General features: G+C 34.2%; 1 protein-coding gene across 1 annotated transcript; it reads left to right on the top strand.

Annotated features, from left to right (window-relative positions):
• The first annotated feature begins 43,465 nt into the window (after positions 1-43,465).
• LOC131033330 (uncharacterized) lies at positions 43,466-46,205 on the top strand. Its single transcript, XM_057964530.2, has 4 exons — positions 43,466-43,810; positions 45,066-45,283; positions 45,517-45,733; positions 45,817-46,205. The coding sequence occupies exons 2-4, from the start codon at positions 45,086-45,088 to the stop codon at positions 45,954-45,956; spliced, it is 555 nt and encodes a 184-aa protein (XP_057820513.1). The 5' UTR covers positions 43,466-43,810; positions 45,066-45,085; the 3' UTR covers positions 45,957-46,205.
• The last annotated feature ends 25,884 nt before the right edge of the window (positions 46,206-72,089 follow it).

The following is a 72,089-nucleotide window of genomic DNA, read 5'->3' as shown; positions in this document are numbered from 1 at the left end:
AGTATATAGAATGACTTTGGATATAAAACTAATGGCAATTTGATAATTAGTAACACAATATAGCACACATTGTGTTAGGACCAACACAATAACAAATCTATCCTACAACATGATCAATGATAATGCCCCAATTTGTTTGACCCACTAGTCTAGTTGGTTTAGGTACGAGTCCATACAAATAAGGCAAAAAATCTAGCCAATTGAGCTGTTTCAAGATATCATTCTACAAGACTCATAATTACCCTCTTCTAGGATAACAGTAGTAGGATAAATAGAAAAAAACCTTGAAAACTCATTAAATGAAAAAAAAATATAGACCCCAATAGCCTCAATGCATGTAAATTAGATCAAATAAAGTTATCACATGCAAATAAATCCTTTTTAGATGTCAAAACATCCAATTAATTGATTACAATGTGTAAACACAAAAAAAATGAATAGAATTTATGTGAAGGAAATTATAGAAAAAGTGTGTATGAATTTGAAGATCTCTTAATCACCTTTCCAAAACTATAAGAATCACAAAACTTGAAGATAGTAGAAAAAAATTGTGATCTCAAAAGAAAAAATAAAAAACTAAAATAGATTGAGAATAATAGGAGCCAACAAAAAAATATGATGATGAGAACTACACCACAAGCCAACTTTTTGATAATATCTCATTTTCTTATTGTTGACTTTGTACACCCAAGTTATGGCCAAAAGAAAAAAAATATTTAAGAACAAAGGGACTAAGAGGGGGGAAAGGGTTATCTATACAAATGATGTTAACATGATGTCAAAAAATATTTTGATTCACCAATGCTAGTGTGAATGCAGTTATATCATAACTATTTTTTAGTTAGAACCTATTCATGTGTTAAGTTTACTTAGTGTTGAGACATGGACCAGCTAGGACTCAAACCTAGGACATTCCATACACTGCTGGAGTGCTCTACCACTGAGCTATTGGCCCCTCTTGGATGGCCAGTCCATCGTCGGTCAGGGTGTGGCTTATTTCCAACGCCAACATCCCCCCTTAAGCCACACCTCTTGTGTGCTTGAAGCTCCTAGTCTAGACCTAGCTCTGATACCATGTTGAGACATGGATCGGCTATGAATCGAACCTAGGACCTTCTATGCGCTATTGGAGTGCTCTACAACTGAGCTACTGGCCCCTCTTGGACCAATACATCGTCGGTCCGAGTGTGGCTTATTTCCAACACTAACACTTAGGACCTAAATTGTGTTTAAGTTAGTTGTCATAAAATTACTTTATGTAACTTATGATTTAATAATATTCATAGGATCATGTCAGTTATCCTAGGTAGCATTCTAGAAGTTATCTTAAAATGGGGATCTTTTGACAACTAAAACTCATCTGATTGTTCAATATACACCTCTTCTTCAAGTTCTACTTTCAAGAATGTTGACTTGACATCCATATAATATACCTAAAAATTATTGTAAACGAAAAATGCAAGAAATATTCTAATAGCTTTCATCCTAACTACCGGAGAAAAAGTCTCCTTGAAATCTATACCTTCAACTTGTGAATACCCTTTACAAACCAGTCTTGCCTTGTTTTTTGTGACTTATCCATCTTCACTCAGCTTGTTTTGGAACACCCACTTTATTCCTATCACATTCTTGTCCATTAGTCTAGGTACTAGTTCCCATGTCTAATTCTTTTCTATCTGATTCATCTCTTCTTCCATTGCCTTCATCCATCCATCATATTTGTTAGCCAATGTAAAAGTATTTGGCTCTACCTTAGATAATAAATAGAAATTTGTTTGTCCACTAGCCTCAACAAGTCTTCTTCTAGTTTGAACTCCTTTATTTTTGTCTCCAATGATTTGATTTTCTGAATGATTCATCCATACATTGTAGTTGTCTTAGGTTCTTGTTTAGGTTCCTCTTCTTTTGTATTTGACTCAAGTCCTTATCTTTTCAAACATCCTTCTCTTCATCTATGATGAGGGTGCCTTCTATCTTAATCTTAGGTTTTGGTGTAACCTGATTCCATTCTTCACTTACTCTAACATTTGTATTTTCTACAATTTCCTTTAGCCTATTGTTGTAGCACCGATATGCCTTACTTTTTGTAGATTATCCTATACAAAATCCTTCATCAGATCTTGCATCAAAATTTCTCAAATATTCTTCATTTCTTTTAGTGGAGCACTTCCTTCCAAACATTCTAAAATATTTGACTATAGGTTATTTTCCATGCAATAGTTCATAAGGTGTCTTCGTGTGATTCACTCTTACTTGTACCCTGTTAAGAATATATAAAATAGTATGCACAACTTCTTTTCAATACACATTAGGCAAGTAAGCATCTTTCAACACAACTCTAGACATTTCAACAACTCCATTTTGATACGGAATCCTAGGTGCAAAAAATTACCTCCAAACAACAGACTCTTCACAAAATCTATCAAAATCATTTGATGTAAATAATCCTCCTTTATTAGACCTTAAACATTTTATTTTAGCTTCTATTTGATTCTCAACCATAGTTTTGAATACCTTAAATATATCTAATGCTTATTATTTCTCTTTCAAGAAAGTAAGCCATGTTATTCTAGAATAATCATCAATGAGAAACATTAAGTACCTTTCACCATTTAGTCATTTTTTTCTTGTAGGTCTGAATAGGTTGGTATGAATCAAATCCAAAGGTGTTTTAGTAGAATACTTCTTGTTGTTGAAACTATTCCTTGTTTTTTTCCTATCTAACATTCCTTCCACACTATAATGGAAAGTTTAATAATATTTGGTAAATCCCTCACAACATGAGTAGAAATGATCTTCATTGTGTTGTCAAAGTTAATATGTCCCACCACTCTTTTATGTCACAACCAACATTTACTACTCTGTGCCAATACAAAACTACTTCCTTTGTTTTCCTTTACATAATAGATAGTAGGGTAAAGTACAGACCTATGTCCCACTTTTGGCTAAGTGGGACACCGAAAATGAGAACCACTCAACTGAGTAGGACTCGGCCAAGTGGTGTCTGGCTGAATCCGTGTGGCTCCACATGGAGCCTACGTGGAGGGCAGGTGGCAAGGGGGACTCAACCAAGTCCCACTCAGTCGTGCCCCACCTTCGTATATAACCCCCGCAATCTCCTAGCCCATCAATTCCATAGTCCAAAAAAATTGGTGCGAGTGAGGGGCTAGGACAACCTTCGACCTAGTAAGGTAAGGCCAAGTACCCTTTTTTTTTCTAAAAAAGTTTTAAATGCTTTTATTTTAATATATATATGTTAATATAATGTTTTTGTCGTGTTTTTAATATATATGTGTAAAATATAAAGTTTTTTTCATGTTTTGTCAAATTCTTTTATTCTATACAATCATTTAAGTTAAAATTTATTTTTCTTTTGAATATTAGGAATAATTCAAAACTTCTTGAAAACTTAAAACTTCTGCAACAACTTTCCCATGGTCAAATTATGAAAAACATAACTTGGATAGAACATGCATTTAAACCCCTTAATCTACCCCTTTGACCCCTAATAGGCCCTACTATGATATTAAAACCCCTTAATCTACCCCTCTGACCCCTAATGGAACCTATTATCACATAATAGGTCATATTACGACATAATAGGTCCTATTATGTGATAATAGGTCGTATTACGACATAATAGGTCCTATTATGTGATAATAGGTCGTATTACGACATAATAGGTCCTATTATGTGATAATAGGTCTTATTATGACATAATAGGACCTATTATGTGATAATAGGTCTTATTATGACATAATAGGACCTATTATCACATAACATGACCTATTATAACACAATAGGCCCTATTATGTCATAATAGGTCCTAGTATCACATAATAGGCCCTATTATGTCGTAATAGGACCTATTATGATATTATGACCTAGGTTTGACCCCTTAAGACTACTAAGACCTCTTTCAACCCTCAAGACCACTATAACCCATGTTAAGACCCCTATGACCGGGTTTAAGACCACTAAGACCTCTTTGACCCCAAGTAAGACCCCTAATACGACCTATTATGTGATAATAGGTCATATTATGACATAATAGGACATATTGTCACATAATAGGTCGTATTACGACATAATAGGACCTATTATCACATAATAGGTCGTATTACGACTTAATAGGACCTATTATGTGATAATAGGTCCTATTATCACATAATAGGTCAATTTACAACATAATAGGGCCTATTATGTGATACTAGGACCTATTACGACATAATAGGAACTATTATCATGTAATAGACCCAAATATGACATAATAGGGCCTATTATCACATAATAGGCACTATTATGTCGTAATAGGTCCTAGTATCACATAATAGGCCCTATTATGTCATAATAGGACCTATTATCATATAATAGGACCTATTATCATATAATAGGACCTATTATCATATAATAGGTTGTATTACGGAATAATAGGACCTATTATGTGATAATAGGTCCTATTACGACATAATAGGACTTACTGTCACATAATAGGCCCTATTATGTCGTAATAGGTCTTAGTATCACATAATAGGCCCCATTATGTCGTAATAGGGCCTATTATGTGTAATAGGACCTATTGTGTCATAATAGGACTTATTATCACATAATAGGTCGTATTACGACATAATAGAACCTATTATGTGATAATAGGTCCTATTTCGACATTATAGGGCCTATTATCACATAATATGCCCTATTATGTCATAATAGGACCTATTATCACATAATATGCCCTATTATGTCATAATAGGACCTATTATCACATAATAGGCCCCATTATATCATAAGAATCCTTAAGAACCCTATGACCCCTTAAGACCACTAAGACCTCTTTGATCCCTTAAGACCAAGTCATGACTCCTTAAGACCACTATGACCCCTTAAGACCAGTGAGACCTCTTTGACCCATTAAGACCCCTGAAGACCCCTTAAGACCCCTAATAGGACCCCTTTGACCACTTAAGTCCCCTTTAACCCCTTAGGATAGATTTGTTTAGAATGTTTACATGTATGAATGCAATTTTTTCATTGTTTATATAACACATGATTTGTCTCAAGTTTAGAATGTTAAATAAACATGTGTATATGAAAATTGTAATTTTTTTCAATGTTTAGAATTTTTACATGTACAAATGTAATCTTTTCAATATTTATTTAACAACATTTGATTCATTTAAATGCTTAGAATTTACTTTTAAAGAATATTTGTTCAATGATTCATCTTGTTTGTAACATATGTATATGAGTTCTTGTTTTTTAATTTTATTTAATGTATGCACACATGAAGATTCATATATATATTCATACATTTGACATCATGGCTTCTAATGGTTCTAATCATCATTCTTCCGAGTAGAGTGTGCATCCAAATCCTCAGCAGACCCCACATAGGTCTGCAACTCTTCTTATGGATGAGGGTATTGATCTAGATGCAATGTCATTACACTCTTTTGTGATATCTGGCATCAAGCGTGCATTCGAGGAGAGGAATAAGGTAAGAAACCAAATTTATAATTTGATTCAATTGTATATATATTACAATTTAGAATGACATATTTTTTGAATTTTCATTATATTACTAGATATTATGATGGTCGCGAGCTATGGATATTTGCAGGCACCTGATGATCCTATTCATTAGGATACACAGGTAAATTTATATAAATATATTTAAATTTAAATTCATGTGTCTTGTTTTTTTTCCTATATATATATATATATATAGTAAACAACTGTACATATACACACATGTTTGTACACTATAATTTTTTAACATGGAAATTGTGTACAATGTAGGCACCTCGAGTAGGTGATGGATCAGATCAGGGATTGGGTCAGTTAACGAGATAGAGATATATTTTTGTACATGCTCGCTTGATATATTCCATATACATTTGTAGATCTAACATTTCTATTACACATGTTATGGACATTTCTCTAGATACATTGTGGAAATTTCTTTAATTTTTATGTACTTTTGTAAACTTATTCTAGACATTTTATGTGTTACATGTTTATATAGATACATTTCATTTGTTACGCAAATTTATTTCACATTTATAAATCATGTTTTACGTAGAGTTTAAATAATGCCAATGATATCATCTCAAAAGCTTATGTAAATTTGTGTGTATTTTCTATTACATATGCATGCATGATGCATGTTCTTAATAATCTTTCTTTTTCACCAATAGATTAGGAAATTTTTACATAAAACTCTATTTTTTAACATGGTGTAGTACTTTTAATGAAAATAGTTTTCCTTGAGATTCAATATAATGACAAAGAGAGTTTATATGTAATGTTTTAATACATTAGATACTAGACACAATTAATTATATAGCATTACAAAAAATTTAACATTATATTACCAATCTAACAATGTACATAAAAGCATACTTCTAGAGGAAATGTTCACTTGAAAAAACATACTTGACAAAGATCCAATAATTAACATTCTTGAAATGTCAATGAAAAATCAAAATGTATTTTCTAACTCAAGTAATCTAAATAATCACTAATAAATATCAATAATACAATTATGACTAGTGCCTTGTTCTTAATCAAGAATAAGTCTTGAGTTTAAAACTACAAAAAATATGTATGTATAATTTATTAATCAAGCAATATAAATAATTTCTAATAATCTAATTCAAGTAATATAAATAATCACTAATAATCTAATGTAACAAAGAAAGGAATTTACATGTGTGTGAACTCATGAAAAATCAAATAACAATGCACATATAATTTAGCATGTGTACTTAACATAGGGGGATCTAAAGTTTGGACCTATTAGGATGTCTTAAGGAGATGTATAACATAAAAGAATACATATAAAATATTTTCAACCAATAATGCATAACAATTTATATAATTTAGCATACTTAACATAAGGGGATCTAAAATTAGGACCTATTCAAATGTCTTAAGGGGATGTCCAAAGAGGATGTCTTAAGGGGATGGCCAAAGAGGATGTCTTAAGGGGATGTATAACATAAAAGAATACATTTTTTAAAAAATCAACCAAGCATGTATAACAATTTATATAATTTAGCATACTTAACATAAGGGGATCTAAAGTTAGGACCTATTAGGATGTCTTAAGGGGATGTCCAAAGACGATATCCAAAGCGCATGTCGGAAGGGGATGTTAACATGTAAAAGAATGTACATGTAATTGAAGAATACACAAAATCATACATAAAATCATTTCAACCAAGTATGCATAACAATATATGAAAACCATTGTCCACCATGTCAAAAAAAATAAAAAATAGATATGATCCAATTTTAAAAAACATCTCTAAGTTTTAATATGGTCCAAATATATATATATCCAATCCTAGTTCAAATTAAAAATGAGTTCAAACTCTAGTTCAAATATAAAAGTATGAGCTACAAAAAAAGTTAGATAGCCTAAGTTAGCTCCTAATATATATAGTTTGGATCCTCTCTATCTTTTATTATCTCCAAAAAAATTTCATGTTCTTCAAAAGGTAACCTCCACTTTTGGTTGCCACGTCCTTTTTTTGGCAATGTCTCAAATTGTAGCTTTTTCGCTATAACCAAGTGACTGTAATGTAGAACTGTTTTTCCAGTTATGTATTCAATAAATTGAACAACATTTTTGTCTATCTTACTTCGCTGATAATAGGTTCCTTCTATAACACCTGAACCAGTTGGATATGATTTTCCATCACCGTCTATAGTTACTTCTAGCAATTTGAATTTTGTTGTCGTGCATCTTAGTAGATAATAATCTACACCTTCCACATTCTCAGGATTTGCAACCACAAAAAAAATATCACCAATGTATGTACATCCAAGTGACACCATATAAATTTAAAACAAAAGTAAGATGTAGATAAAATTTGAACATCACTGTGATCTAAATTAAAACTAAATAAAAGAACATGTATGCACACACTCACCTCTAATGGCTAAATCAGAAACACATTCATAATCAATTGAATATATAATATCATGAATGTCTATGTCATTTTCATCATCTTCATAAGGAGGCATTTTGATTAACTCTTTCATATCCCACTCTGAGACATATGTTGGCAATTGACACTCATTGGATTCATATGTTGTCATTGATGGCAACAAGATTTTATAGAAGGAAGATACTGACATTTGGAGACATACACCAACAGCTATTGGCATTGGAGTAATTAGGGTCATCACCGACACCGGCACCGGCATCCAACACTTCAGTGAAGCCTACATCAGTCTAGGATCTGAAAGGTTTTATTTGTAAAATCATTTTGTAATTATTGTATAGGTCTGGCATTGAATATCTTTTTTATTGTAAGCCAACATAAGGTATATTGTTTGTAAAGGGTATATAAGTTAGTCTGTTAGGTCATTTTGAAATATGACAACCGGTATGTAGAACTCATCAGATTAGAGGAAACTGGTAAGGCAATCTAATGCTTACAAATTCAATGGTAGATTATTTGTTTGTAATAAATCTGGGCATATGGCTAGACAATGTAGAAATAGAAGAAATTAAAACTAGAATTCAGTTCTCAGTCAATGCACAAATTGCAAGAAATATGGTCACAAGTCAGAAGATTGCATAATGAATTTTAAGTGTCATGCATGTGGAAATTTTGGACATTTGGCTAATCAATGTAGGTCAAGGAATGACACCAAATATGTCAAATAAATTCAAAAGAACAATGTTACATGTTATGCATGCAACAAAATAGGTCATATTGCTAAGTATTGTAGAAGCAAGACTACATTGGTTAGCAATGACAAAGCAAATGAGAAAGGAAAACATAAGGTAGATGAAATACAACAAGATCACACCAAGAGATGGGTTAGAAAGTCTGAAGAACCAAGTGGAGATACAACTACACCGGTAACTGCACCATTAACTCCACTGGTAGAACAGAGCATTCCTGCACCGACAGGAAGTTCAACTGGTAACTGAGGCATACGCCTTAGGGGTTGGCAAATACATTGCAAATATTGCATATTCCCTAGAGGAGATCTGGAAATAGATCTGGAGAGTGGTATTGATCATTGATGGAGGTTTATCTGACATAAAACTGAAACCGACATCCGGTAGGGCACATCGCTAAGCATTTATGATATTGATGAATTAGGGTTTACTCACTGACAAAAACGGAAAATGGACTCATTTTCATGCACCTAGAACTCGAGCAAACCAGAGCAAAGAAAAGGCAAATCACAGGTGATCAAGAGTGAGCAAAGGCATTCTAAAGGATTTCCAGTAGTTATCTGAGAAGTAATCAAGATCTTTTAACCAACGATTGTTATCTAGGTATTTCTTTGAAATGGCATCTGGATCATCATCTGCTCCTACTTTTATTGTGAATCCCACTATTGTTGAGGTTAAGGATAGGCTCAAACCTACTTTCAAGGAAGCTCCTCAAATTGCAATGAAGGAAGACTCTACTGGCATATTTTTCAGGGTTCCCGATGACATGGTTTATGTGGAAGATGTCAGGGCCTATATTCACTACACCTTGGAGCATTTAGGCACTGAACAAATCAAGGGAATGTATCAATATGTGATACTAGGCAACTCCGGAACAATCAAGCCGAAATATCAAATCATTGAAGACCTAGGGTTAACCAGAATCCTGTATATACCAGAATTCAAGGATGAAGTGATCAGATATGTCCTGAGCCAGGTCCATAATGAATTCATCTGGCTGGACTAGCCCCACATGATCACCAAAGAAGCAATTCAGGTGTTCATCAGCTTACCCAAAGTTGGACAGGAACCAAAAAAGAAGATCTCCAACACTACAGTTCAAAAGCTCACTAGAACAACCCATGATGGAAGGTCGATGAGGGTTAGCACCATCAAAGATATAGATGTGAAATTTTCCAGCATGATCATCGGCTACAAGGTAACTCAATCAAGTCGATTGAAATTTGTTGCCAATTCTTGTATCCATGTTGCATATCAAATGATAAAGAATAATGAAAAGTATGACTTGTGTGAATGGTTGAGACGTGAATTAATGTTGAATCTTGTCAAAATCAAAGGTGTTAAGAGAGGAACTTGCTGGTTTGGCAATCTTATTGTTTTCTTGATGTTATACTTCATGAATGAGCTATCGGGTTTGGTAAAGAAACATTGGGCTCATGACATACCGGTAGGTATGTAGATCAAAGATGTAATCACCAGTCTTGGCAGTAACAAGGATGGGAAGCTTTGGGGATACTTTAAAACTTTTTAAGAGAACATGAGACTGAGGGACAGAATCTCCAAACACATTGTGAAGAAATACTCCACTGATATTTTCTTCATGGTAAAAATAGATGAGACACTCATGGAAGCAGTGGAACCTAGAACAATATGGGTCACTAAATTGGGGTATGAAGTTGATGACAACATCTTGGAGCTATATGCTAAAATGTTGATTGATGCTCCTTTGGATGATAAGGCCAAACACTTTGGCACTACAGAGGAGAAGGATTTGGAAGTTAAAACTAGCTTCAATAAGAAAAGGAGGGAAAATAAAATAGACAAAATGTTTGCATTTGTTCAAAATGTAATTCATAGGATAGATACAAAACTAGGTTCTGGATCTAAACCAGTAGATCAACCGGTAGCGGCTAGTGCTCTTGAGGTAAAGAGACATTGACAAAACACATATCTAAAAAAATTCAATCATTATAGCGGATTTCCGACCGGCAAGCACTTGAAAGATTTACTTTGGCTAAGAAAGCCACTTTTGACTAGATTATTGAGACAAAGAAGAGGAAGGTTGAAGAGAAACTTATACTTATTGAAAATTATTTGAAACAGTGTACTAACATCTACAGGGTATGTTGTAATATAGAAATTCTTACAACAAATGTAGATAAGAGGATAAAGGAGTTACAAGAAAAGATTACTACTATTGCTAGTTCTTTTAAAGGACTAACTTCACTTACAGCATCTATTGATGGCCAAATTTTGACTTTGGAGAACCAATTTTTTTCTTTTGAAAAGGAAAGAGACAAGATTATTCGAAGAGCAAGGAGTCTCAGAGGTTTGGTGAGTCCAAGATTGGATTCACTTGGTGTGCATAAGAGGGAATGTATGGATATGCTTGCAAAGCCCACATCGATAGAAGTCACTGAGAAAGAAACACTTGCAAATTTATTGAGTGGACTTGTATCCATATCAGGAACACTCAAAACCAGCTGGGATACCTATATACAGTTGCTAGAGAAAGCTTACCCAGAAATATTGAAATTGGTCAAGCTTCAGTAAAGTAATCTATAATTATTATTTCAATTCTTTCACTGGTCTTTGGCATTGATGCCAAAGGGGGAGTGTATATTATGTGAAAATATGTATATAATACTAGGGATATGATATCAAACAGAGTATATTGCAAACATAGCCAATTAGCTCAGGGGGAGCATGTCTCCATTGAACCGGTAGGGAATCCATTTTTCACAAGAGTGTTGCCATCAATGTCAAAGGGGGAGATTGTTTGCAATTGACACTCATTGGATTCATATGTTGTCATTGATGGTAACAATATTCTGTAGAAGGCATATACCATCATTTGGAGACATACACCAACAGATACCAGCATTGGAGTAATCAGGGTCATCACCAGCACTGGCATCGACATCCAACACTTCAGTGAAGCCAACATCAATCTGGGAGCCAACATCATTTCGTAATTATTGTATAGGCCTGAAATTTAATATCTTTTGTATTGTAAGCTGACATAAGGCATACTGTTTGTAAAGGGTATATAAGTCAATCTTTTAGGTCATTTTGAAATATGACAAGGTAGTAGAATAGAGTGATGTGAAGGATATGTATGTAGGTCATTTGTATGTGAAATTTATATCATGCTATGATCAGTAGATGGTATGTAAAGAATTCTTGGAGGAAAGGATATACTGGTAGAAGGGTTCAACTTCAAGGTTTATGAACCGGTACAAAGAAGAACTATAACCGAAACTCTTTTCGGCATTGCAGATGCATTTTGTGAGTTCACCAGTATTGTTTTATCTCAGCAGAAGCTTGTAGTCAGTGAGACTCTTTTGTGTTGAGCAGTGTGCTCTAGGTAGTGTGTCTTCCTACATGTGCAGGCCCCCATGCTATGTAATATCTTTCATATGGATAGTGAATTGATATTGTGGGTCACAAATCCCACTGTGTTTTTTCCTCTTTGAGGTTTTCCACGTATAAATTTTGTGTGTTATAGTGTTCATTCATGTGGTTGGTTTATTTACTTCATGTTATATGTTTCTTCATTTACCGGTTTATATGTGTATGTTACAATAAGGTAAAATCTTATATTACCGGTAGAACACTGATTCACCCCCCCTCTCAGTGTTCTTGGATTCCAACAACATATCCACTTGCAATATTCTCACATTGACTCATTGGATTGTCCTCAACACAGTCAACACAAAAGCATGTTGGCATTGTATTATCATTGATGTCAACTGGTAAGTATGTCAATTGTTATGCAAGATGTTGTTACCGGAATTGGAGATTGTTGGCATGTTGATATCAATTGGTATGAGATGTCAACCCATAAGCAAGAAAACCCAGTAAGTGCGGTTTGAGATAGCAGGTTCTAATCAGAAGAACAGAGAAGTGAATGATATGAAGGTTAATCGGTTAGTATATATCGGTAGCATGTTTAGTTGGTGACTGAGTTTGAACCAACACAATCAAGTGAACTAGATGCTGACAAAATGTCATGTGGACTTTGGGGGGCGAACATGCAGTGGTAGGTGAATGGTGCATCAACGAGGTAGTTGCCGACTAGGCTGGTATTAAATGTCGACTGCGAAAAACACGGATCGTTGTAGACAATTGCGGCTCAAAGCAGATTGAAGTGCACAAAATTTATTATTTGACATTATGATCAAAGTAGGACATCTGATCATCTTGCTGATTCGGAGAAAGAAACTGCTAGATCATTTATTGTGATTGACAAAATCAAGATCGATGATCTAAGTCCAGTTTGCTAAATATAATAAACGTTTATAGGAAGAATAAAAAGAGGATAGATCTTTTTGCTAAACTATTGTAGGTTGTCAATTCAAGAAGATGAGATCCGATTTGATATGGATGGAGGTCGGTGAAGAAAACCCTAAACGTGTGAAGTTTGAGTTTTATTTTGGCGAGAAAAAATGTATATAAATATATAGATTAAATACTTAAGCATGAAGACATGGGATGTTGGATGAGAGATTTATGATAAAGTGAATCTCTACAAGGTGAGAGTAGATCAGTTTGAGTGTGATAAAAGAATACTCAAATGACTGAGTGTTGGAGAAGAACTGGTAATATAGGTGTAACCGACAAGGGTTGAGGTTGCCGGTAAACTGTTACAGAGTATAACAGTTTGTTAAACCGACACTGTCTGAATCGGTAAGATAACAGCAAAGAGAGAAGGAGAGAATAGTGAGTTTCAAAGAAGATCTGGCAAGGCAGAAACTGAGTTGTAGAATATTCAGAGAGTAAGAATAGAGGACCGTTAAAGAAGAAGTAGTGTGATAGAAAAGAGTTTAACCGGAAAAGAGAATTGTTTGCAGGGGTTACAAAAGTCATTTGTAATAGGTGTATATCATTGTATTGATTTTATATCTCATTGTATTTCACTAAGTGGGTACTCAGTGTAGGGGTTGGTGCTCCTTGAGTTGGTGCTTCTTTGGGTAGGTGCTCCTTGGGTTGGTGCCCTAAACATTGTAAAAATGTTATTTCTTTGTGAGGCTGGATTCGAGCAGTAGATCTCCAACAACATTTCTTACCGAGGTTTTTCCCACATTGGGTTTTCCTTGTACATCCAGTGTTATGTGATGTGCTCTTGTGTGTAGTTTCTTTTTAGTGTTTCCATTATCCTACCGGTTGCACACATAGTTTGAAATTGTTTATAATAACTAATTCACCCCCCTCTTAGTGATATCTAGTGTTCTAAATTGGTATCAGAGTATTAGGTTCATTTTTTATCAAAGATTTCTCTATCTTGTGTAGATTCTAGTTTAAGAACACAATGGCAAGGAATGAATCCATCTCCTCCAAAGCTCCCATGTTTGATGATACCAACTATACCTTCTGGAGTAGAAGAATGGAAACCTATCTATCCTCCCTAGGTTTTGATGTTTGGATGTCTGTGATCAAGGGGTATACTATCCCTAATGTCGCTCCTCTAGATCCAAATGTTAAGAGGGAGTATGAAAACAATGCTAAGGCCAATCATGTTATTCTCAATTGTTTGTCTGATAATGAGTTTTTTAAGGTTATGCACTGCTCATCCGCTAAGGAAACTTGGGATAAGTTGAAAATATTTTTTGAAGGAGATGTCAAGGTCAAGGAGGCTAAACTACAAACACTAAGAGGTTAGCTTGAAGTTTTTAAGATTAAAGATGAAGAGAATATTGTTGATTATCTTCAAAGAATTGATGAAACGGTGAACACTATTAGAGGAGTTGGAGAGGATATAGTTGATGAAGTCATTGTCAAAAAGGTTCTTAGATCTCTCAAATATAAGTATGATACAAAGGTCTCTGCAATAGAAGAAGTCAATGATCTAAAAACATTTTCAATGGATGAGTTATTTGGGTCCCTAACCGCTTATGAGATGAGAACAATCGATGAAGGAACTTCAAAGAAAGAGGCTACTTTCAAATCCATCAAAAAGGGTAAGGAAGAAATTACTCATGGAGAATCTAGTGAAGACTTGGACACAGTGGTAGAAAACTTTGTAAGGAAGCTTAAAAGAGGATCCTGTAAGAACAAAGGAAAATTACCTCTCAAATGTTTTAACTATGGTAAAATAGGACACTTTGCTTCAAAATGTCCCTATGGTGAGAATGTTGGAGAGGATCAACAAAGCACCAACAGACCTTCAGTTATGGATAAAAAGAAGAAATCCTACTAACAAGATAGAAGAAGATACCGGAAGTAGAACAACCTGTATACTTTTGAATATGTTGCCACAAATGAAGAAAGTGCCTCAGAAAATGAGTGTTGTGAGGATAAAAGAGAAACCAATCTCTTTATGGCACTAGATGAACTGGTTGATGAAGATAATGAAGATGAAGACATTGAAGTTGAAGTGGACATAGAAGGTGAGCTCATAAGTTCTCTTGAGGAGTTGATTAAAACAAGAAGGGAACTCAAAAAGGTTAAGTATGTTGCTGCAGAAGAACAAGACCTTTTGAAGCAATCCCTGGATGAGTCTAAAGAAAAAATTTCCAATTTGAAACTCTAGTTGGAAGAGGCTAAGAGGATATGTGAAGTTACATCCTCTGATTTGATAAAGAAAGAGAAGGAGCATCATAATTTGGAAGAAGAAATTGTAAGGCTCAAAAAGGAGCTTGAAAAGAGCAAGGATGAGTTGAAGATGAGGAGAAAGTATGAGGGCAACACTAAAGCCTTGGACAAGATGTTGAGAAATCAAAAGAATTCAAAAGATGCCGAGGGTATAGGATTTGAAGAGGGATAAAGTTCAAATAGAAAAGATACATCTGGCACGGAAATATAGTTTACCTCTTCAAGTGAAAGTAAGGAAAAACAAACCTTTACTGTCAACAAGGATACTGAGAAGAAGACCTATGTTGAAGCCACAAGAAACCAGCTTGTGAACTGGAAGGCTCAAACATCATATCAGAATGCAAACCATAAAGGCAAGTTCAAGATTGATGAAGAGGGTTTCACTAAAGTCAATAGCATGAGAGGAAAACATTCAGTCAGACAAAGGTTTGTCAGTCCAAAGAAACAAGATTGGTATGTACCCAAATTCTATGGTTATTGTTATCGGTGTAATAAGTTTGGTCATAGAATTGTTGATTGTAGTTTGTTGCGTAAGCCCCCTACTAGTTTTGAAAGTAGAAATTTGTTTGCTGCACTCTGGGAGATGAATGCCACTTTATATCAAAGTAATGGTTTTGGTCATAGGAGTTATGAATGTAGGAGAAGTTAGCCGGTATGCTACAGTAGTTTTTCAAGTTCATACTTCAATGTCAATGTGAAATGCTACCATTGTCAAAATGTTGGCCACATTGCAAAGCATTGCAAACTTGAGATATCTAAGCAAAATAGGTCAGTACCGGGAGCAAAACCCGAGTAGAAAATTGCAAGTGACAAGAAGAAGGAAGCCAACCCAGTTTGGGTTGAGAAGGATAAGAATAAAGCAGATTCAAGTCTGATTGTGGAGACTGTCCTACATGTAGAAAGAAGAAATTTATGGGTTGTAGACAGTGGATGTTCCAATCACATCACCAGAGACAAAAAGAAGTTCATCAAGTTTGATTATTGGAATGGACATTCGGTGAGGTTCGGAGATAATTCTTCCATCAAGATAAAAGGCAAAGGTACTCTAAACATAGATGGTGAATTAAAAGCATGTGATGTATACTATGTGGAAGGATTAAAGCATAATCTGCTAAGTGTGAGTTAGATGTGTTATAAAGGATACAAATTTATATTTAACTCTATCGGTTGTTAGATAAGGAAGGATAGTATCAGATAGATTGTTGCAGAAGGTAAAAGGGTAGATGGAAATGTGTACAATCTAAAGGAATCCTTTGAGTCCCAATGCTTGATGGGAAAAGTAGATGAGAGCTAGTTGTGGCATAGAAGATTAGGCCTTATAAACTTTGATAATCTGGTTAAGGTGAGCAAGAAAGGCTATGTGAGACATATACCATAGATCATCAAACCGACAAGCAACTTTTTTGATGAATGTCTAAGAGCTAAGTAGACTAAGGTAACCTTTAAGACCAAATAACATAATACCTCAAGGCCCTTAGAACTTGTGCATACAAATTTGTGTGGTCCAACCAGAACAAGATCTTTAGTCGGTGAGAGATACTTCATGTTGTTCATTGATGATTTTTCAAGAATGACATGAGTCATTTTTATACATGACAAATCACAAGCATATGAGAGGTTCAAAAAAATTCGGAAGATGGTTGAGAGGGAAAGTGGATGCAAACTGAAGTGTCTAAGATCAGACCGGGGTGGTGAGTTCACATCAAATGAGTTTGTAGACTACTCTGAGAGACATAGAATTAGAAGATAGTATTCAACCCCAAGAACACCACAACCAAATTGTGTTGTAGAAAGGAAAAACCAAACTATCAAGGAGATGGCAAGAACTATGTTGAATGAAGAAAACATATCGGATATATACTAGAAGGAAGCAGTTCATATTGTTGTATATACACTAAACCGGGTTCAACTAAAAACAAATAGCATAATGACACCTTATGAATTATGGTATGACCCGAAGCCATCAGTTAAATATTTCAAAGTGTTTGGAAGTAAATGCTCTATCAAGCGAGATGAAGATGGTTTAGGTGGTTTTGATTCTAGGAGTGAAGAAGGTATTTTCTTGGGTTACTCTACTCACAACAAAGCCTACAAATGCTACAATAAAAGACTGAGAAGAGTCATTGAAAGTGTCCATGTAAGAGTTGATGAAGATTTGAATAAAGGTAAACAAGCACAAGTAAACCGGTATGATGATTCATGTGATGAAGATGAAGTTTAGTTAGAAAATGAACCAAGAGAAGCACCCAACAAGACCCCTAATAGATATGTGCAGAAAAATCACTTGGAAGAGCAAATTATGGGTAGTAAAAATGACGGTGTACAGACAAGAAGAAGACTTGCCCAGAATAATGAACAAGTGAATTTTTGCCTCATGACTGAAATGGAACCCAAGACATTAAATGAGGCCAACAAAAGTGACAAATGGATGGATGTTATGGAAGAAGAGCTGCAGCAGATTGAAAAGAAAAAGACTTGGGAATTAGTTCCTAGACTAGCAAATAAAAATGTCATTGGTACTAAATGGGTTTACCGGGACAAGATGAATGAAGAAGGTAATATTGTCAGGCATAAAGCAAGGTTAGTGTGCAAAGGGTTTTCTCAAGTAGAAGGAATTGATTTTGAAGAAACATTTGCACTAGTTGCAACACTTGACGCTATTAGAATGTTCGTAGCATTCCCTACCTTTAAAGGATACAAGGTATATCAAATGGACTTTAAGTCTTCTTTTTTGAATGGCAATCTGGAAGAAGAAGTCTACATAGAACAACTGGAAGGCTTTCTGCTGCATGATGATGAAACTTTTGTATGTCAATTGAAGAAAGCATTTACAATGGTTTAAAGCAGGCTCCAAGAGCATGGTATTCAAAGGCTGGATAAGTATCTTAAGGAGCAAGGTTTTAGAAAGGGAAGTGCAGATAGTAACCTGTACATCAACGCATATGGAAATCACTTGATTATTGTTGTTGTATATGTGGATGATATAATATTTGGAGGCAACAAGGATATCTTGTGTAAAGAGTTTGTTCATCAAATGCAATCAGAGTTTGAGATGTCAATGCTTAGAGAGCTGTCATATTTTCTTGGTTTGCAGATTTCACAGCAAGATAAAGGAATATTTATCTCTCAAACCAAGTATGCCATAGATATGCTGAAGAAGTTTCAAATGGAAGACAACAAACTGGTAAGTACCCCCATGGTGACTGGATGCAAGTTCAAAAAGGTTGATGAGTCACCGAAAGTGGATCAAACCCTGTATAGATCCATGATTGGTAGTTTGTTATACTTTGCTGCCTCAAGACTGGATATAGTGTAGGTAGTATGTATGGTGGCAAGATTTCACATGACAATACAGTTAGATGAATCTTCAAGTACCTACAAGGCACACTTAATTATGGCTTATGGTATCCAAAGCAAGGAGATTTCACTTTGCAGGGCTACACTAATGCTGATTGGGCAGGCCGCATTGATGATTGGAAAAGTACAAGCAGTGGCGCATTCTTTTTAGGTGACCAGTTAGTTTCATGGCACAACAAGAAGTAGGATTTAGTTTCCTTATCTATTGCTGAGGCAAAATATATTGTTGTTGCTACATGTTGTTCTCGAGTGTTATGGATGAAGTAGACCCTCAAGGACATTTAGATAGAAATATCTGAACCTATTTCTATTTGGTGTGATAACTCAAGTGCAATCAACATTTCAAATAATTTGGTTATGCACTCAAAGACAATGTACATTGCCATCAAAAACCACTTTCTTGGAGAGAAGGTTGCAAAGAAAGAAGTGAAGGTAGAATATGTTCCTACAAGTGAACAAGTCACTAATATCTTCACAAAACCTCTACCGGTAAACACATTTGAATATCTAAGACACAATTTAGGAGTTTTCTCACCAGGTTTATGCACTTAAATGTGTATGGAGTTTTGTGGTTCAGGGGGACTTCATTGCCATACATTTTTGACACTTGGACCTTATGCTAGACAAGGGGGAGATCATATGTTTGTATGGCAGTACCAACTAGTTTGAAGCTTTGGGAAGTTGTCTATTCAATTTGTTTATCTACCAAAATTGCTATCAGCTTGACCGAGACAGTAACTTCACAGGGGGAGAACTTGATCCTCATTTGTGAGTTTTATAGTTGTTTATTCAATTTGTCTATCTACAAAAGTTGCAATTGTCCTGCCAGGAGATAGGGTAGAGTGGTCTAGCCTACCAGCAATTATTGTTTGAGCCCTTTGTCATTGTTGTCAAAGGGGGAGAAAGAACACAATTGGAGAAAAAACCCAGTTGGAGATAGTGCATATTGTGAGTCTGGGTTGTGGAGGTTAATCCGATAATATGGGTGTTGACATCAATGCCAAAGGGGGAGATTGTTAGCATTGTATTGTCATTGATGTCAACCAATAAGCATGTCAACCGGTATGGGATGTCAACCTGTAAGCAAGAAAACCCAGTAAGTGTGGTCCGAGATAGCACGTTCTAATCGGCAGAATAGAGAAGTGAACGATACGAAGGTTAACTGATTAGTGTATACCGATAGCATGTTCGGTCGGTGACTGAGTTTGAACTGACACAATCAAGTGAGTTGGATGTTGACAGAGATGTCACATGGACTCTAGGTGGCGAACATGCAATGGTAAGTGAATGGTGTGTTGACGAGGTAGTTGTCGACTAGGTCGGTATTAAATGTCGACAGTGAAAAAATGAATCAGTTACAGAGGATTGTGGCTCAAAGCATATCAAAGTGCATAGATTATATCCTTTGACATTATGATCAAAGCAAGACATCTGGTCATCTTGCTAATCTAGAGAAGGAAAATTCTAAATCATTTATTGTGATCGACAAAATCAAGATCGACGATCTCGGTCCAGTTTGCTAAATATAGTAAACATTTATAGGAAGAATAAAAAGAGGACATATCTTTTTGCTGAACTATTGCAAGTTGTCAATTCAAGAAGATGAGATCCAATTTGATACGGATTGAGGTCGGTGAAGAAAACCCTAAACGCGTGAATTTTGAGTTTTATTTTGGCGAGAAAGCATGTAAATAAATATACAGATCAAAAACTTAAGCATGAAGACATGGGTTGCTAGACGAGAGATTTATGATAAAGTGAATCTCTGCAAGGTGAGATTAGATCATTCTGAGTGTGATAGAAGAATATTGAAATGACCGAGTGTTGGAGAAGAACCAGTAAGATAGGTGTAACCGGCAAGGGTTGAGGTTGCCGGTAAACTGTTACAGAGTATAACAGTCTATTAAACCGATAGTGTCTGAACCGATAAGATAACAACATAGAGAAGGAGAGAAGAGTGAGTTTCAGAGAAGATCTGGAAAGGTAGAAGATGAGTTGTAGAGGATTCAGATAGTAAGAATAGAGGACTGGTAAAGAAGAAGCAGTGCAATAGAAAAGAGTTTAACCGACAGAGAGAATTGTTTGCAAGGGTTACAAAACTCATTTGTAATAGGTGTTTATCATTGTATTGATTTTATATCTCATTGTATTTCACTGAGTGGGTCCTTGGTGCAGGGGTTGGTGCTCCTTTGGGTATGTGCCCATAAATTGCTAGGGGTTGGTGCTCCTTGGGTTGGTGCCCTTAACATTGTAAAACTATTATTTCTTTGTGAGGCTAGATTGGAGCAGTAGATCTCCAGTAACATTTCTCATCAAAGTTTTTCCCACATTGGGTTTTCCTCGTATATCTGGTGTTATGTGATGTGCTCTTGTGTGTTGTTGCTTGTTAGTGTTTCCATTATCCTACCAGTTGCACACATAGTTTAAAATTGTTTATAATCACTGATTCACCCCCCTCTCAGTGACATCTCGTCTTCTACAAAACATGATGTTTCTCCTACTTGAATCAATGGAGGCTTGTGGTGTCTTGCAGTCATCACTTGATGTAAACTTCTAATACCAAAAATTGTTTGTCAATTGTAAGGATTAGATCGATCAATACCTGTTACAAATATGAAATGAAATTTGCACATTTTTAGATCAACAACTTTAGGATAAAAGTGAAATGCAGCTGATGAAATTTTTTAAGAATTCTTGAGAACAAAAATATTTTACCTTTCACTTCCTAAAAATAACATTTTTTGTATGGCGTGTCCCAACTAGAAAAATGACTTTGACACCATTCAACAATTTTGTTTGAATTTTCTATGATATTACCTACATAAAAGAACTTAGAGATGTTGTTATGTGCACTTATTTTTAAATAAAATTATATTAATAAATAGATACAAACAAATTGAAAACAAAATTAATAGTACCTGCAAGTTCATGTTGGCGAAGTTCATGCTTCACACATGCTCCTGCTCCATCATGCTCTCCTTTTTCATGTCCGCTTTCAATGAAGTTCCACAGAAACTTAACATTGTGTCTAGCATGTTGCATGGATAGCCAATTAAAGACTTTTGCAGATTTAAATTGTCCTTCTCCATAAAATTGTATGTCATGTACATGTACAATTGAATATTTAAAATAAAATTTAACAAATTAAAATCAAATACAAATTTACATATAAATAAAAATGAATTGAAACTTATGTACTCCCCTACACAACCATCCGACCAAATCCAGTGTTCTGAAATATTTATCTCGTGATTTGCAAGATCTTCAAAAAACATTGCAAAACAATGAGCTACATAACTCTTATCATGAACCTTATCATTATTGATATATAAATGAACCTCCTTGATGATAATGCGTTCATTTGGATCAGTACAGTTTTCTACCCCATCCAGATCAAATTGTGTGTCTATAGGTCACTTGCGAAAAAATTGCAACTTGATCAGAATGATAATATTGAGCTTGAATCTGTGATTGAGGGGCAAATGTATAGTTCTCGAAGAAATCTACAATTGAAAGAATACAACCAGGTGGAAAACACTTTTTGGAATCACGAAATTGTTTAGCTTGCCATCATGCACCATGACAATGTTGGATATGTGGATAAATCAAGGTAGGGCAATTCACTCTCCTTCAATGCAATTTTTTTGGATTCTGTGAGATTTTGCCAAGATCTAGAGGAAATGGAAAGCACAAATAAGAGAGAACAAAATAGATGATAGGAATAAACTATATTCTATCAAGATGAAATTACTGATCAACTGGATCATGAAGTGTTACATACAATGAATATGAGCTTGCTTATATAAGCAAGGCTATATGGATATGTGAGCACACAAACATGACATGTGGCTCAATAAGAAACAAGGGTAGGTAGGAAATAGGTGTGGGTAGGTAGGAGAAACAATATAATATTCCACATGAGGTGGATCACCCACTGAATGTGGAGTGTAACAACAAGATCACACCATAAAAGGTGGAAATTCTCCTACACACACTATCCCAATGTGGCACAAACACCCAAGTGTCTCATACCCAAACTACTATGAAATGTATTTCCTATGAAAACTTAAGTAAGGTGTAATAATATCCATGATGAATAATTATTTACACCAACAGAATCATCTCCCGTCTTAGTTTGTTATGTCTCATATTGAAATCTCTTCCACAAAACTGGCATTGAAACATCAATATTCTCAATTTTTAATGGAAATTTTTGCAAATCTCCATAATCAATGCATGTAATTTTTATCCACTGTACATTGAAGTCATCTAAATCTTCTGATTTATCGCATAAAATTGATTTCATAAATTATGTCGTACTTCAAGGGATGACCATTTCTAGATTAAGTACTGCCATAGCTTTTTATATGATTCTAAGTATAGATGAAACTCAACATGATTTCAACAGCAACAAGTTTCATGTACCTTATTTATGAATACAAAGCAAGGCACAACCTTTCAAACATTCTCTGACATATTTTCACATCGAGAAATTCTTCCTTTCAGAATGCTTAAAATAGTTCACTTTGTGTTGTATCTACAAAATGTTTAGGATGCGATATCTTCATATCGGTCTCCTCATCTTTCATCTATATAGTGTCCCTTCTATTGTAAGAAACATAGGAGTGGCTCGTCCAATATTTAATGACCAATCTTCTTACATCTTCAGAAATTTTGTCTTTTTGAGGAAGTCTACAAATATTTGCCTAATTCATTGCAATGTTTTCATCTAACATATTTCTCCTCCTAATATATATTTGAACAGGCTTTCTAGATATATTCAGTAATTCAAAAATTGCTTTAACTTGTCTTTTATGTGACAACCTCTTACTAGAAATCGTAGTCATCAATGCTCTATGTGCAACACTTGAATCAACTCCTTGACTTGTGGTACTAAGAAGGTTCAATGCATCTTGCAAATTTTCAACTATATTTTCTTTTACATGACCTCTTGAGCTTTTCCTATTATCAACACCCGACAACTCCAAAATAGGAGTCATTTCTCTTTTCTTGAATAACTTGGCAAATAGTTGTGCTCTCCCAACCATAGATTTCTTTTCAAAATATTCCTCCCACATGTTTTTGCAATGAAATTTAATTGTGCTTTCAGGTACATTGTGTTCAGATGAAATTTGACTGAAAAGAGAATCCTCATTCATCTCCATCAAATTTCTCATGACAAAAGAAATATTTGTCCCTTTATTACGACCAATTTATTCCCGTACTTGAGTTGCATCTTCTTCAACATCAACGAGATCTTCTTCAACATCAATGGGTTTCTCTTGATTACGTTTTGTATGGCCTTTCATTGTGTCATCCCTTATACAGTCATACTTTTTTGTTCTATTCCTTTTATTCCCCATTACACAAATTACTGAAATTTTCTCTCAAAAAACCACTTCAATACTTCTTAAGAAAACAAAAATCACTTCAATACTCCTTAAGAAAAAAAAAATCACCTCCTTCGAAAAAAATCACTTTTGTACTCCTTCAACTTCAATAAAACTTGATTTCAAACAATTAAAATATATTGTTTTTTGTTTTTTGTTATTTGTTTTTTGTATTTTAAAAATTAAAAAACAACCTCAAATAATATATAAGGCTAAGGTGAGCAGTCGCTCACCCACGCAACTGCTCGTGTGGCATCCCACCCCTTGGGGGGCTCGGTCGAGTCTTCCTATGTGGCATGCCAAGTGGCTGCCTACTCATCAAAAAATACACTTTTTCAGAACTTTCAACTTCTACAATGAATTTCTCAATCAAAAATAAACAATCTGAGAAAACTAAAAAATACCTTTTTGTAGAGATCGGAGTTAGGAATATTAGCATATAATTTTTATAGTATTTCTATTAGAATTAATATATTAAAATTATAAAATACTGCGAGTAGGTATACTAACCTTCGAGAAGACTCTGATTCGGAAAAACAAAAAAAATAGTAAATCATCTCATAAAAATTTAAAATTAATATATAACACTAGAGGAGAGAGTCCTCTTCAAGAATATATAATTTGTTTTGGGATTGGTATAGATTTGATAGGGTAAATATGGTGGAAGATGAAAACTGTCGATTTTGGGTAAATTCGACTTTGAATTGTTATAACGGTGAAAATATGCGTTGAAAACAAATCTTTCTTTTTTTGTGAACTGGATATGCATATTGTCTAAAACATATTTCAAAATCAGTGAAAAACAAGATTATTTACATATAGTTTTTTGGTGGGAGGTGAAACTCTTCATTTGTAGTATTTTTCAGCAATTAAAAAATGGACTTTAAAAATTAAAAAAACATATCAAATCTTACTCAAAAAAAAATTAAAAACTAATAGGCATAAACTTCATCCAGTTTTACACATTTCATTAGTTTACATCATCTTCAAATATGAAATAGAAAAGCCACTTTTGTGTCGTTGAAGTTGAACAATTTTAGTGTATGTTAGCCTTTTCCTTTATAAAAGTGGGGCACATGTTTGTACTTTTACCCAATATCATTTGTTCTTATACCTTTTGCAACTAATCTTCTTGAACCTCCTTTTCTAATCTCACATATGGATCCATGAAATATGAGCTTGTAGCCTTTACTACACATTTGACACACTCAAAATATTATGTCTCAAACCTTACATAGTAAACATCATTTATCTTATACTTACCATTAATTGATGTGGTTCCTTTACCATAGATAGGTGTAGCCTCCTCACTAGAAAAATTCATTTATCCTCCATCATAATTTTCAAAGTTTTTATGAACTTCCTTTTGTCACCTATCATATGCTTTGAGCATCTAGAATCAATTATCCTCGCTTTACGTACCAATTTTGCATGTAGTGCAATCTTTACAATCATTGACCCTTCACTATTATTCTCATCATGCAAAGTACCAAACCTTTCGTTGTCCTTTTCTTCTATGGCCAAAAACAATGATTCATCATTTGAGTCATCACAATCTTCTTCTTCTTCGGGGGAATATGTCTCCATTAAATAAAAACTCTTTTTAGGCTTGTCTCTATCATCTATTCTTTTGTTTCTATCATCTCTTCTATAAATATCCTTTCTCTTGTTATCATCATATGATCTCTTGTAGTTATCTTCTCTGAAGGTACATCTAGTAGTATAATGACCAATTCTTCCATAATCAAAACATTTTAACAAAAACATACATTTGTAATTTTTGGATCTTTTTTTTAGTCTCCTAACAAAGTTTGCTTCATTATCATCCGAATCATTGCTTGTTTCAGGTGTACATCTTCAATCTTCTTGGTGGCTTTGAATGAAATTTCCTTTTTGACATTTTGTACCTCCTCAAACTTTGATATCTCAAAGGTGGAAAGAGATCCATAAATATAATCTAAGCTATATATATCCATGTTATGGCTTTATTTAATAACATACAACTTAGATTTGTAAGATCTAGTTAGTGTCCTCATAATCTTTCTCACAACTTCATTTTCTTTCAATTCTCTACAAATACCTCTAATTTCACTTAATATCTCATTAAATCAGTGTAGGTAATCTTCATTGTTCTCATCTTCAAACATCATCAATGTCTCAAATCTATACTTTAGATTATGCATCTTGACTTGCTTGGTCTTTTGATCTCCTTCATAAATGTTGGTCAACTTATCCCAAATTTCCTTTGTAGATTTACATCCCATGACCTTCAAGAAATCCAAGTCACTCAAGATACTAACAACTAAATTTCTTTCCTTGGCATTATTTTTATGATTTTTGAGCTCATTTGGAGTAGAAGGAGGACCATTTGAAGAAGTATAGATAGTCTTAATAATATCTCATATTCCAAATGTTAGACAGATCTAATACCGAGAGTAAACTAAGAGGGGAGGGGGGTGAATCAGTTTACCATCAGAAATCAGAACTAATGCATACCAAAACCATTAAACTAGAGCACAAAGAAACCAACACAATTAAGGATAGAACATGAAAGCACGGTACACACAACACCAATATTTTGATGTGGAAAACCAGGGGGAAGGGAAAAACCATGGTGGAAATCCCTACCCACAATCAGATAATACTTTTGCAGCAATATATGAAATTACAATGGGGATTGCACTTGCAATCAGGACAACCACCTAGAGCTCACTGCTCATCACAAAAAGAAGTCTCACTGACTTACAAAAACATTGGACTACAATCTGAAAAGAATGAACTGTGAAAGTAGCATCTACTAATGCTTGATACAGTTTCAGTGAAGCACAGATGTTTGCCCTACAGTACAAAAACCTTCACCAAATGATATATCACTTGTTCACACATAAACCTTCCTCTGATAATGTAGACATAACCATCAATCCCATCAATCCATCCATATCCAAATTACATGAATAAGTCACATATTAATACAGATCATCAACCTTATTGACAAGGTCGACTAAACCCTAAACCCATAAACCCATACTTACAAAAATTACATCACATGGTATCACCGGACCAATATTATGATTTACATTACATATCATTGACCTAAATCAAGTAACCAAACAATTCCATCTGCCGGAAATTCCGCTATGACCAAAATCCAACACGCTTCACCAATCGGTGGAAACCCTTAGTGAAGTAACACAGAAAGTCTAACTGGATCCAAATAGGACCACCATAACAACACGCCAACGAATGCAAAGTCACCAAACACTCAGAATATGATCAAGAAGCACCTTTAGCATGATAGAAACCAATTCCATAAGATAGACCAAAATCGTCTGACCAAAACACCAAATATTGCTTATCGGTAAAGCTAACCGGCTAACCGTTACCAGGAAACACCAATCAGGAACATAAGCGATAGTTACCAGAGTACCAAAGCATGAACCAATAGAATATGGAAAACAAATAACCATCCATAGAAAGCATCCAAAACTGATTCTAGAGATTTGATCATACCGGATCAGAATCATAACCAAAACCAAGATGATCACCATGACTAACCGAGATAGGTCCAACTGGGATAGTCTCCAACCGATTAACAATATTGACATCAATGACAACACTTAACCAAATCCATCATATAGCCAAAAATCTCCCCCTTTGGCATTGATGGCAACACTAAATGTGAAAAATATCGAAGTGCCAAGGAATGCCAACAATCTCCCTCAAAGATATGATAGATTTTCACATGAATACCATCATTTCCCCTTTAACATAAATGACAAAGGACGAATACCAAACCAAAAATACTGAACCAAACAACTGACTACTCCCCCTAAGTAGTAGCATCATCTCATCAACCCGGATTAAAGAAAATGTCTGATAAGCTTACTGGATTGATGCATCCCTGAATCTCTAAGTCTCTTCTAGAGAGTTGGTAACCCTCGACTGATCTCTGAGATATTCAAAAGTATCTTTAGGAAATGGTTTAGTTAGAATATCTGCAATCTGCTCCTTAGTAGGCATATAAACCAATCTGACTTCCTTTGCTTCAACCTTTTCCTTCAAGAAATTATACCTTATAGAAATGCATTCTAATTTGGAATGAAATACCAAATTCTTTTACATATCAATAGAAGAAGTATTGTCACATTGAATAACAATAGGCTCATCATAATTTACCCTTATATCATTTAAAATTTGTTTCATCCATAAAATCTGAGTGCAATTAGTAGCAGCAGTTACATATTCTGCTTCAGCAGTAGATAATGAAGTACATGATTGTTTCTTGCTAAGCCATGAAACCAAATTCTTCCCAAGAAAGAATGCACCACTGGTAGTGCTCTTCCTATCATCCACATCTCCTACCCAATTAGAATCTGTATATGCACATAATCTGAAGTCATTATTCTTTGGATACCATAACCCAAGGTATGTTGTACATACCAAATATCTGAATATCCTCTTGATAGCAATATCATGAGTTTCTCTAGGATCTGACTGAAATCTAGAAGCAATAGAAACATCATTCATAATGCCAGGTCTAGTTTGAGTTAAGTATAGAAAACCACCAATCATTGATTTGTATATACTTGGATTCACTTTAGGGTATTCATCATCCTTTGATAATTTACAACCAGTTATCATAGGAGTATTGACAGGTTTAGAATTATCAAGCCCAAATTTCTTAAGTAACTCCCTCACATACTTAGTTTGACAAATGAAGATATATTTATCAGTCTGAGTAATCTACAAACCTAAGAAATTTTTTATCTCACTAATCATAGACATTTCAAATTCATTCTTCATATCATCAACAAATTTTTCATGCATAGACTATCTTCTCCTCCAAAAATGATATCATCCATAAAGACTTCAATGATCAATATGTCATCATTCTCAATTTTTTAGCATAGGTTACTATCAACATTACCTTTGCTAAAACCAAGCTTTGAAAGATATTTGTCTAATCTACCATACCATGCTCTAGGGGCCTGTTTTAGTCCATATAAAGCTTTCTTCAATCTACAAACCATGTCTTTATCTCCTGATAAAGAAAATCCATCAGGGTTCTCAATGTACACTTCCTCTTTAAGATATCCATTTATAAATACACATTTCACATCCATCTAATATACTTTGTAGTTCTTGTGTGCAGCATAAGCAAGAAAAAGTCTTACCACTTCAATTCTATCAACCAAAGCATAAGTCTCACCATAATCAACTCCTTCATCCTGTGAATAACCTTTGCAAACTAATCTAGCCTTGTTCCTCATAATTTGACCTTCCTCATTTAATTTATTCCTAAAAACCCATTTAGTTCCAATAATGTTCTTGTCTTTAGGTCTAGGAACTAGTTCCCGTGTCTTATTCTTTTCTATCTGATCTAATTGTCATCTTTACTTGTTTCAATGGTATCAGCGTCCATGGTCTCGGGAATCTCTCCCTCGACTGCACGATACCCAATCGCTCCTGTCAACCAACAAAACATATCCAATATCAGTTTCCACATCAACACAAAGATATCAAAATAAAACTTACATCAAAAACATGAAACAAATTTGCTCATCTACATCAAGTTCAAAATCCTATCATTTCATATCAACTTGTAAAACAACTCAAGTTCTCAAAAACCATATCAAAACTTGTAAAACAACTCAAGTACCACAATCACATAAACTTGTAAAACAACTCAAGTTTCCCACCCATGTCAAAACTTGTAAAACAACTCAAGTTTCCAACCCATATCGGCTTGTAAAACAACTCAGGCTTTCATACACATTTGAACTTAAAACAGACAACGCAAATAATCATGTTTTGATCAACACAAACAGCTTGATATCTATACATAACTTGGAAAATTACACATCAAAACAAGTTATACAAATACTCATATTGGATACATGCATCACAAACACGACAGGCACGCAAAAACACAACTTTTCAAAATCTGCCAAAACTACAAATTTTTGATGGATGCGCTAAAACAGACCTAAAATGTACTAAAACAGACCCACGCGCTAGGCTACTTCTCCTACGCGCTAACCTATCTGCCTTATGCGCTAGATTCTATCTATGCGCTACCCCTTTCTACCTATGCGCTACCCAATCTAACCTCTGCGCTAAACTCTGTCTACACGCTAATCTATACTCCCTAAGCGCTCCCCTTTTCATCCTATGCGCTAGGTTAGTCCTACGCGCTAAACCCCTTTGCCTAAGCGCTACCCTTTCAGTCCTATGCGCTAGGTTATGCCTACGCGCTAAACTCCCTGCTTCATGCGAACTTCTGCGACTTCTATGCGCTAGGTTAGTTCCACGCGCTACCCTGTTCATCCTACGCGCTACTAAACGCAACACCTGCGCTATTATACGTGGACGCGCTAACCCAGATGACCTATGCGCTAGCAAAATACTTTCGGACGCAACCCCTAAATTGACTTCTATGCGCTACTGTATACTTCGTATGCACTAATCTACGTCTGAGACGCGCTAAAACGATTTGTCCGAACTTGAAAATTCAAAAAACACCTAAAAATGACAAAATCAAAAATCAAAAAGGGGTCAAAAGGGTTGACTTACTGGTGGTCCACGCGCTACTGGTCTCCGGTATCTCCGAACGCGCTCGAAACGGTGTCTGTGATAGGGAATAGGCATTTTCTCTCCAGAGCCAAATCTCTTTTCTTCAAAGTCAACAAGCACAAATAAGTCTAAATCAAGCCCTTTTCCCCTTTTATAGGAGGAAAATGAAATTAGGGTTAGCTAACTGGGCCTGTAATATGGTCGCGGTCTCCCCTATACCAAAACATTTGTAATTTATCGGGAGATGAATCAATTTACACACTTTCTACACGCACGAAATCCTACACATCATACGAACATCAATTTAAATCAAAAATTTTCCAAAAAAATATTGATTCATCTCCTGAGGGGGTATCACATCAAACATCGAATCTAGGGCATCACATCAAAACTGAGACACGACTGACAAATCAAAAGAGCGACACAACAAAAAAATTGCATTTGATCATAAAATCACAAAAACACATCATTTTCTTTGAAATAACATGTGCACACACGTCACTTCAAAGAGGGGCAAAATGTAGACGTATAAAAATGACCATATTCCTAAATGAATATTTTATGTTCATTTCTCTATTTAATTAAATCCAATTTAATTAAATTATCCACATTCCTCTATTTAATTAAATAAGTTACTCAATTTATTTAAATTAAATTCACTATACCCATTTAATGAATAAATCATTTTATTCAATTAAATCCCCCTAGCCACTTTTAATTAAATTCAAATTTAATTAAATAGTTATCCTAAATTGAATAAATCAAATTTATTTAATTACAACCAAATTGAATGAAAATCAAATAATTCAATTAAATCCTATTATCCTCCATCCACTTGCAAAATCCCAAAACCCTTTCTAAACCCTTCTAGAATCTTCTAATCTCTTCTAATTAACCTAACCCTCCTCTAAATTTTGTCACATCCCTAAGCAAAGGGAAGTCACTTCTCAAATGGCCCAAAGTCTTTGATAACCATTGAAGGTTTTCAACCTTCAACCACTAAAACCCTTCAAGTCTTTGAAAACCATTAAAGGCTTCCAACCTTCAACCACTTAATCCCTAAAGTCTCCAATAACCATTAATGGTTAATTCAAACCTTCCCACATGGTTAAAACATTTGTTTTGACTCAACCTCTATCCAACCCAAGGGTCTCATCAGGCCATTAATGCTTTGACCATGATTATCCCTTAATCATTTGCACAAAGGTTTATCCTTGGATTAACTCCTAATCCAGTGGGTAAACCTAACTTAGACTTGACCCTTAGCCTTTAGATAACCATGAGGTCTTCTCAGGCCTTTAATGCCTCCAACCTCTTCTCTCAACCCAATCCTATGTTGACACTTGTCACCATTTCATTGGTGCAAATTATGCACATGGATCCCCAACTTTCAAACCTGGCCCTTGATTAAACCTTTCAATCCTGACCATCCATTGCCCTATTTGTGCTATAAATAGAGTCCTCATTCCTCCATTCAAAACAATCATCTTTCAAATTTGTAGCATCACACTTATGCTCAAATTCTTTCAAGCTTTCATTTCATATATGCTCATCATTTAGCCTCTTTTAGATCAGAAATTAGACTAAATATGCATGTTTAGAATAAGTTCTTTATCATTTAGCTCAATCATAGATTAAATATATCATGCTAGGATAATATTCGTACTAATCTTGTCATCTTATCATTTAGTTTATTGCATTTTAGCATCATACATAGCTTACAACACATCTCATACTAAAATCAATCAAAAGCATCTCTCGTTCTCATATTTTCCATCCCTAAACCATTTTGCTCAGTGATCTAAGAGCAAAAACGTTGGTTTGAGGGACATTGTGAGATAGAGAACCATGGGACCCTCCTTGGGAAGCTGAGTAACACTACGTTACTCCATAGCTTGCATCAAGAAGTCCTGTGTGTGTGTGTGGACTGGTATTAAATAAATTTTCACATATTTAGTTTTATTCGCCCACTTTTCCCACATACAGGTATCACCTTTTATGTGTACTCTGTTGAAACTGTATACAACCATATTGATAGTTGCCCTCCAATAGATATCAGGCAATCTAGCTTATGTCATCATAGTCCTTGCCGGATCCAATATGGTTCTATTTTTCCTTTCCACCAATCCATTGTGTTGTGGGGTTATAGGTGCAGAAAGTTGTCTTTTGATTCCATTCCTCACAAAATCTGTTGAATTCACTGGATGTAAACTCACTTCCTTGATCTAATCTCAAACACTTTATCTTTAGTCATGTCTCAGTCTCAACCATAGCTTTAAATATTTTGAATTTCTCAAAAGCTTCAGATTTTTCTTTCAAAAATGCTACCCACATCACTCTAGAATAATCATCAATAAGTAACCTAAAGTATCTACCACCTTGAAAACTTTTAGTCCTTGCTGGTCCACACAATTCAGTATGAATAAGATCAAGAATTTCATTAGATTTATCATGTACACTTCTAAAAGAATTTCTGACTTGCTTACCAGTTTGACATTCTCTACATACCGGATTATGAGGTTTGACAATCTTGGGCAAATCTCTGACAACCTATGTTGAACTGATCTTCACTATGCAATCAAAATTTACATGACCATCCTCTTATGCCATAACCAGCTTTCATGAATCTGAGCAATCAAGCAAGCTTTCTCACCGGAGTTCAAATGAAAGGTGTTTCCATTGGTCTGGGTTCTGGAAGCAATTTCCACAACATGGTTTCCTAAGCCGATTCCAATGAACCACACACACCAACATATCCTCCAAAGTTGGCCTCAAGGGTAACATGTAGATAAACAATAAAGTATGTTAACCAGTTGGCCCAAAAATATTATCCAATAAAAATAACTCAATGTGGATCTTCACATGCTATAATAGTAAGACCCATAACAATACTTTAAATCAACCTCCAATGCATATCTAGACCAAAAGAGTGTGATCCAAATAAGATAACCCAACTGAGTTGACCAAAGACCAAGACAATAGATAATGTCAAACAAGAGATCAGCATATCTTCACTTGTGAAGAAAACCAACACATGAATTCTAAACTAAATCATTACATGAGCAATATGAACATATCCTCCATACCACAATACTTAAACCAATAGAGTGGAGCATTCTTGGAAATAGTCCTAACAGATAGCCTCACTGTCAGCAAACTACAACAACCAACTTCACCAGTTGAACAAATGGGAACTTAAAAATACAATAGTCCAATATCCATAGACTATAGATTAAATCCAAAATTGCAAGCCACCATCTTCAAAAATTAGAGGAATGCAAAGCATTCTCCCATAAGGAATTGAATACTCTTCTGCATATTGTAACTTCCAATACCGTCACCTTTTATAAACACCACATACTCACTCAATATTACCACTAGACATCAAGATAAAATTTGAACACTTATTTCTAGACCATACACATCAGGCAACAAATAGCTAGACAATACTAAACACAACTGCACTAAAAACATAACTGAAAAGCTACAACATCAATGACAACATTAGCAAACTTTCATGACAACAAGTTTGATATCAATGACAACACAAACAAACTCATGTTTCCAACACTTATCCCAAACCTTTGACTCTTTCTTCCATTTATCATAGGAGTTGGTCTCCATGCAACTTTTATCCCCACCCATGGAATAAGAGGCTCCACAAAGACTTTGAAAAATAGATCCACTATTAACCAAACTGATGCTCAAACTAGAGACAAACCAGGAAAACTAGGGTAGATAAAAGCTACAGAGTAGAGAGAGGCTCTCAAAACAACCCAAATTCATGATAAATAAATGGTAACATGACAAGGGATCATAATGAATGCATAGGGAGATGCCAACTTATTAGTTAATAATCTCATGTGATTAATGATCAAGTAAGCTTTAGGGGGAGGGTTTTATTGAAATCCCACCATTGAATTGACCCTAAGGATTTACCCCTAGATTTGTAAAGAGTTCAGCATCCATATTACCCTCATAGTATATATGTGTAATTTGAAATTAATCAAAATTTTCTATGATAGATATACAATCAAGTATCAAACCTTGGATAGTCCAACTAGGGTGGTGAGTCTGATTCAAACAATTGATGATATTTAGTGAATTCCCCTCAATCTAAACTCTTTTGAAACCTTTGGTTTAAGACAACTTCAAGACAATGTAGGATTCATTTTCTTCAACTAAATGGTTGTTTTGAGTTCTTGTTGGGTCAAAATTTTGTAAACTCGGGGAAGTTTACAAAATGTGGATTTCACCATAATATACAAGACAATATCTCTTATAAGGCAAGATACGTTCTCTCCTATTTAAAGGGAAGGCTCCCCCTTTCTACTGTAAACTATATTTAATATGGATATTATTCTACCTACTAACTATACACTAATCCAAGATGGTACAATTACTTTACTCTCTTTTTTCTAAGTAAGTATTTTCACAATTCTCCATCTAGAATGGATTTCTTTTCTTAAAATTGAAAACAATTCTAACTTGCAGTAATTCAAAAAAATTATACTAATATAGAAGAAAAGTGTCCATAAGAGTACAAAGTATCTCGTTGCTTCCTTTTCTAAAAATAACCAAAAAGAACTTATGGGATGGGAAAGTAATTATAAAGAACAAAGTCTTCTTTTACCACTGTCATATCAACCTTTTACAAATGACTCTTTTAAAACAATAATTTTCAAGTAACAATTAAAGCACAAAGTCCTAAAGTTTTTACTTGCATACAATTTGTAATTTTCCCTTAGAACAACAAAGAAAAGCACAAAGTCTTCAAATTATTATTCACACACAAGTCCTACTTTCAAATTCACAAAGTCTACTTAGTAAATTCAAACTACTCTTCAATATATCATAACTCACACTTCTCAACTCAATCTTTTCAAGAATATAACATAAATAACATAAGAACATCTATATTATGAACAAGTATGATCTCAACACAAAGTTTGAGAGCCAAAATTTCCTTCTTTGATTAAGCTTCCAAAATCACGATTTGAACACAAAGTCTCACTTTGCTTTTCACTTTGGTAGGGTTTTGCTACATAAAATAAAAGATACTAATTACAATTAGCACCCTCATATATATAGGTGAGGTGCAATGAGAATAAATAGGAAAGTTGCAACTAAATAAGACTAATTCAAAGAAAGACTTTTATTTTACTTAGGACTTATGCACTCCTACATACAAAACTATTATGTAAAATGACACTTTAAAATGTCAATTGAAACTACAAAATGACACTAGTCTATGAATGCCTAAAAATGAATTTCGTTGGGGCTCCATTTTGTGTCTTGTCATCTCCATCTCTCCTTAGAAATTCTTCAAATTTCTATATAGAATCTTGAATCTTTGCATCATCTAGTTCATCTTCATAGCCAGAGATAACTTGTATTCTAGTGACCGAATTTCCAGTAGAGTGCATTCCTTCTTAGACCTTTTCAAAAGGACTTCCAATTCATCCAAAACAACTTGAATTGATATCATATTATCAAGAGAGACAAGTGAGAAATCTTCCTACTCAACCTCTTCGTCAATGAATAAACCGAAGATCTGAATACATGAATCCTGGGGTAGTAGATTTTTGTCTTCAACAAACATTTTACAGGGAAATTCTATGATCTTGGCTAGGATTTCTTTGATACTATTTTTTCTAATTCTCTTGGCCTTTTTGATATCTTCTACTAATTCTTCTAAAACTTTCATTCTATGTTTTAGAAGTTCTTTGTGTTGCACATAGAATTTCCTTGAAGTAACAATATTATTGTCAACAAGAACATCCAAAGAGAAATCTTTCAATTTGAGCCAAGCTTCGAAGTTATTCTCATGTGTTTCAATATCCTGTGTTAATGTTTCCAACATTGTATCAAATTCAAATTCCACACTTTGAATGTTCTCAATCAACTTAGTTGTCAAAGTCAAAAGATGTGTTCCTTGACTTTGCATCCTATCCATCCATTCACCCACTGCAATACCCCTTGAGCTGAGCCTCTCAACTTGTTTGATGGTTGTTTCATCAGTTGATGAAGTTATTGGCTCAACTATCTCGGTAGACTCGTGATTTTGATAAAAAAAAATTGGTAAGAATTTCTATCGACTTGAGCTTATCTTTCTTAACTTTCTCCTCATCATATTTGACAATGAGGGACTAGAAAGCCTCTTGTGCATCCTACTTGGCACCATTGTGAGTTTGTTTGCCAAGATCTGTTCTTTTCACAATATAGTACTCTACTTGAACTTCATTTGCATTCTTCTCCAAAGGTGGTTCTGTAACCTCAGCATACTTATTCTCGGGCTAGTCAATTCTCACCCTCAAGATAGTTTTGGTTTTCTTGGTAGTTTTTGGCTTCATGAGAACTAACTGACCAAAATCAAACTCATCAGGAGAAATTGATTGTTTCTTTCTTTTGGGGGTATTTAAAAGTAGCCATGGAGGAAGTATAAAAACATTTTTAGAACTGGAAACCAGTGTTTGAGATGCAATCTCTTGAATTTGAGAAACCATGGCCACTATAGGTGAAGTAGAAGTAGTAACAACCACAACTGGAGGATTTTCAATAGATGGCTCACCAAGCTTGGAATCGATTTCTACCAAGAATTTGTCAAATTCATCTAACATATTGGATGTTATCTTGAGTAGTTTCTAGTGAAAACTCATTTGAAGGTACATGAATAACATAACTAGGAGTGGTTTCCACTGGTGTTGACTCAATAGTATAAGTTGTAGGTACATATGAAACCGTTGATCCAAAAGGTACAAAAGTAGGAATAGAAACCTGTGAGGATGAAGTGATTGTTACTATCTTAGATGCTTGAGAATATTACTCTGAAATCTTCTCTATCTCTCCACCCTTTGAAGTTTCTGGTAAACCTTCTTCATCAAATTCTTCTTCTTGTTAAAAACCATGCTCTTCCTCTCTAGGATGGTCCTTAATCTGGCCTTCACTATCCACTACTTCATTATCTAGATCAAGAGGTTCATAGTCTAAGTGTTCATCTAATACTTCCAACTCCTTTTCTTATTGAGCACTTGGACGAGAGGTTTCAGCTTGCTCCTTACCCTTACCTTTTCCCAATGTAAACTTGAATCTAGGAGCAGCAGTTGAGGCATTGGATTCTTGTCTATTCTTTTTCCTCAACTCTGATTTCCTCCCAATTGGCCCAACAATATCTTCTTCTAAACTTGTAGTGAACTTTTTGAGCTAAATGCCCTTTGAGGAAAGCCACACATTTGTATTTGCATGAATTTTCTGAAAACGGACTTTTATAGAAATAACTTCCTTTTGAGATCATTGGATCAAAGGAGGGAGAGAACTCTTGATTTTATTATCCTCATATATAGGCTCAATATTATTGCCATCATCTCAAGATCTTTAGGTACATTGGCCAAATTAAGATTGATTATTTGCTCTTTGGTAAGACAACAATAATCAAGTTTCCAAATCCATTACTCTCTTCTATGATCTACCCATACATCTTCAACCCTATGAACATGAGTATAAGATTATTTTTGGGCTTTGAAGAACCTCATTGTGACTCCTCTCATTCCTTCATCCATGGCTCAAGCCTTGAAAACTGAATTGATTGAATACTCGTCAATGGACGAAGAGAATTTGAACCCCATCTTGTGTGAGTTCAACTGCCTCTCACATATATCATTTTCCATGCTAACTCCATCAAGAAAAAACTTTTAGATGGGTACCTGGGAAGCATGAATGGTTGATCATTAAAACAACCAACTCCCAGATAAGTCAAGGTGGGAAATTGAAGGAACATTCATCCATTCTTATTGACCATTTCCTTGTTGGCATTGCATGAAGATTGCATTGATGAAGTATAGTGTTGTCATTGATGTCAATAGTAACCAGTAGTAAAGTAGTGAAGGAAACCAGTATTGGTATTTGAATTAGAGTGATCAACCTGTATATGCCAAACCCTAACCGATGGAGCTTGGTGAATCGGTTGTGATGATATATGACAGAATGATGATTGGAGATGAAGATGCCATGTATGCATGATGCATGTGGTGAGTTTCAAAGTGGTTTCGATGCATGAAGATGACTATTTATCTTGGGAATGAGCCAATGCATAGCATGAAGTGTTAACCGTGTGATGAGTTACATGATTCTACGTGCGGTGATCCAGAGGCATTTGAATTTGCCTGGAACAATGTGTAGTTGATTGCTATGTAATCCAACGGTTATGATTGAATCAATATATTTATAATCTCTATGAGATTTGTAGGTTTTGTTTTGTGTTACCGACCTATTGTATTTGTATTTAAGATCGATGAGTTGTGTTGGCAATTTGGTTAAGTGTGGTAGTGAGACTGTTGTCGAACCAGAAGAAGTGTCTACAGAATGTTGTGAAGGTAGATAGGAGCATAAAAGGATCTGATTAAGCAGAGTAGTTCTATTACCAGATCAACAAAGATCTTGTTGTTGTCTAACCATTACAATAGTTAAATCCCTTAATCGGGTAAGCTTTAACAGGCTTGGTGTTGTTTAAATCCTCTAACCAGTAATCCATTAGCTTGGATTTGAAATCCTCTACCGAGGTTACTCCTTATAGGGTATTGTAGTCAATCCCTTAACCGGGTGGTCTCTAACTGGATATGTTCTTAACAAGACATTATTGTATAAGCTTCTAACAAGGCTTGGCTCCTAACAAGGTGAACTTCAGATGAGTTCAAAATACTTGTGGGTATTCATCCCCACCATGATTTTTCCCATTTGGGTTTCCACGTGAAAAATCGTTGTGTCAAGTGGTGAATGATTTTATGGATATGTTCTGATAAGGTTGATATAATTAACTGGTAAAGCCACTTAGATATGTTTAGATGACCGGAAGTGATCTGAAATGAGTGCAGTTGCAGTTTTAGATATAGTGACTAAATCGGTTAGTTTAGCGAGTTCTTTCTAAGTTGGGATTAAGTTTGGTGAAAGTTTAGTTTGTTTTCTATCTACTGATTCACCCCCCCCCCTCTCAGTAGTTGACCAGATCCTTATTATTTCATCATATTATCATTCCTACTTTCTTGAGCTGAGACTCTTTTGTCTTCATGACTTTTATCAAACAAATAGCAAAAATGCCCAAAAAATGCATCATTGATTCTTCTGAAATGATTTTGACTTTTCTTCAAAGTCAAATTTGGGTAATACTTTCAAATAGGGATGGATCTTCTATCACCTTCTGTAGACAAACCTGGAAAATTTCTCACAGATACTGCAACATATACCAAGTATGAAGTCATATAGAACTTCAGGGTGGTAGGCACCTTGGTAAGCTGATCACAGAGTGCATCACTTATTTGTCTACCCCAAAATATCCTCTTTTTGCCTTATGACATGGATGTATTGATACATCCACTCATAGTATTTATTTGAAGCTGGTAAACCTTCTACCCTACTTAAGAGAGTGATTAGATCATTAAATTCCTCAATGAAATCACTCTTGTGAATTGTCTTAGGATAACTTGCAATGGTTGGCCCAGGATTTTTCAACCAATTGTCATTTATTATTCTTCCTATGCCTATTAGAATTCTTCTCATAGTAGACTTCAGATGATTCCATATCTAGGTTGGCAAAAGAATCTATGTCTAGATATTTGAACAATGTATCAAAGAATTCTTCATCCAGAACCAATACCTTATTTCCATCAGCATCTTTGACACTCATGCTAATAGGATCAAAATGTCTTGCCATGATAAGCACAAACTCAGGATTCTAAATCAACATATGAAAGGTTGCAACCTGATGTATATATAAGTATTTATAGTCTGTTCCATCAAATAGTAATTTGGAGTATTCTCCACCCATTTGAGAAATTATTCCAAGTCAACATGACCTATCTCTATATCTCTGATATGCTCAATATTAGAGGCCACTGAAGATCGTGGAAAGCTAGGATGAGGATCCTACTTTTTAAATTTCATCTGTTCCTGACTTGGAGAGGGTCAAGTCATCTGATATCTATGATTACAATATGTTTGAGAAAACCCCCAAAATTATCCCAAACATCTTCATGAGAAATACCTCCAAAAATTGTTGAAAAAGATCTTGTCTCCAATAGTCCTTCACAGATAAAACTTTTATTCATACTTCAAAATTTTCTAAGTAATTAATTGTATCACATATTTATACTTGGAAAAATTCCAATTGTTGGTGTCAATCGAGTCTATAGACCCAATTTAAACATAGGGTAGAACTCAAAGAAATTTGGGTGCAAATCAGGTCCAAAGGCTCGAGTGGGACCTAACAAAGGTAAGCCAACTCATGAAAGCCTTTATAACTTGTGTGAGTTGGGTCCATGGACCTGACTTACACCATGAAATTATTATAACAAAGGTGTAGGTTGAGTTCATGGACCCGGCTCACACCTATAATAGGTAATGGTGCAAAGACAAAAGTAAACCCTTTCAGGTTCACACGCCCAAACAACACCATGTTTGCAGGCCCAAACAACACCAAACATGGTGTTTTTCAAGTCCGTGGACCTCAACGACACCAAAAATGGAAATACTTGAAGGGGGCATGGTGATGTTCGGGTTTGCATGCCTAAACAACACCAAACATGGTGTTTTTCAAGTCGATGGACCTGACATCCACTGAGGGCATAATACAATAAAATATTGAAGAGAAAGCGATTTGGTATTGTTCGAGTTTGCAGGCCTGTTTGGTGTTGTTCGGGTCTGTGGACCCAAATAATACACAAAGAATGGTGACCTAAAAATAAAATGCCAACTTCGGACATAATGTCACTCAAACCTTAGGAATCAAGAGACACCATGTTATGAAGTAATAGTGCACAAAGGATATGACCTAAAGAAATACATAGAAACGAAAAGAAAAATGAAAAAGAGAATCAACATACCTACAAAGGTAATGGCGAGGGTGATATCACTGGGAAGATCTCAAACACGGATGAGGATCGAAGATGCAAAGAGAAAGAAGCACACAAACAATCAATAAAAGAGAGTTAAAATATAAAAGAGTTTGTATTAAAAACTTTTAACAACAAACACAAAAACATTAAATTTGGAGACAAAAGACAATAAATGATGCAAATCGGGTCCATAGACCCGATTCGCATCCTTGGGTGCATTTCGGGTCTATAGACCCAATTTGCAACCAAAAAAGATAAGCAGGTGTAGGATCAGGTTTAGAACCCAACCTGACACTTAGGACAAACAAAACAAAGGAAAAAGAAATGAAAAATGACTTGAAATGAAAAATGACTTAAAGACCAAAGATGAAAAAGGAGATTTTTGGAGGAAAATCAATCCTATTAATATACTTAGAGTGTAGAAGCCACATTTAGCCAGAATTTGTGGGGGTTGTCATATTTTTCAAATTCGTTGGCGAATCTAAAAACATGATAAAGATTCCCAAACAAAGTTTCATCACCAAAACAAACCTACCATTATGATCCCTTAAGAACCCCCACAACTTGCAAGCCCTAAGTTTCCCTTGGCTGCCTCATCAAAACTTTCCTTGATCCAATCTCGGAGAGGAGCTCTCTAGTTAATATTATCCCTAGTCTTCTTGGCATTCTAAATAGGAGTAGAAATATCAAATGGGATTATTCCAACTAAAAGCAACCTATCTATCATAATTGGACATAGCCACCTTGAAGCCCCTTGGACCACATTAGCAATTCCAACAAGAAAATTCTCTTCAATTAAAAAGAAAATTTTGAAAGAAAAATTTCGAGCAAAGAGAGAAGAATCCCTAAAAATCCTGAAGTTTCATTCCTTCCGAACACCCCAAGCAACATGGGGTAAAATAAGAGACCAGAAGAACACTAAGGAAGAATTCTTGGATGGAGCAGTCCATTGAGACTGACCTTTAAGGAAAGAGCATAGAAACGCGTAGCTAATATTCCAAAGTAAGAGGATGTGGGACCAAATCTCCAAAACAAAGCTACAATCAAAAAGGTGGATTGAGCTCTCTAGTGCCTCTCACAAAGATAAAAATATTAGTACTATATTATTAATTTTAGAATTATTATATTATTCTCATTATTATAACATTGTAATTATTTTTTATTATTATATTATTACTACAATATTATATTATTGTTATTGTTGAATTGTTTGTACTATTATATTATTATTAATATTAGCATCTTAATATTATAATAACTAAAATATTGTTATTCTAAATATAATATTATTACATTAATAATATTATTTTAATATCAAATTTTTATATTATTAAATTGAATGAACCCTAATTTATTTAATATATTATTATTACATTATATTTACTTATTAATGATTACATTATATTATATCATTTTAACTTTAGTCTAATGAAAAGTTACAAGATATAAAATTTATTTAATATATTATTATATTATATTATATTATATTGTTTTAACTTTAGTCTAATGAAAAAATTCAAGATATAAAAGAGCAAAAATATTAGACAGTAATCTAGTGAAAAATAAAAGTATATTAATAAATAAACACATAGATACATACATCCATAAACAATATTAATCAATTCTAATTGATAAATAAACAACTTACTCTACACATAAATACATACATGCATAAACAACTTACTCTACACATAAATACATACATGCATAAACAATGTTCATCATTAAAATTACATATATAAATTAACTGCAGTTAAAAATTAATTATATATATAAACTACAGTTACCCCTTTAGAAAGCTCATCACATAAGAGAAACTTTATATAGCTAATAAGCCTAATTAGAACGACCATAAAAAATAATAAAATATTTATTATATTTTAAAAATAGTAGTAAGCCATAGTATATATTCACAAGTATCTGTGCAAGCTAAGCTGACCTAGTTCTTCGTTTCTGTGGGCATGCATAAGAGCAAAATAATAAGAAGAAAAATCAACCTGCCAAATTATTATTTAATTTTCTAAATTTGTTTTCTATTAAATTGTAGTCGGAGATACTTTGCATATTTCCACTTGAGCCGACTGTTTTATATATGACACCTATTATCCCTAAAACTAGATAGCATATTAAAAGCTAAGTGTTCCAAAGAGAAAGGAGAAAGGAGAAAGGAAGGAAGCTCATCTCCAATTGGAAAACCTACCTACATTTTCTGGTTTACAATAAGAATTTATTTGAGAGTTGGAGAGTCCAGACGCTTGAGGGATTATACAGACCCATAAAGAATTCAGGAAGGCAAACACTCTTCACAGGTATTTTTCTCCTTTAATATTATAGTCATGTATTTAATATTATAGTCATGTATTTATCAGGAATGAATTTGGTATCGTTATAATCTTGTTTTATTTTAATCAATTGGGTACTGTCATATCCTTACTTTTATTAATAGTGACAATAATATAACCCTGCTTACATGTTTTTTTTTGGTGGGTATGAATTATTTAGCTACAAATCAAATCACTATATAGTCTGAATTATCTGCAAATTTAAGTATTAAAATATAAGAGTTTATTTTTTCAGTGTATTCCATGTTCTCTGGTACTATTGCCATCTCAAGCTGCCCTTGTGTTATCACTATACATACCCATTGTGTTGTATATAACAAGGAAGGCTGCATGAAAATCTTTAGTTGAAACAAAACTGTCATTTGCAACATATTTGGAAAGGCTCTTGAAAATAAATTAAAGTCTAGAGTGCAATTTAAAATTAAAGTCTAGAGTGCAATTTAAAATTAAAGTCTAGAGTGCAATTTAAAATTTATGGAGGTTTAATATTTGAATATTTAAAATTTATTGGGGTTGAGTATATTATTAATTATATTGAGAAATTTCTATGTCTAAGTAGGTCTTTAGACTCTTACCTTTTCTCATATTCTAGGTGAGTGAAATAGAGTAGCAGATTGCCTAGTCAAATAGGTTGTTGAACGATTGCAGGATTTGAATATTGCAAGGATATATTTGATTTTGGATTTATCTCATATGTTTGAACAATTAGTTATGGAACACAAGACTGCATAATTCAATGATTTGATTGTGCTAAAGAAACTATAAATGAATCAATATATAAAAATAATAAAAATAAAATAATAAATAACCATTCACTTTAGTAAATAAAAATAGTCAAAATATAAAAATAGATAATAAATAATTCATTTCTAATAATAAAAGGAATGTATATAGAATAGTAAATATCATAATTAAAAAAATTATTAAAGTAATATGTAAACATATAGTTTTCAAAGTTTAAAAATTTAAACATGGATTTATTTTTTTATATATAATTTTTATAGATCTCTGAATATGATATGTTTATATAAATTTTTCTAAAAATAGAATTACTATACTGATAACCTAACCCAAAAAAAATTAACAGAACTGTATTGGGATTTGTTTGGATGACCTAAATAGCATGGAACCGATTTAAGGTTGCTTTTTATAGGCTACTTATATTAGTGTTTCAGTACTGTACTGTATGCTTCATACATTAGTTTTGGTTTGATTATGACAGGCTACACAATCCTTGTGAAGATGGACTGCAAAGGAGATAATGTTAACTCTGTGGTCAAAACAACAACAGATAACCTTAACATCATAATTGAGGTACAGCAAAAATGGAAGCATATTCAGAACTGTGAGATGGAGATCATAAGCTCTAAGAATAGAGCTTTTGTTTTGGAGATTTACAATCACCTTACGGATTACTTAACTCAGCTTGATTCTGTACAGGTACTATTATTTTAAGCTTTATTTCTCACAGATTACTCAACTCTACTTAAATCTGCAGACATATTTCTATTTAAAAGTTTCTTGAACAATTTTTTTTATTGCGGAAGGTTTATTTGGTACACATCAAATTTTGATTTTTAGATTTAAAAATGTTTAACGCTCTAAACTTAATATGTTACTTAATTACTTAATGTGCTCTTTTATTCTCTAAACTTAATATTTGAAAAATGCAGGAGGTGAACCCTAGTTTGGCTGATTTAAAGAGAAATCTGACTGAAACTATTTCAAAGTTTCACAACTATATAAGTGATGTGCTGTTAAAGAGAAAAAGTCTTGTGATGCAATTTGAAACACCAACAAAGAATTCTCTACTTTCAGACATTAATTCAGATTGTTTAGAAGCCTCCACTCCTCACACAGTATTTGTGGATCCCAAAGAAATCAAATCAGGTACTGTAATTTTTCAGATTTTTATTGACCCAAGTGTAGTTATGTTTTCTTTTTGTTTCTAAGTTGGTTTTATATGCATGCAGATTTGCATGATGAGCCTGAGATTGGAGGTCACAAGGATGTGAATGGAGATTCCACAACACAACATAAAAAGAAGAAAAGCCTGGTTAGCAAGGTCTCTAAGGCTTTTAAAAGCTTTGTTATCTGTGGTTCAAGGATTTGACTACTTGACAGAGATGTATGCCCTTAGCATGTCATAAATTAGTAACGGTTATAAGCATTCGATAGTTTAAGTAACGTATCCATTACGTTACTTTTTTCATCCTCCATACATTCTCAACCCTAATATGTATAGCATCATGTACATGGCTATTAATTATATTACAAGGGTTATGTTTTTTCATCCTCCATACATTCTCAACCCTAATATGTATAGCATCATGTACATGGCTATTAATTATATTATAAGGGTTATGTTCACTAGTTTTATTGTTATTAATATCATTTTTAAATAAATATCAATAAAAAATAAAGTATATTATTATAAGAGAATTTTTCATATAAAATGGTATTGTTGTTTTCATATGTGAATGGTCAAGTAGATCATGAATGATGATTCAATGTAAGCCTGTTAGTAATAGAAATGTCTTAATTGTATCAAGGAATTCTTAATATTAAAGGAAAATGATCTTGTGATTATAATAAAAAATATTACCTCCCATATTTCTACACCAAAACAATGAAAAGAATAGCAAGGTTATAAGAGAAAAAGTTCACAATTATATGAATACATGGCAAATGGATAGGTTAGTAGCAAGTTACATAAGCCAATTCATTAAATGTTGTGTGAGGTTAAGGATGATAGTTGTTTGGGGATGATATGATAAACTACCAAAGACCTTAATAAGGGGTAGGTACTGAATTCAAATAGGTAAGAAAATCTTGGCAAGGAGTATTGTGAAAGGGAAATAAGCAATGAGAGTTATGTGATAGATGTCAAGAGGTTGAATGGAGATTGAGGTCAAAGGTTGTTGACATAAGTCATGAATATAAATAGATAGGTTAGTAGCAAGTTACATAAACCAATTTATTAAATGTTGTGTGAGGTTAAGGATGATAGTTGTTTGGGGATGATATGATAAACTAAGAAAGATCTTAATAAGGGGCAGGTACTGAATTCAAATAAGTAAGAAAATCTTGACAATAAATATTGTGAAGGGAAACTTAAGCAATGGGAGATTCCCTCATTCCAAAGATTTATCTATAAAATCTCAAAAAAATAGAATATTTTTTTAGATATAATACTCAAAATTTAGTTTACAATTTATTAATTAATTTAAAATTACTTTTTATGAATATCACATATTTCAAAGAGATATTTAAAAAAAAAATTAAATTGATAAAAAAATTATCATACCTTTTTCTAATAACATTAATATTTATTATAAAAAAATTCTTTGTAAGCCCCACACCTTTCTTGAGATCTCATTAATGAATGGGTAGCTATAGTATCCTTAGATTAATTTAATTCCTTATACGGATGTGTGCTACACATTCCCTCTACTATTGATTGTAATTAGATTATGAGTATGGATTTAATTATACTTCAATTAACCTAGTTTCAAATGGAGAATCAACAATCAATATAAGGTTGTTAATGTAAGGTGTAATTAGGAAAATTTATATGAGTTAAAATTATGAGATAAATGATGGATTGAATTTCTTAATATGTGTAATTATGATAATTAATTGAATTATTATAATTATATGAATGTATGGATTTTCTATGAATTTTTTTTCATTGTTATTTTGCTTATTTCATGGTACATATTGATGCTTGTCATCAAGTGTCTAGGTGATTTCTAGATCAATTAAAAATATTCATAGATCATTTAGAAATCTTAATTGTGCTTGTCTTAGTAACAAATTGCCTTAGCACATGGGGGACTAGAACGTTCAATTGTAAAAAGAAATCATAAAGTGAAATTTATGATTTTTCTTAAATAGTTTTACGTTTGTTCTAAATATATGTTTGGATTTAGGGGTGATTTCCTTCGTAAATGGAAGTAACTAGATTTCAATTAGAGGTGTTTTTATAAGGCCATAAAGAAGTCATTTTTATTTTTATTTTTTAGGTGAAATTAAGTCCCTAGATTAAGTGAATATTGAACGATTACTTGTTGGGCTATAAATTTTAGTCTTTGGGATAATATTTGATACTTTCCAAGTCCCTTAGGAAGGGTGTGAAACAGTCAAACATAAGAAAATGAAAGGTGTACATGTTATCACCCAATCTCGCTCTCCTAGGATCTTGCATGTGGGTTCTTGTCAAGTACACCCTTGTTTCAATGTCTCACACATGTGTGAGAGCACACCCTAGAATTTTCATTGAGCGTTAAAATACACTTCTTATATGTAACTTGTCTCAAGCATGTGAAGAAATATGAGAGTCATGAGTTATTTGTGTGAAGGGATAATGGAGATTAGTTGGAGGCCATGTGTCATCTCTACATAGGGAGAGGATGAGTAAATTGGTATTGACTATTTATATCCATCTTAATTTTGAAAGGTTCAATTGGTTCATTTTTCTTCTTTATCTTGTGAGATATGAAAGACTTGGGATCTTGGAGAAGGATATTACTTGAAGGGATATCAACAAGGAGCACCTCACCTCACTTGAGGCCATTAGACATAGTATTAACCATTCCTATTACATCTTTAGCATATGAAACATGTAAGTGTGGATTTGTGCTTGTCTTTACCCCTTCTTTTTGTTTGCTAATTTGTGTTCAAATTTTTTTGTGATTTTAGGAAGATTGTGTTATGCTAGTTTAGGCTCTCCCAATATATATGAGAAAAAAACATGCGATGAGTAGAGAGAGGTGTAGAACCTCTTTGGGAAAATGTTTCCTTTGGAAATCAAAAATTTGGCATGGGTGTTATTTGTGTATATATGAGATGTTACTATGGGGGATATTCTAATTTGAGTTGAATTTGTTTTGTGATTGAAGAATTAATGACAAATTCATGATAAATGTGTACATTTCGATACATGATTTTGAGTTGAACTTGACTTATTTTTCCCAATTATGGAAAGAGACCCCTCATCTCCACTATCCTATGAAACTTTTTATTGATTCATATGTGTTGTTAAAATCCCTAGTTTTATGTGTGATTTTATGTTTTGTCCTTTTCATTTAATGCGAAACACAATTTTATGGAGAACCTCCTATGAATAGGAGGTGAGAAAATTTCCATTGGTCTTGTTTTGTAATATTAAATTTATAGGTTTTGTGATGAGATAAAGAAAATAAATTCCTTGTCAAGTGGAGTGGATTTCCTTTATTTATCTTGTTCTTGAGTCCCATAATATTTTTAAAATAACTCCTTATTTTAAATGGAGAGTGATTGTTTGAGTTTGTTTTTATTAAGGTAAGAAGGGATTTTGAAAGGGCTAAACCCTTGTACTAGAGAAAGAAATAGAGAAAAACAAGAGGGAAAAAAGGTCCTAACCCTATACAAAGGTTGTCAAAAGGCTAGATAAAATGGGTGTTGGCAATTGACACTCATCTGGTGATCTTCGATGCTCAATTTATGGTCTAGGGTTGTCATTGATGGAAACTCTTCTTGGAGATTCGATCTGACGGTCGTGATTCATCTTATCTAGAAGCTAGAGTTAACCAGCATGTAGTTAACTAGTAAAACGAGGTATTTTGGTAATGTTTTGGTCCATAATGATTTCCGATGATTGCGGTGTTTTTTGGTGATTGTTTTTGTGATCTTGGTGAATGGGAAGATCCTTAGGAAGCATGTGGTTATAATCTTTTGATTCGGTGCTATGGCTAAATGCACAAAGTTGGGTCCCAATCCCGAGGAAGTCCGCGGGTTGGGAAAAGAGCCCGCTAGAAACGAGTGCCCGATTTTTACAAATCGAGCACCCATTTCACTTCGGGTGCTCGAGGCATTCAAAAATAGGTGAACATTTTTCGAAAACGTGCACCCGTTTTGGTTCAGATGCCCGAAGAAAAACGGCCGCCCGATTTTTGAATGTATTTTTTTTTTTAAACCATTTTCCATCATTTTCACTGTTTCAAAAATGGATAAATGTTTTAGAGGAGCATGGGTACCCCTTTTTTTCATCCCATTTGACACCCCCCAAACCATTTTTACCTCCTTCCAAGAATGTAGTTTTTTTTTATATTCTTTTTTATTTATTTATTTATTTTCATAAAAAAATGTTAATTTATTGTTATTTTTTGATTGTAGTGTTTTAAATTTTGAAAAACATTTTTTATTTTATTTAATTTCATGTTTAAAATATTTTTTAGTTTTTAAATATTGCAAAAAACATGAAAAGTAAAAAATAGTAAAAACTTAAAATCATAGGAAAAAAACAAAAAACAAAAACGTAAACAAACAATAAACATTAGACACAAAAAATAGACAATAAACCCTGGACAAAAAATGAACAATAAACCCTAGATAGAAAAAAATGAACAATAAAACCTAGAAAATAAATGAACAACAAACCCTAAAAAATTAACAAACAATAAACCCTAGATGAAAATCAACAATAAACCCCCCTTCTCTCACACACACACACGTACATGTTACCCTCTCTGTCATTACGCTCTCTCTCTCTCTTTCTCTCAATCTCTCATTACCCCCTCTCTCTCTCACACACACACATTACCCCCTCTCTCACACACACACATTACCCCCCCCTCTCTCTCTCTCTCTCTCTCTCTCTCTCTCTCTCTCTCTCTCTCTCTCTCTCTCTCTCTCTCTCTCTCTCTCTCTCTCTCTCTCTCTCTCTCTCTCTATTTTAATCATGCGTAAAAGTTTGAATGTTTAAATTTATATTTGTAAATGTTGTATTTAATTATAGGATTCTTTTGTAAAAGTTAGATGTTTAATTTATGTTTAAATTGAACTTTAAAATGATAATGAATATGAATGTTCTTTTTTGTGTGTGTGTGTGAAAAATAGGGTTCTTAAATTTGATAATACTCTAACTATCGCTATTAATCCTCACTACTTCCTAACTTAGCCCAATCTCTAAAGATATACTATATATTTACAAACATGATAACATGTCATATACTTTGACTTAATAGTGGAAAGAGAAACCACAACCTGCCACCTACTCATCCAGCTAATTGTACCACCACATAGACTAAATACATAGTCAATGTTAGACTTCCTAATGTCAACATCCCATATCCAATTTGAGTTTACAAGTCCCTATATTTTGAATAACACGTGGAACTACTAAACTTTCTTCTTTCCAAACTTTTTTCTTTGAAAACATGGTTGTTGAAAGCATTTTTTCTAAAGATCCTTGATAACAAATAGAGAAATCCAAAGTACCATAAAGATATCTAAAAAATCTCTTGAATGCAACCTTGTGATTCTTTTTAAGATTATCCATAAACCAACTCACCATTGTTTGGTAATTTATTGTCTAGTGTAGGTCATAGCATACATGAGGCTCCCAATCACACTATCACAAAGCACATGACTCATCCTCCAAATATTTAAGTGAACACAAATATTGCTCAAATAATTCATGTTTTTTCATAATTCTAGGTGTAGCAAAATGTTGTTTCTAGTTAGTTTATATTTTTTCCATATTTATAGGTGTAGACATATCTCTAAGTATATCTCAAATAAAAATAGAAACAATTTTTTTCATATATACAATTATCACAAAAGTGAAAATAAAATATAATTAGTTGATCCCTCAACAAGATTTTTATTTTTCAAATATCTAAGTTCTTTTTCACTAATGTGGCCCATGTGTCCATGCTACACCATAGTATATTTATTTAAAACCTTATGGAACTCTTAGATGTAAGGGCGAGTCATTGAGATGCTAGATATTAAATTCCAACCTAGAGGTAGTATGTCCATAAAGTTCGATGGCTACCAAAGTGATAGATTTCTACTGAATGTTAGCTCTTATTGAAGTAACATTAAGTGTTGTTAAAGTGTCATAAAAAGTTGTCAAAGTTTCAACTTGTCATCAAAGTGACATTATTGGTGAAGTATCCCATTTTTTTCTAAAATAAAATTATTATACTAAGTTTCAACTACTCCTAAAGTCCACCTTCTACCAATGTCACAATGTGCATCTAAAGATGTTTTTGAACTTAAAAAATATTACACTAAATGTAAAATTATGCCTCAATGAGAAATAGAATGCCATGTGGAAAGAATCTCTATATTTAATCATCCATGTATCCTCACATATATGCATTCCAAATATATAACAATTATATCACTATTGTCATCCTAATAATTTATTGAATCTAAATCATCATTTAATTCATTCTTGTAATATTTTTCTTGCATTCATTTTTATGTGGATTTTCTTGACATGATTATAAAGCTTAACATAGGATTTATTGAGAGAGTTAGATCTCACTTTATATTTGGAGCTTTATCCTTTTTCTTATTTTTTTTCTCTTTGCTTTATCCTTTTTCTTATTTTTTTTCTCTTTGCTTTATCCTTTTATCTTCCTCTAATAACCAGTCCATCCTTTATAAAAATTAGAGTTTTTTTTGTTTTAACTCCTCCAAGAGTAGAGAACCTACTATTTATTCAAGCTTCAACTTAGTGTAGTACTACTAGTTGCGATCACTAAATCACCCCATGATTCTACCAAAGAACACAACAAAGCAGTACATGTATTGACAAGTTCATAGATATAACTTATGACTTTAATGGATTTAGTTAAACACAACAAAGCAGTACATGTATTGACAAGTTCATAGATATAACTTATGATTTTAATGGATTTAGTTAAAACCGAAAGAGAGTAGTTGAATCGATTCCTATCAAGTTGAAAATATAAAGTGACCTAGCCTAATTGAAGATTGTTAGGACCCGGAGGCAAATGAGAAGGGGGGGTGAATCAATTGTCTATTAATATCAACCCAAATATAACTTAATCAAACTTGATGCATAATACCAGTAAACCAAACTTAATGTTGGTTGACAGTTTAACAGTTATTAACAATATCGGTAAAGCTTAAAGCATGAAACAGAAAGAAAAATAACATCCACAACACATAACACAGATATTTGTACGTGGAAACCCTGTAAGGGGAAAAACCATGATGGGAAACCTTACCCACAATCAAAGGATACTACTGCAGATAGTATGTGTGTACAAATGGGGTCTGCACATGCAGAAAGGCAAACTACCTAGAGCTCACTCCTCAATCACAAAATGAGAGTCACACTAACTACAATAGGATGGTTAAATCCTAGATAATGTACTACTCAAAATAGCATCTTCATATGCTAGATTCAGTACTGGTTAGGCTTAGATTATCTCCTTCATACCTTCCTTGAATCTTCAAATGATGTCTGCATGAGTAGCTCTTCTTATATTCACAAATTCCTTATTACATTCCTCTACCACATAATCTCACAAATGAGATCTTACATATATACCAAAACCTAAGACCAAATGTGTAGGTCGGCTCACTAATAATATTACGATTACAAATGAATCAATATGTGATGCATCATGTCAGCTCAATACATTTACAATAATAATCAATCAATAAATCATCTCCATAATATGTCGTGTTGATCTAGAATAGATAATGCATGTCGGTCCATAACCTAGACCAATTTGTCGGTAACAACAAATATGCCAACTCGATTAGACCAATAACCAAATCACCAAAACCAAGAGTCCAAACCATATCTTCGACATAACCAAGTAATCTCCAGATGATAACAAGTCATCCTCTGTGTCGGTGAACAATATAACCTGTCGGTGAACCAGATACCGCTGACTGTGCATAAGTCATTGAACATGTCGGTGAACATAACCAAAGATCTCCAGAAAGATAAGTGTTGATAAGTGTTAACAAGTGTTGACATCAATGACAAAACCAATGCAACACATCCATAATACCAACAATCTCCCCCTTTGGCATTGATGGCAACACAAGATGGAAAAACCAGAAATGGAATGCCAATAAACCAAAAACCAACAATCTCCCAAAGAGATCAATTACCAGAAATCAAAATACAGATTATCTCTCCCCCAATGATTAATCACTCCCCAAAAGATAATGTGTTTTTCCATAGATATCTCTCCCCCTTTGACATCAAATGCCAAAGAAATACAAAAACCAGATACAACTAGTTCATACAACTAATTACAAATACCAACTACTCCCCCTAAGAAGTAGCTCTCCTCCACCAAAACCAGAAAAAAAAAAGGTCTATCTGTAAATTCTGTCGGTCTGATGCCATTCTTCAACTGTCTAGGTCTCTACCAGTGAGGGTATAACCCCAAGCTTCTCTCTAAGATATTCAAAAGTTTCCTTAGGCAAAGGTTTAGTAAAGATATCTGCAATCTGCTCTTTAGTATTCACATAAACTAGTTTCACTTCTTTTGCTTCGATATTCTCTTTCAGAAAATTGAATTTTATATACACATGTTTAGTTTTAGAGTGAAATACCGGATTCTTAAATATATCAATTGCTGCCATATTATCATAGTAAATAATTATAGGTTCTTTACATTTTACCTTTATGTCCTTCAACATTTGTTTAATCCATAATACCTGAGTACAATTAGCTGCTACTGCAACATATTCCGATTCTGCTATTGATAATGATGTACAACTTTATTTCTTGCTCAACCATGAAATCAGTTTGTTACCAAGAAAGAATGCTCCGCTAATGGTGCTCTTTCTGTCATCTACATCTCCTGCCCAATTAGCATTGGTGTATGCACATAAATCAAAATTTTCATCTTTAGGATACCATAGACCAAGATTTGTTGTGCCTTGTAGATACTGGAAAATCCTTTTTACTGTGGGTTCATGATTTTCCTTAGGATTACTCTGAAATCTTGAAATAATACATACTACATTCATAATATCAGGTCTTTTTTATGTCAAATATAGTAAACCTCCAATCATAGATTTATATCTTGTCGGATTAATAGGTGATGAATCATCCTTCAATGATAGTTTGTCAGTTGTAGTCATATGAGTACTTACTGGTTTAGAGTTTTCCATACCAAATTTCTTTAGTAGTTCCTTCAAGTACTTTGATTGACATATGATTATACCTTTATCAATATGTGAAATCTGCAATCCTAAAAAGAATTTTATCTCCCCAATCATAGACATTTCAAATTCTTCTTGCATCTTATTAGAAAAGTCTTTACACAATCCATCTTCTCCTCCAAAAATTATATCATCAACAAAAACTTCAATAACCAAGATGTCATCATTAGTCACTTTGAAATATAAGTTGTTGTCAGCATTACCTTTAGTGTAACCAAGATTCAAAAGATATTTGTCCAATCTAGCATACCAAGCTCTAGGAGCTTGCTTCAATCCATAGAAAGCTTTCCTTAACTTCCAAACCATATCTTTGTCATTTGTCAAAGAAAATCCATCAGGTTGTTCAATGTAAACTTCCTCTTCAAGATCATCATTCAAAAATACACATTTAACATCCATTTGATATACTTTATAGTTCTTGTATGCTGCAAATGCTAGGAATAGTCTAACTGCCTCAATTCTAGCTACTGGTGCAAAGGTTTCATTGTAATCAATTCTCTCTTTCTATGAATATCCCTTACACACTAATCTTGCTTTGTTTTTTATTACCTTACCATCTTCATTGATTTTATTTCTAAATACCCATTTAGTTCCAATTACATTTTTTTGTTTAGGCCAGGGAACCAATGTCCATGTGTTATTCTTTTCAATTTGTTCCAATTCATCTTCCATAGCCTTAATCCAATGTTTATATTCACAAGCCTCATTAACTTATCTTGGTTCAATTTGAGAAATTAAACATACCTCTTCATTTGCCAGTCTTCCTCTTGTCATAACTCCTTGATACTTATTCCAAATTATCTAACTTTCAGAGTGATTTAATCTTACATACCTGGGTGTATTCACTTGCTATTGTTCTTCAGTCACCGTGGAATTCTCTGATGATGCCAGTGTGACTGGATCAACATTCTATATCAGTGCATTCTGTATAGGTTCATTTGTGATTATCTCAACTGTCGGTTCAGAGTCCATGGACCTTGAATCATTTCTAAAGTGTTCATCAATCTTCAAATTTGCACTCTCAATGATTTTCTACAATCTTTTAGTAAAACTGTTACTCCCAATATGGAAATCTAATGTACTCAGAGGGGAGGGGTGAATCAATACTTCAAAACTTTTCTTCAACAATATCTTTAATGTTATGCATAAACCGAATAGTACAGTAACATAATCTAAAGCTAAAACAAATAGATAAAAATCATACATGATTCACTCCATAACATATATATTTTGGTTATGTAGAAACTCTTGGTTAGAGAGAAAAATTGTGGTGGGGATGGCACCCAAAACTTCACTACTGCAATAATAAAGGTGCTTGGTTAGAGCTACATGTTTAGCTATTTCTGATAGCTTACCCTGTTAGGAGTATCAAGATCTATTAGATCTACCTTGCTAAAGGATTTTACAACACTTAAACTAAAATACTACACCTGGTTAGAGGCTTTAAAATTTATAGACTTGATTAGAGTCTTTTACCCTGTTAAAGGTTTCTCTTACAACTTCAAAATATTACAATAAAATCATTACAAATATCTGCAACTTTACATCTGGAATGTTATAGCAGATTCTATGTGCTCAGAATATGATTACCTTGCTTATAGCATACCTCGGTAACCCATATAGTAACTCGGTAAACCCTTTTTTTTACTCTGTTCTTTGACTGTTCTCTGAAATCCTTCTCGGTGACCTCTATGTCTCTATGATAGTCATAACACTTAGTGCTTTCACATGTCTTGCTTCATATATCTCTATATCTTCCTTTCTGTCATGCTAAATGTATTTTCTGATCTTAATCCATGTTGTATAAATAAATCTCTTATGTCAGTGATCCATTCATTACTTCGATCTTACAAACATGTTTTATCAAATGAATAACCATGCAAAATATTTCATTGGTTAGATGGCCTCAAAATCATACACAATCTTTAAGTGCAATTTCCAATGTGATAACGGTTAGATGTGCCTCGATCTTGTAACACGTTTCCATATGTATGTCCAGGTTCAATGAATCTGGTAACACATTTCACTTGGTGTATATCAACTCGGTGTGTCATCTTTGCTGCTTGGTAGACATGGAATAATAGTCGGTAGACAGCTTCGTGTATACTATGCTTTGAGACTACTTTCTTCAATAACCAACTAGACTGTGCATACTGACTGAATATCTCGGTAGAGATAACCGACTAGAGTATATAGAATAACTTTGAACATAAAACTAATGGCAACCTTATAAGTAGTAACAATCTCCCCTTTTGACATTAGTTGAGATGTTTCACAAAAACTACTTTCAAAGTTATAACTCAATAATCTATATACTTGCAAAATTTGATTATACTCCCCTTATCGATATACTGTACAAAATTATGATTTTGCATGTTGTTTTGTTCACTGCTTGGTATACTCCCCCTGTATACTATACTCCTATTGTTTGATACTATACTTTGAATACTATATCACTCCCCCTTTTTGACAAACATCAAAACTTAGTTATCATTCGGTGCTGGCAACTGGTCAAAAATGGATTTATACTTTGTTCGTACTTCGGTGAGAGCAACAGAGAGGGCATCCTTTACACTATCCATTAAAGAATTTTGCGCTTGAATATCAGCCAATAATGATATTAAGCCATCTAGAGTGTTTCCCTCTTGTGTAGTAGATAAGGAGGTGGCTTGGTTGATCTGTTCTTGGACAGATGAAAGATGAGGAAGGAATAATGTCTGAAGTGTCATTATGTCCATCCTGATCTTATGTTCATTTCTAAGGTCCAATTGTTGAGCCATGAGCTGTTGTAGCTTTGTATAGAAATTCTTAACTGAATTTGGCTCTGTGGTCAACTTATTTGAGAGATAGGTGATCTCTTTTTCAATTGTTTTTGTTTTATTCTTGATGTCTTTAACGAATAAAGAAAATATGCAGAGTTTCTGAAATAAATAATGAATGTGCTTGAGTTGAGGAGTCAACTCAACAATAAATTTGACAAGTTTAACTTTGCCAATAGCAATAGCTTTCTATACCTCTTCTATCATTTTTGCAGTGAGTTCCTTGTCTTTTAGCTTGCTCAAATATTCTGATGCATCTACTCCAGATGTCTCTATCTTTGTTAGGAGTTCATCCAATTGAATGTGGATGGCTGCATCTGTTGACACTGTAGCTTCAGGTAGCATATCTATTAAGAGTGCTTTCACCTTCTGAAGTGCCTTATTTTTCTTTTGAATCGCCATTTGCTTCTCTTGTTTGGCCTTTGCTTTGCATAGTTCACCGAAATCAATGAGTGCTTGCCCCTTTAATTTTGATATGTCTACATTGGGAAACACTATTGGTTTTGATAGATCAACTTTAAAACTATGCTTTTTCATCTTTTTTTCTTTATCTTTCACCAATGGAACTAAGACAATAGTTTGTGAGGCTTGATGACCCTCGGTAGGTTGCTCGGTAGAGGCAACACTTTGGTCAGTTTCTTTAGCCTCTATAGTGTCCTTTGGTGTCTCGGTACTTGGTGTCTTAGTTACAACATTCTTAGTGCTAGAAGGTGCTTGAGATGTTTGTTCTTGAGTAGTACCTTCTCCTATTGTAGACTTATGACCTTCGGTGCCTTGATCCATATCCTGAGGGGTTTTGGTTAAGACAGGTTGCTTGACTAGTGGATAAGGCTGAACTTGTTCCAAGACTGATTCACTAGATACAATTTTTGCATATGCATTGCCTTCTATCATCTCCTATTTTGGTGCCTCTGTATCCATGATATCTTCATCTATTTGAATGGTGTCAGCAGGGTCTTGCTTGGTAACATCAGGATCTTGCTCGATGACATCAACAATTTTAACTTTAGCTTGTTCACTGGCATCCTTGAATTTAAATATTTCCTGCCACTTTACTTTTGTCTCATTTTCTACTTCAATATACAGCCCATTCATCAATTTTAAGGCTCTTTGTTTGACGAGAAACTTTGAGTTGTAGGTTGTCAGATGTTCTTTTATTTCAGCTACTGACATGTCAGGAAAGAGATGTACCAGACTTCTTTCTTTGATCTATTTCTCCAAGTCCATTGCATACTTCCACCTATTATCAATATGCAAATAAAGTTTATTTGGAAGTGATTTAGATAGTTCCAATGGAGCCGACCGGAATTTTAGAAGTGTGCAGATGACAGCTTCTTCAATTTGTCTCTTTTCATCATTATTTCTGGTTTCATACTTGACATATCAAAATGATCCAAATCCACCATATTCTTTCAAATTAGCACAAAATTTTTCAACACTATGTACATTTGCCTTCTTGCTCTTGACAATCTGAAATTTGCTTGCATCCTTAGATTTGGTGTCACTAGACTCTTTTGCCAAAATGAGTCTTCGAGTAGATTTCTTGTAGGTCTTTGTTACCTTAGGAGTAGTAATGCTTTTTGTTTTCTTACTCAGTGAAGCTACAGATGCTCTAGTGTTAGGTCACTTTGCTGGAGGAGTCAGCGAGGCCTTTGATGAATCCAGTTTCATTCTCTTCAACACTTTACCCTTAAGCAATTTAGTGCTCAGTGTTATAGCTGCCTCTTGGGCTTCAGATTCTTCTTCGGTAATTGCTAAAGTGCCTTTGACAGGTGTGGAGGAAGAATCTTCTCTGGATTTCTCCGATAATGCCTTTATCATCTTTGTTTCCTTTCTTGTAGCTTTGGGTACTACAATGCTCATCTTTACTTTTTCCTTGACCTCTTCATAGTTTCCATACCTTAGCTCGGTAGCATGCCTCGATAATGTAATAAATGCATCAATTTGTTGTTGTGTGATGTCAAGAGCAATCTCGTATCCCATAGGTGACAAAGATTGAGCTATTGGTTCCACAACATTCACATAACAGTAATCAGTGTCAGCTTCAAAACATATGTCATTTTTGTATTTTTCCATTAGCTGGGGTGGAATTCTATACTTGTTATGCATTTTCTCTTGAAACTTACTGACATAATCATCCATAATATCATTAAAATTATCACCTAACTTCTTAATGAAGTCATTTATCTGATGGGTGATTGGTCGATGTAGTTCCCAAACAACTTTACCGACTGATGGATAAAACAATTCAAAATAGAAAAACATGCATACAAGTAATGATCCAAACTTTAGTGTATTAGCCAAGTTGTTCTTCTTCGGCTTCCTGATGGTGTTCAGATTCTCAAACAGGTTCTTCAGCAACACCTCACATAGATCAATTTTCATTCCCTCTTTCACAATTTTGTATGCTAGGTCTACTGCTACACAGGGTACACTATTTTCCCTTGCCAATTGGAAGTAACAGTAACCTATTACTCTAATGGAAAATTTTAGTTCTTCACCAGTGACATTATTCAGTTTCAATCCTCTGCAATTTGATTCCACTATGGTTAAACTGATCAATTCCTTCTATGATATCATCTTTTGGGCTCGGGCATGATCATAAATAGGGTAACCGGTAATTAGATGAATGATTTCCTTGGTAATCTCAAATGGTTTCTCTTCTAGCCACATGAAATCATCGTGAACTCTACTCAGAACAAACTTGACCCACTGGGGTTTGAACACATGGGGATAGGTTAGGGCTTCAATTAATCCCTTGATCTTAATGTGTTCATTCTTGCTATTCAATTTACCATCTGTGCATAGTTCATCATAGGTGTCTTTGATTTCAACATGACATTTGGTGAAGAATCTCACATCCTCGACTAACAACACTCTATCCAGGATGAGTGAAAATGCGGTTTTGTCATCCGGTTCAAATGCAACTTTGGGAGTCAAAGAGTATTTTAGTGAGGGCTTCTCAACATTCTTAACAACGATGGGATCTTGGATCTTAGATGCCATTGTAGATTTCAGATAAAAGCTAACAAAAGATCCTTAGGGTTTTAGGATTTTCAAACGACTAACGCTTCACACATAGCAGATAATAGCAACTTGATAAGACTGGTAAACCAGCTTAACAATGCATTGAGATTGATGTAAATACCTTGAATTTTCTTTGTAGGAGGTTTGATCACCTTAGATTCACTTTGCACTGCTCTCTCAAAAACTTGGTAAGTAAAAATGACCGCGAAAAATGCTTTAAGTACATAATATGCCTTATCGGGCTCCATGCGGGTTAGGTCAAAAACATTAAATGCACTCGGTTCCACTAAACTTTCTTTCCTTTTGCGCTTTAACCAAGTAACCAAACCTCCTTCATTTACCGACTTGACAGGTTTCTTGTAAAGTGCTCCAAAAGATTGATAGAATTTCAAACTTACTAATACATCTTAATTATGTAGATTTTGAATTAAGTACATAATAAAATAGGAATTGTTAAGATTTAACTTTGAGAGAATGTAGTCCCTTCATACCTTTACCGGTGAATTTGGAATAGGTGCACCTAACTCGGTAGGTAAGGTGCTTTCTTCATTTGACACAATTTCCTTCTTTTTCCAAATCATCTATAATTTTTCTTTTATTTCTTTAGTGTCTTTTCTAGGTTGATCTCTGCAATCTCCAGCCAAGTGTCCAACTTTGTGACAATGAAAACATGTCATACCAAGATTTCTCCATGATCTTTCGTTGTTCATTCCAAACCTTATAAAATAGTTGGCACTTATATGTCCATATCTTCCACAACATTCACACCATATCCTTGTATTGTAATCCCATGGTATGGCAGAATACTATTGGTAAGGATTTGTGTGAGTTCGGTAACCTCAAGCATTTGTTCGATGTGCAGACCACATATAGTTCTTTTGCTTAAGCCAACACTTCTCGGTACTATGTCCATATCTATTGCAATTTTTACAAAACCCTTTGAATTTTGCCTTCTGGTAATTGTTAACAGACTTTGTCCTACATTGATTAGATGTGTGACTATATTTATTGCAATTGTAACAATAACCATTGGACTTAGCGACATACGGTTGCTTACCTTTTCTGATTTGGCAAATGTTGGCAGTATGACCTTGATTTCCACAGTAGTTGCAAATAGGCTTCTTTCTTTTGATGTTCTTCTTGTTTCTAGCTTGCTTTGATGATTCTCCCCTCTCGGTAGTATGATTTCCCTTCTCGGTAGAGTCTTTTCCTTTGTAATCGAGTCCTGCATCTTTGTTGGGTCGTCTTGTATTCAGTTGCTCATCCAACATCTTTGATGCTTCATAACTCTTCTTCAATGTTTCTTTAGATTTCTTCTCTATTCCAAGTTCATCAGTCAACCTTGATACTTCAAGTTTCAATGCTTCATTCTCACCATCTTTCATATTTGCTTCATGATGTGCATAACCTAGTTGATCTGACAGGTTTTGTTGGATTCTAGTCATCCTTATGATTTCATCATTGTTATCAGATACTAAGACTTCAAGATGTTGTTTCTCTCTTTCTAGATCTCTTACTTTATCCTCGGCTGTCCTCAATGCATCCAGATTTTCAGTCATCTGTGTGCTGAAATGTTCATGTTCTCTTTTCATTGCTTTTAGTTGATCAGCCAGTGCTTTGTTATTTTCTTTCAATACTCCAATCATTTCTTCAGTCTCTTCAGATATACTGTTCTCAGATGATGTCTCAATTTGTTCCACTAACTCTTGAGAGTCCTGCAAATCATTAGATAATCTTCTTCTCACTTTCAAAGATTTTTGCATTTGCCTTTGCATGTCTACAATCACTTGATTAGCATGATCCAACTCTTCTTGCAGATACACAATCCTTTGAGATTGTTTATAGCCTTCCATTGATAATATCTTTCTCTTCAGGCAGTTAAACCCTTTTCCAAGATTGAAGCTCTGATACCAATTGTTAGGCCCAATATGGAAAGCTAATGTACTGAGAGGGGAGGGGTGAATTAGTACTTCAAAACTTTTCTTCAACAATAACTTTACTATTATGCATAAACCAAATAGTGCAGTAACATAATATAAAGCTAAAACAAATAGATAATAATCATACATGATTCACTCCATAACACATATATTTTGGTTACGCAGAAACTCTTGGTTAGAGAGAAAAACTGCGGTGGGGATGGCACCCACAACTTCACTACTGCAATAATAAAGGTTGCTCGGTTAGAGCTACATGTTTAGCTTACCCTGTTAGGAGTATCAAGATCTATTAGATCTACCTTGCTAAAGGATTTTACAACACTTAAACTAAAATGTTGCACCTAGTTAGAGGCTTTACAATTTATAGACTTGATTAGAGTCTTTTACCCTGTTAAAGGTTTCTCTTACAACTTCAAAATATTACAATAAATTCATTACAAATATCTGCAACTTTACATCTGGAATGTTATAGTAGATTCTATGTGCTCAGAATATGATTACCTTGCTTATAGCATACCTCGGTAACCCATATAGTAACTCGGTAAACCCTTCTATTTACTCTATTCTTTGATTGTTCTCTGAAATCCTTCTTGGTGACCTCTATGTCTTTGTGACAGTCATAACACTTAGTGCTTTCACATGTCTCGCTTCATATATCTCTATATCTTCCTTTCTGTCATGCTACATGTATTTTCTGATCTTAATCCATGTTGTATAAATAGATCTCTTATGTCAATGATCCATTCATTCTTTGATCTTACAAACATGTTTTATCAAATGAATAACCATGCAAAATATTTCATTGGTTAGATGACCTCAAAATCATACACAATCTTTAAGTGCAATTTCCAATGTGATAACGGTTAGATGTGCCTCGATCTTGTAACATGTTTCCATATGTATGTCCAGGTTCAATGAATCTGGTAACACGTTTCACTCAATGTATATCAACTCAGTGTGTCATCTTTGTTGCTCGGTAGACATGGAATAATACTCGGTAGATAGCTCGGTGTATACTATGCTCTGAGACTACTTTCTTCAATAACCGACTAGACTGTGCATACCGACTGAATATCTCAGTAGAGATAACCGACTAGAGTATATAGAATAACTTTGAACATAAAACTAATGGAAACTTGATAAGTAGTAACAAAAACATCTATATGTTAGGCCCAATAGGGAAAGCTAATGTACTGAGATGGGAGGGGTGAATCGGTACTTCAAACCTTTTCTTCAACAATAACTTTACTGTTATGCGTAAACTGAATAGTGCAGTAACATAATATAAAGCTAAAACAAATAGATAACAATCATACATGATTCACTCCATAACACATATATTTTGGTTACGCAAAAACCCTTGGCTAGAGAGAAAAACTGCAGTGGGGATGGCACCCACAACTTCACTACTGCAATAATAAAGGGTGCTCGGTTAGAGCTACATGTTTGGCTATTTCTGATAGCTTACCCTATTAGGAGTATCAAGATTTGTTAGATCTACCTTGCTAAAGGATTTTACAACACTTAATCTAAATGTTGCACCTGGTTAGAGGATTTACATTTTATAGACTTGATTAGAGTCTTTTACCCTATTAAAGGTTTCTCTTACAACTTCAAAATATTACAATAAAATCTTTACAAATATCTGCAACTTTACATCTGAAATGTTATAGCAGATTCTATGTGCTCATAATAAGATTACCTTGCTTATAGCATACCTTGGTAACCCATATAGTAACTCGGTAAACCCTTTTGTTTACTTTGTTCTTTGACTTTTCTTTGGAATCCTTCTTGGTGACCTCTGTGTCTCTGTAACAGTCATAACACTTAGTGCTTTCACATGTCTTGCTTCATATATTTCTCTATCTTCCTTTATGTCATGCTACATGTATATATCTGTTCTTAATCCATGTTGTATAAATAGATCTCTTATGACAGTGATCTATTCATTGCTTCGATCTTACAAATATGTTTCATCGAATGAATAACCATGCAAAATATATCATTGGTTAGATGACCTCAAAATCATACACAATCTTTAAGTGAAATTACCAATGTGATAACGATTAGATGTTTCTTGATCTTGTAACATGTTTCCATATGTATGTCCAGGTTCAATGAATCTGGTAACACGTTTCACTTGGTGTATATCAACTTGGTGTGCCATCTTTCCTGCTCGATAGACATGGAATGATACTCGGTAGACAACTCAATGTGTACTACGCTCTGAGACTACTTTCTTCTATAACCAACTGGACTATGCATACCGACTGAATATTCTGATAGAGATAACCATCTAGAGTATATAGAATAACTTTGAACATAAAACTAATGGCAACTTGATAAGTAGTAACAATCTCCCCTTTTGACATTAGTTGAGATGTTTGACAAAAACTACTTTCAAAGTTATAACTCAATAATCTATATACTTGCAAAATTTGACTATACTGACAATATATACAATAGTCAATGAAATAATATGTCCAGATATACTCCCCTTATCAATATACTGTACAAAACTTTGATTTTGCATGCTTAGTGATCTACTCTTGTTATTTACTCACTATTATGTTCACTGCTTACTCTGCTCAGTATACTCCCCCTATATACTACACTCCTTTTGCTTGATACTATACTTTGATGCTTTGAATACTATATCACTCCCCCTTTTTTGACAAACATCAAAATTTAGTTACCATTTGGTTGTGGCAACTGGTCAAAAATGGTTTTGTACTTTGTCCGTGCTTCAGTGAGAGCGACAGAGAGGGCATCCTTTACACTGTCCATTAAATAATTTTGTGCTTGAATATCAGCCAATAATGATATAAGTCATCTAAAGTGCTTCCCTCTTGTGTAGTAGATAATTATGTGGCTCGGTTGATTTGTTCTTGGATGGATGAAAGATGAGGAAGGAATAATTTCTGAAGTGTCATTATGTCCATTTGGATCTTGTGTTCTTCATTTCTTAGGTCCAATTGTTGAGCCATGAGCTGTTGTAACTTTGTATAGAAATTCTGAACAGAATTGGGCTCTATGGTCAACTTATTTGAGAGATCAGTTATGTCTTTCTCAATTGCTTCTGTTTTATTTTTGATGTCTTTAATGAATAAAGAAAATGTACAGAGTTTCTGAAATAAATAATGAATGTGCTTGAGTTGAGGGGTCAACTCAGCAATAAATTTGACAAGTTTGACTTTGCCAATAGCTATAGCTTTCTGTACCTCTTCTATCATTTTTGTAGTGAGCTCTTTGTCTTTTAGCTTGCTCAAGTATTCAGATGCATCTACTCCAGATGTCTCTATCTTGGTTAGGAGTTCATCCAGTTGAATGTGGATGGTTGCATCTTTGGTTATTGTAGCTTTAGGTAGCTATCTGTTAAGAGTTCTTTCACCTTCTGAAGTACTTTATTTTTCTTTTGAATGGCCATTTGCTTCTCTTGTTCGGCCTTTGCTTTGCATAGTTCACCGAAATCAATGAGTACTTGCCTCTTTAAGTTAGATGTATCAACATTGGGCAACACTATTGGTTTTGACAAATCTACTTTGAGACTATGCTTTTCATCTTCTTTTCTTTACCTTTTACTAATTGAACTAAGACAAGGGCTTGTGAGGCTTGATGACCCTTGGTAGGTTTCTTGGTAGAGGCAACACTTTGGTCGGTTTCTTTAGCCTCTGTAGTGTTCTTTGGTGTCTCGGTACTCAGTGTCTCAGATGCAACATTTTTAGTGCTAGAAGGATCCTGAGACGTCTGTTCTTGAGTAGTACCTTCTCCTACTATAGACTTGTGATCTTCAGTGCCTTTATCCGTATCCTGAGGGGTTTCAGTTTAGACAGGTTGATTGACCGATGGATAAGGCTAAACTTGTTCCAAGATTGATTCACTGGATACAAGTTTTGCATATGCATTTCCTTCTATCATTTCTTGTTCTGGTGCCTCTGTATCCATGATATCTTCATCTATTTGAATGGTGTCAGCAGGATCTTGCTCGGTAACATCAGGATCTTTCTCGGTGACATCAACTATTTCTACTTCAGCTTGCTCACTGACATCCTTGTTTCTAAAGATTTCCTACCATTTCTCTTTTGTCTCATTTTCCACTTTAATATACAGCCCATTCATCAATTTCAAGGCCTTTTGTTTGATGAGGAACTTTGTGTGGTAGGTTGTCAAATGTTCTTTTATTTCAGCTACTGACATGTTAGGAAAGAGATGTACCAAACTTCTTTCTCTGATCTATTTCTCTGAGTCTAGCGCATATTGTGTTAGGCCCAATATGGAAAGCTAATGTACTAAGAGGGGAGGGGTGAATCAGTACTCCAGAACTTTTCTTCAACAATAACTTTTCTGTTATGTATAAACCGAATAATACAGTAACATAATATAAAGCTAAAGCAAATAGATAACAATCATACATGATTCACTCCATAACACATATATTTTGGTTATGTAGAAACTTTTGGTTAGAGAGAAAAACTGCGGTGGGGATGGCACCCACAACTTCACTACTGCAATAATAAAGGGTGCTTGGTTAGAGCTACATGTTTAGCTATTCTGATAGCTTACACTGTTAGGAGTACCAAGATCTATTAGATCTACCTTGCTAAAGGATTTTAAAACACTTAAACTAAATGATGCACCTGGTTAGAGGCTTTACAATTTATAGACTTGATTAGTCTTTTACCCTGTTAAAGGTTTCTCTTACAACTTCAAACTATTACAATAAAATCATTACAAATATCTACAACTTTACTTCTGGAATGTTATAGCAGATTCTATGTGCTCAGAATAAGATTAACTTGCTTATAGCATACCTCACTAACCCATATAGTAACTCCGTAAACCCTTTTGTTTACTCTGTTCTTTGACTGTTCTCTGAAATCCTTCTCGGCGACCTCTGTGTCTCTATAACAGTCATAACACTTAGTTCTTTCACATGTCTTGCTTTTTATATTTCTATATCTTCCTTTCTATCATGCAACATGTATATTTTTTATCTAAATCCATGTTGTATAAATAGATCTCTTATGTCAGTGATCCATTCATTGCTTTGATCTTACAAACATGTTTTATCAAATGAACAATCATGCAAAATATTTCATTGGTTAGATGATTTCAAAATCATACATAATCTTTTAGTGCAATTTCCAATGTGGTAATGGCTAGATGTGCCTTGATCTTGTAACAAGTTTTCATATGTATGTCTAGGTTCAATGAATCTAGTAACATGTTTCACTTAGTATATATCAACTTGATGTGTCATCTTTTCTGCTCTATAGACATGTAATGATACTCGGTAGACAGCTCAATGTATACTATTCTTTGAGACTACTTTCTTCAATAACCGACTTGACTGTTCATACCGACTAAATATCTTGGTAGAGATAACCGACTAGAGTATATAGAATAAATTTGAACATAAAACTAATGGCAACTTGATAAGTAGTAACAATCTCCCCTTTTGACATTAGTTGAGATGTTTGACAAAAACTACTTTCAAAGTTATAACTCAATAATCTATATACTTGCAAAATTTTGACTATACTGACAGTATATACAATAGTCAATGAAATAGTAAATCCAGATATACTCCCCTTATCGATATACTATACAAAACTCTGATTTTGCATGCTCGGTGATCAATGTTATGTGTGTTGTACTTGTTGTTTACTATTTTGTTCACTACTTGGTTCACTGCACTTGGATACTCTGCTTACTCTTCTCGGTATACTCCCCCTATATAGTACACTCCTTTTTTTTGATACATTGAATACTATATCACTCCCTTAATATTGTATCACTCCCCCTTTTTGACAAACATCAAGACTTAGTCACCATTTGGTGGAGGCAACTGGTCAAAAATGGATTTGTACTTTGTTCGTACTTCAGAGAGAGTGACAGAGAGGGCATCCTTTACATGTTCATTAAAGAATTTTGTGCTTGAATATTAGCCAATAATGATATTAAGCCATCTAGAGTGCTTCCCTCTTGTGTAGTAGATAAGGAGGTGGCTCGGGTGATCTGTTCTTGGATAGATGAAAGATGAGGAAGGAATAACGTCTGAAGTGTCATTATGTCTGTCCTGATCTTGTGTTCTTCATTTCTTAGGTCCAATTGTTGAGCCATGAGCTGTTGTAGCTTTGTATAAAAATTCTAAACTGAATTTGGCACTGTGGTCAACTTATTTGAGAGATCGGTGATCTCTTTCTCAATTGCATCTATTTTATTCTCAATGTTTTTAATGAATAAAAAAAATGTATAGAGTTTATAAAATAAATAAAGAATGTACTTGAGTTGAGGAGTCAACTCAGCAATAAATTTGACAAGTTTAACTTTGCCAATAACAATGGGTTTCTGTACCTCTTCTATCATTTTTGCAGTGAGCTCCTTGTCTTTAAGCTTGCTCAAATATTTCGATGCATCTACTCTGGATGTCTCTATCTTTGTTAGGAGTTCATCCAGTTGAATGTGGATGTGTGCATTTGTTGATACTGTAGCTTCAGGTAGCATATTGTTGGTATTTTGGTATGGTTTTGTCATTGATGTCAACACCTGCTAAATACGCCTACTTTGGAGATCCAGCAACATTCACCGGCAATCAGTAAACTGTTCAACAATCACTGGTATATGGTTAACCGGCAATATATAATGTTCACTGGTACCTGCAATGACATGGAAGACATCATGTGGACACTTTTCCTTGAAGAAATATCATTGGTATATTCTTATTTACATATTTGCTTTTACCGGCAAATAGGTCCAAGTTATCTAGGGTTACACCGGTAGGTTTATCTTTTCCAGATCAGCATGGCACACTATGGAGATGATTTATTATTGTTATAAAAGCATTAAGCCGACATGTTCAATCGGTTATTACATCGGATATTGTATTATTTGTAAAATGTTTTATTGTAATATCTTGTAGAGCCAACCTACTAAAATTGGTCTTAGGGTATGGTATAACTGTAAGATCTTATTTGTAAGATCAAGTGTGGAATGTGAAAAGAATTGTAAGAAGGTATATGCGAAATTAAGCAGAGGTATACATGAAGACATCATTTGAAGGTGAAGCTAGGTTTTTGTAGAAGCATATCAGCATTACACCAGTACTAAATCCAGCATATGAAGATGCTATTTTGTGTAGTACATTCTCATTGGATTTGACCATCCAACTGTAGTCAGTGTGACTCCCATTTGTGTTTGAGCAGTGAGCTCTAGGCTATTGGCCTTTCTACAGGTGTAGACCCCTCTTTGTACACTTACTATCTGTAGTAGTATCATCTAATTGTGGGTAAGGTTTCCCACCGTGGTTTTTCCCCTTACAGGGTTTCCAGGTACAAATATTTGTGTCATGTGTTATGGTTGACTTTGTGCTTATGTTTCATGCATTAATTCTTACCGGTACAACATTTCCTGTTAACACTGTTTACCGGCACACTTAACTGTCTTACCGATATTAAGCATTAAGTTGGTTAATAAGATTTTGGTTTGAATTTATTATACAACTGATTCACACCCCCCCCCTCTCAGTTGTCCCCGAGACCTACAATTGGTATCAGAGCCTAGTCCTCTTTTTTTTAAGTTTAACAACTTGAGGAGATCCAATGTCTACTAATTATTTCAGAAAGGATAGTCCTAAATTTGATGGAACCAACTATGGAATATGGAAAATCATAATCGAGACACATCTGAATTGCATTGGTAAAGACATCTAGGAAGTTACTAAGAATGGTTATACTACTATTGTAGTTGGTCAGCCTGCTCCTATTACTTTAGGTAAAGATGAAGAAAATGATTGCAAAGCAAGAGAAGCACTTTTGAGCGCATTATCAAATCAACAAATCATGGGATTATCAGATAGATCTACTGCAAAAGCTATTTGGGATCATTTGGAAACACTGAATGAAGGGGATTCCACAGTCAAAATTGCAAAACTTGAAAGCTTCCGAGTCAGGTATGAGCATCTGAAAATGGAAGAAGATGAAAGAATTTCTGCTTTTATGGAAAGAGTAAATGAAATTGTTTTAGGTATCAAATGTTGTGGAGGAACCTTGAGTGAAGATGAGATTATTTCAAAAATCTTAAGAGGTTTGCCACTGGCATATAAAATGAAGGTTACTGCTATTAATGAGTTGAGAACAATGCCTAATACATCAGTAACTAAGGATACATTGATTGGAAAACTTTCAACTTTTGAAATTGAGGAATTTGGTCCTATTGCTACTATAAAAACTGATTTGGCCTTCAAAGCAACAACATCATCTGCTCCATCTTTTGACAAATCAGACTGGAGAGCCTTTTATGCAAGAGAACTTGAAGAACTTGAAGCACTATTTGCAAGAAAAATGCCAAAAGGTCCAATTGGAAGTAAGTATGAAGGTAAAGCACCCTTTAAATGTTTCAACTGCAATAAGATTGGTCATATGGCTTCAAGATGCCCTGATAGACATGCTAGACTAAGAGAAGAAGCTAGAAGGACATACAAACCTAATCCTAAATATCAGAGATACAGATTTAAGAAAAACAAAGATAAATCTTGTTACATTGTTGATGAAGGTGTGACTGATGATTCTGATGAGGATCCAACAAACAACGGATGGGTCTTTGTTGCTATAACTGAAGATCAACCGGTACCTATTGCTCAACAAGTAGAACAAGCCCTAGCAGCTAAAGTTGAATCAAAGGATGAATGGATTATTGACTCAGGATGCTCACATCACATGATTGGAGACAAAGGAAAATTCTTGAACTTTCAAGAATACAATGGAGGTTTAGTAAGATTCGGAGATGACAAAGCCTATTCAATCAAAGGTAAGGGTTCAATATCTCTTGATGGTAAACATAACACTGACAATGTTTACTATGTTGAAGGATTAAAACATAATCTTTTAAGTGTTGGTCAATTAGTTGAGAAAGGTTTTTAGATACAATTTAAAAATGGAAAATGCAAAATCATGAATAGAACTAGTTTGGAAATTGCAACCGGTAATCAGACTAGAGGTAATATCTTTCATTTGAATAATAGTGAAAAGGCATGCTTAATTGCACATATAGATGAAAGTTGGCTATGGCATAAAAGACTATGTCATGTAAATTTTGATTGCATGGTAAAAATCAGTACTTCTAAGGTAGTTAGAGAGCTACCTAAAATTATGAAACCTCAGAATACAATTTGCAAGGAATGTCAATTTGGAAAACAAGCTAGAACTAGTTTCAAAAGTATTCTAGAAAAATCCAATAATGCTCTTGATTTAATTCACACTGATTTATGTGGTCCGGCTAGAACTAAAAGCTTACAAGGTGATAGATATTTCATGCTAATTATTGATGATTATTCTAGAATGTGTTGGGTTACTTTTCTCAAGGAAAAATCAGAAGCACTTGGGAAGTTCAAACTATTCAAAGCAATGGTTGAAAATGAAACCGGTAAGAAAATTAGATGTTTAAGATCATATCAAGGAGGAGAATTCA

The sequence above is a fragment of the Cryptomeria japonica genome, chromosome 10, assembly GCF_030272615.1.
Source record: "Cryptomeria japonica chromosome 10, Sugi_1.0, whole genome shotgun sequence".
Classification (NCBI taxonomy): Eukaryota; Viridiplantae; Streptophyta; class Pinopsida; order Cupressales; family Cupressaceae; genus Cryptomeria; species Cryptomeria japonica.
The sequence above is the reverse complement of the archived record's forward strand: the minus strand, read 5'-3'. Positions and strand labels throughout refer to the sequence as shown.

Coding starts and splice junctions, on each gene's coding strand:
- LOC131033330 (XM_057964530.2), top strand. CDS start 45,086: ATGGACTGCAAAGGAGATAATGTTAACTCTGTGGTCAAAACAACAACA. Junction 45,284..45,516: donor CTCAGCTTGATTCTGTACAG/GTACTATTATTT, acceptor TGAAAAATGCAG/GAGGTGAACCCTAGTTTGGC. Junction 45,734..45,816: donor TCCCAAAGAAATCAAATCAG/GTACTGTAATTT, acceptor ATATGCATGCAG/ATTTGCATGATGAGCCTGAG.